Source organism: Lynx rufus, unplaced genomic scaffold (genome assembly GCF_022079265.1).
Source record: "Lynx rufus isolate CCGP_SWC_20201006 ecotype Redwood Valley unplaced genomic scaffold, mLynRuf1.p SCAF_2, whole genome shotgun sequence".
NCBI lineage: Eukaryota > Metazoa > Chordata > Mammalia > Carnivora > Felidae > Lynx > Lynx rufus.
Window position 1 is genome coordinate 120,199,382 of NW_025814834.1, and position 72,089 is coordinate 120,271,470.

General features: G+C 42.5%; 1 protein-coding gene across 2 annotated transcripts; it reads right to left on the minus strand.

The window, feature by feature from the left end:
- Positions 1-20,184: 20,184 nt before the first annotated feature.
- On the minus strand, positions 20,185-37,404 carry HAO2 (hydroxyacid oxidase 2). Of its 2 annotated transcripts, XM_047085984.1 has the most exons (7): positions 37,274-37,404; positions 35,390-35,541; positions 33,190-33,473; positions 31,101-31,310; positions 26,315-26,473; positions 25,872-25,941; positions 20,185-20,476 (listed from the first exon to the last, which is right to left on the minus strand). In XM_047085984.1, exons 1-7 carry the CDS (start codon positions 37,402-37,404, stop codon positions 20,421-20,423), a joined length of 1,062 nt encoding a protein of 353 aa, XP_046941940.1. In that variant the 3' UTR covers positions 20,185-20,420. The 2 variants fall into 2 exon arrangements, with proteins under 2 accessions (XP_046941940.1, XP_046941941.1); XM_047085985.1 differs by lacking the exon at positions 31,101-31,310.
- Between the last annotated feature and the right edge of the window lie 34,685 nt (positions 37,405-72,089).

A 72,089-nucleotide genomic window follows, 5' to 3' on the forward strand; every position in this document is an offset into this window, starting at 1 on the left:
CTTTATTCTGTTCCATGATAATCTATTTATTTATTCTTTCACCTATGTACACTGTCTTGATTACTGTAGACTTATAGTAAGTCTTGGAGTTGGATAGTGACAATACTACAACTTTTTTCTTCTCCTTTAGTGTTGTGTTGGCTATTCTGGGTCTTTTGACTATCCATATAAACTTTAGAATCAGTTTATCAATATCCACAAAATAACTTACTGGGATTTTTATTGGAATTGTATTGAATCTATAAATCAAGTTGGAAAGAATTGACGTCTTAACATATTGGGTCTTCTTATGTATAACATGAAACATCTTTCCATTTATTTAGTTTCTCTGATTTCTTTACTGAGAATTTTGTAGTTTTCCTTATATCTGGTACCCATTTTGTTAGATTTATACCTAAGTATTTACTTTTCTTGGGTGCTAATGTGAATGGTATCGTGTTTTTACTTCCAAATTCCACTTGCTCATTACTGATATAGAAGAAGGTGATTGACGTGTTGTTAACCTTATGTCCAGTAGTCCTGTTATAATTGCTTATTAGTTCTAAGGAGACTTTTTTGTGTGTGTCTTTTTTTTGGATTTTCTACTTAGACAAATGTCATTTGGAAACAAAGACAGTTTTATTTATTCCCTCCTACTCTGTACACATTTTATTTCTTTTTCATGTCTTTTTACTTAGGACTTTCAGTATCATGTTGAAAAGGGATGGTGAAAGGGGGCATTCTTGCCTTATTCCTGATCTTAGCGAGACAGCTTTGAATTGCTCACCATTAAGTATGATGGTAGCTGTAGGTTCTTTGTAGATGTTCTTTATCAAGTTGAGGAAGTTCCCCTCTATTTCTCATTTGCTGAGAGTTTTATTATTAATGGGTATTAGACTTTGTCAGATGCTTTTTCTGCATATAATTACATTATCATTGGATTTTTCTTCTTTAGCCTATAAATGTGATGGATTACATTAAATGATTTTTGAATATTGAACCAGCTTTGCACACTTGAGATAAATCCCATTTGGTTGTGGTGTATAATTATTTTTATACATTGTTGAATTTGATTTGAATTTGAATGTTGAATTTGATTTGCTAATATTTTATTGAGTATTTTTGAATTTGAATATGATTGTTGGTTTGCTAATATTTTATTGAGGATTTTTGCATCTATGTTTTGAGAGATATTGAGCTGTAGTTTCCTTTTCTTGTGATGTCTTTGTCTGGTTCTGGTATTAGAGTAATGCAGGTCTCAGAATGACTTAGGACATATTCCTTTCGTGTCTATCTTCTGGAAGAGATTATAGAGAATTCATATAATTTCTTCCTTAAATGTTTGGTAGAATGCACCAGTGAACCCATCTGGACCTGGAGCTTTCTGTTTTGGGAGGTTATTAATTATTGATTCAATTTCTTCAATAGATATAGGCCAATTCAGATTGTCTATTTTGTCTTGTGTGACTTTGACAGATTGTGTTTTTTTAATTGAAGTATAGTTGACATACAGTGTTATATTAGTTTTAAGTGTACAACATAGTGATTTGACAATTCTATACATGCAATGATCGCCACACCACAGTAAGTGTAATTACCATCTGCTACCATACACAATTGTTATAATATTATTGACTATATTCCTTATGCTGTACTTTTCATCCTGTGACTTATTTATTTTATAACTGGAAGTTTGTACCATTTAATCTCCTTCACCTATTTTGCCCCTCCCCTCACCCCTTTCCCTCTGGCAACCACCAGTTTGTTCTCTGTATTTATAAGTCATTTCTGATTTTGTTTGTCTGTTTCTTTTGTTTTTTAGATTACACATATAAGTGAAATCATACAATATTTGTCTTTCTCAGTCTGACTTATTTCACTTAGCATAATAACCTCTAGGTTTCCATGTTGTGACTGGCAAGATTCATTCCTTTTTATGGCTGAGTAACATTCTATTGTGTATATATACCACATCTTCTTTATGCATTCACCTATCAGTGGACACTTAGGTTGCTTCCATATCTAGACCATTGTAAATGCTTCAGCAAACATAAGAGTACATATATTTTTTCAATTTAGTGTTTTTATTTTCTTTGGGTACTCACTAGTGAAATTATTGTGTAACATACTTTAATTTTTAATTTTTTGAGGAAACTCCATACTGTTTTCCCTAGTGGATGCACCAAATTATATTCCCACAAATAGTGTACAACCGTCCCTTTTTCTCCACATCCTTGCCAACACTTACTATTTCTTGTATTTTTGTTACTAGCCATTCTGACTGGTGTGAGGTGATATCTCATTGTAGTTTTAATTTGCATTGCCCTGATGATTAGTGATGTTGAACATTTTTTCATTTTTCTGTTGACCATCTGTATATCTTCTTTGGAAAATTGTCTATTCAAGTCTCCTGTCCATTTTTAAAATCAGAACATTTGCTTTTTTGGCATTGGGCTATATGAGTTCTTTATACATTTTGGATATTAACCCAACATCAGATATATCATTTGCAAATATTTTCTCCCATTCTGTAGGTTGCTTTTTTGTTTTGTTGATGGTTTCCTTCACTGTGCAAAAGATTTTTTTAGCTTGATGTAGTCCCATTTATTTTGCTTTTGTTTCCCTTGCCTGGGAGACATTCAGAAAAATATTGCTAAGGCTGATGTCCATGAGTTTACTATCTATGTTTTCTCTTAGGAGTTTTATGGGTTCAGGTCTTATATTTAAGTCTTCACTTTGTTTTGAGTTTATTTTTGTGTGTGGTGTGAGAAAATGGTCCAGTTCTGTTCTTTTGCACGTAGCTGTACAGTTTTCTCAGGACCATTTATTGAATAGACTGTCTCTGTCCCATTGTATATTCTTGCCTTCTTTGTCATAGATTAATTGGCCATAGAAGCATGAGTTTATTTCTGGGTTCTCAAGAGTTCCATTGGTCTGTGTCTATTTTTATGCCAGTACCATAATATTTTGATTACTATAGCTTTGTAGTATGGTTTGAACTCTGGCCTGTGAAACACCCAGATTTGTTTTTCTTTCTCAAGATTACTTTGGTTCTTTGGGGTCTTTTGTGGTTCCATACAAATTTTAGGATTTTTTTGTCTTAGTTCTGTGAAACATATTATTGGTATTTTGATAGGGATTACATTGAATTTATAGATTGCTTTGGGTAGTATGAACATTTAGACAACATTAATTCTTCCAATCCATTAGTATGGTAAATCTTGCCATTTACTTGTGCATCGTCAGTTTCTTTCACCATTATCTTATAGTTTTCAGAGTACAAGTCTTTCATTGCTTTGGTTAAATTTATTCTTAGGTATTTTATTCTTTTTGATGATATTGTAAATAAGATTGTTTTCTTAATTTCCCTTTCTGCTATTTTGTTATTAGTGTATAGAAATGCAAAAGATTTCTGTGAATTGATTTTGTATCCTGCAACTTTACTGAATTCATTTATTAGTTATAACAGGTTTTCTCAGTAGAGTCTTTAGGGTTTTTTAAATATTTATTTTGGAGAGATTGCAAGCAGGGGAGGGGCAAGAGAGGGGGACAGAAGATCTGAAGTGGGCTCTGTGCTGACAGGCTGACAACAGTGAGCCTGATGTGGGGCTTGAACTCACAAACCCCAAGATCATGACATGAGCCAAATTTCGACACTCAACCAACTGAGCCATCCAGGTGCCCCAGGGCTTATATATATATATATATACCATATATGGTATATATATATATATATATATATATATATATTCTTCCTTACTGCTTTGGTTGACCTTTTTTCTTTTCTTGTCTGATTTCTGTGACTGGGACTTCCAGTACTACGTTGGATGAGAGTGGTTGAGAATGGGCATCCATGTCTTATTCCTTATCTTAGAGAAAAAACTGAAAGAGTGTGATGTTAGCTGTGGGTTGATCTATATGGCCTTTATTATGTTAAAGTATGTTCCTTCTATACCCACTTTGTTGTTTTTATCATAAATGGATGTTGAATAATTTCAAATGCTTTTTCTGCATCTATTGAGATATTCATATAATTTTATCTTTTATTTTATTAATGTGATGTATCACATTGATTGATTTGTGTATATTGAGCCACACTTCCACCCCTATAATAAATCCCCTCTGATCATGGTGGATGATTCTTTTAATGTATTTTTTAAATTTTTTTTAATGTTTATTTATTTTTGAGGGAGAGACAGAGCATGAGTGGGGGAGGAGCAGAGAGAGAGGGAGACACAGAATCCGAAGCAGGGTCCAGGCTCTGAGCTATCAGCACAGAGCCCGACACGGGGCACGAACCCATGAACCATGAGATCATGACCAGAGCTGAAGTCGGGTGGCTTAACCAACTGAGCCACCCAGGTGCCCCTTAATGTATTTTCGAATTCAGTTTGCTAACATTTTGTTGAAGATTTTTTTGCTCTAGGCTCATCAGGGATATTGGTCTGTAATTTTCGTTTTTGTAGTGTTTTTGGTTTTGGCATCGGGGTAATGCTGACCTCATAGCATGAATTTGGAAGCATTTCTTCATCATCATTTTTTGGAAAAGTTTGAGAAGGTCAGGTATTAACTGGTCTTTAAATGTTTGGTAGAGTTTACGTCTGAAGCCATCTGGTTCTGGACTTTGGTTTGTTGAATTTTTTGTTTACCGATTCAATTTTGTTGTTAGTGATCAGGTTTTTTTAGATTTTCTATTATTTCATGATTCAGTTTTGAAAGATTGTATGTTTTTAGGAATTTGCATTTTTTCTAAGTAGTCCAATTTGTTAGCATATAATTTTTCGTAGTACTTTCTTATAATTCTTTGTGTTATTGTGGTGTTGGTTGTGAATTCTCTTTCATTCCTGATTTTATTTATCTGGGTTCTCTCCTTTTTTCTCGATGAGTCAAGGTGAAGTTTTATCAGTTTTGCTTATATTTTCAAAAAACTAGCTGCTAGTTTCATTGATCTTTTCTATCTCTCTCTTTTTTTTTAGTTTCTATTTTATTTATTTCTGTTCTTATATGTATTATTTCCTTCTTTCTACTAACTTTGGACTTTGTTTGCTCTTCTTTTTCTATTTCCTGTAGGTTAGATTATTTGAGATTTTTCTTGTTTCATGAGTTAGTCCTGTGTCATTGTAAACTTCCCTCTTTAGGACCACTGTGCCCCAAAGATTTTGGAATGTTGTGTTTCTATTTTCATTTGTCTGAAGGTATTTTGAAGTTTGCTTTTTGATTTTTTTACTGACTCATTGGTTGTTTAGTAACATGTTTGGCCTCGTTGAATTTCTGTCAGTTTTTTCTTATAGTTGATATCTAGTTTTATACCATTGTGATTGGAAAAGATGCTTGACATGATTTCAGTCTTTTAAAATTTATTGAGATTTGTTTTGTGGCCTGTCATGTGATCTATTTATCCTGGACAATGTTCTATGTGCAGTTGAAAAGAATGAATATTCTGCTATTTTTGGATGGAGTTTTCTATATATATCTGTTAAGTCCATCTGGTCTAATGCATTGTTCAAAGCCACTATTTCCTTATTGACTTTCTTTTTTTTTAATTTTAAAAAAATATATATATATTTTTTAATTTTTTTTTAACGTTTATTTATTTTTGAGACAGAGAGAGACAGAGCATGAACGGGGCAGGGTCAGAGAGAGGGAGACACAGAATCTGAAACAGGCTCCAGGCTCTGAGCTGTTAGCACAGAGCCTGACGCGGGGCTCGAATTCACAGACCGCGAGATCATGACCTGAGCCGAGGTTGACTGCTTAACCGACTGAGCCACCCAGGTGCCCCCAAAATATTTATTTTTATTTTTGAGAGAGAGAGAAAAAGAGAAAGAGAGAGAGAGACAGAGTGTGAGTAGGGGAGGGTCAGAGAGAGAGGGAGACAGAATCCAAAGTATGCTCCAGGCTCTGAGCTGTCAGCACAGAGCCCAATGCGGGCTGTGAACTCATAAACCAGGAGATCATGACCTAGGCCGAGGTGGGGCAGTTAACGATTGAGCCACCCAGGCGCCCCTCCTTATTGACTTTCTGATTGGAAACTGTTTCCTTATTGATTTTTTGTCTGAATCATCTATCCATTGATGTAAATGGGGTGTTAGAGTCCCCTGTTATTATTATATTACTGTCAATTTCTCATTCTGTAGAATATCTGTTAATATACTTTATATATTTAGACGCTCCTATGTTGGATGCATAAATATTTCTGATTGTTATATCCTCTTGGTAGATTGATCACTTTATTGTTATGTGCTGCCCTCTTTCCTCTTGTTAGCATCTGTTTTAAACTCAATTTTGTTTGGGTCGCCTGGGTGGCTCTATCGGTTAAGCATCTGACTCTTGATTTCAGCCCAGGTCATGATCTCATGGTCATGATCTCATGGTCGTGAGATCAGGGCCCACTCTGGGCCCCATGCTGGGCCCCACATTGGACCCTACCTTGGGCCCTGCAATGCACTCTGTGCTGGATGTGGAGCCTGCTTAAAATTCTCTCTCCCTCTTCCTCTGCCCCTCTTCTGCACGTGCTGTCACATGAACTCTCACTATCTGTCTCAAAAACAAGCAAACAAAAACAACACACACACACACACCATTATTTTGTCTAAGTATTGCTACCCTAGGGTTTTGTTTTGTTTTGCTTCCATTTGCGTGGAATATCTTTTTCCATCTCTTCACTTTTAGTCTGTATGTGTCTTTATATCTGAAGTGAATCTCCTGTAGGCAGCATATAGATGGGTCTTGGTTTTTTATTCATTTGGTCACCCTATGTCTTTGGATTGGGGCATTTACATTTAAAGTAATCATTGATAGGTATGTACTGCCTTTTTGTTCATTGTTTTGTGATTGTTTTTGTGGTTCTGTTTATTTTTCTCTAGCTCTCTTCCTTTGTGGTTTGATAGCTTTCTTTAGTGTTATGCTGGCATTCCTTTCTCTTTATTTTTTGTATATCTATTATAGGTTTTTGGTTTGTGGTTACCATGAGGTTAACATATGACATCTATGAATATAGCAATTTATTTTACATTGATGTTTGTAAGTTCTCAAACGCATTCTAAAAGCACTACATTTTTACCCCCCACTCTCTGTTTTATATATATGATGCCATATTTTTCATATTATTATTTTGTGTGTTTCTTACTTAATTTTTATAGATATAATTGATTTTACTACATGTTTTAACCTCCATACTAGCTTTATCAGTGATTGATCTATTACCTTTTCTATATGTTTCCTTTTATTAGTTAAATTGTTTCCTTCATAATTTTCTTACTTCTAGTTATGGCCTTTTCTTTTCTGATGAAGGAGCTGGAGGCAGGCTGAGGGGCAAAGCACAAGCTAGTATTCACACCATGCCCTGCCCCCAGCTGGGACATACATGATATTCCTTGGACACTCCTGACAGCCCCAAAACAAGAAAGGACAAAAAAAAAAAAAAAAAAAAAAAAAATCTCTACCAGTTTACAAGAAAAAGGCAATCCCTTCAATAGCCTAAAGTCCAGGAACTCCCTACTGTTTTAATGTTAATGCTTTGCTAGAGGGAAAGACAACATTAGCTTGACAATAGCTAGGCCTCCAGTAAGTCTTTGGCACATGAAAGTCTCTTTGGAAACTCCCTCTTGGCTTTATCTCCCCAGACTCCCCAGCTCTTCCTGCCCACGGATCCTGTCCCTGTGCTTTAATAAAATCACCTTTTTTTGCACCAAGGATGTCTTTAAGAATTCTTTCTTGGTGGTCAGCTCCAGACCCCATGAACTGCCCCCCCCCAATCACCCTAAAACTTCATCATTTTCCACTTAAAGAAGTCCCTTTATTTATTTTTTTAAGTTTATGTGTTTATTTTGAGTGGAGGGGTAGTGGGAAAGGGGCAGAGAAAGAGGGAGAGGGAGAGTATCCCAGGCAGGCTCCACCCTGTCAGTGCAGAGCCTGATATGGGGCTCGAACTCACAAACTGTGAGATCATGACCTGAGCTGAAGAAATCAAGAGTCAGATGCTTAACCGACTGAGCCACCCAGGCACCCCAAGAAGTCCCTTTCATACTTCTTGTAAGGCTGCTTTAGTGGTGATAAGCTTCTTTAACTTTTGTCTTCGAAACTCTTTATCTCTCTTAATTCTGAATGATAACCTTGCCAGGTAGGGTATTCTTGGTTGTAGGCTTTTTTTCCTTGCAGCATTTCAAATATATAATGCCCCTGTCTTCTGGCTTGCAAAGCTGCTGCTAACAAATCAGCTGATAGTCACATGAGGTTTCTCTTGTACATAACTGTTTCCTTTTTCTTGCTGCTTTTAAGATTCTCTCTTTATTTCTAGGTTTGACATTTTAGTTTTTATGTGTCTTGGTGTGGACCTCTTTGGGCTCATCTTGCTTCTGTGCTTCTTTGTCCTTCCTAGTTAGTTTCTTTCTCCAGGTTAGGGAAGTTTTCCGCTATTATTTCTTCAAATAAATTTTCTGCCTGTTTATCTCTGTCTTCTTCTCTGGAAACTTTATAAGGCTTGATGCTGTCACAGAAATCCTTTAGCCTGTCCTCTTTTTTTTTAATTTTTTGTATTTTGCTGTTCAGCTTGGTTGCTTTCTATTACCCTGTCTTCCAGATCACTGATCTATTCTTCTGCATCCTCTAATTTGTTGTCGATTCCCTCTAGTGTATTTTTAATTTCAATTATTGTATTCTTCAGCTCTGACTGCTGCTTTTTCATATTCTCTATCTTTTTGTTGATGTTCTCACAGACTTTATCCATTCTTCTCTCAAGTTCAGTGAACATCTTTATGACCATTACTTGGGACTCCTTCTCAGGCAGATTGCTTACCTGTGTTTCATTTATCTTTTTCTGTGGTTTTGTTCTGTTCTTTTGGAATGTATTACTTGGAACATATCTGTCTTCTCATTTTTGTCTGATTCTCTGTGTTTATGTGTATGTCTTTGGTAGATCAGCTATGTCTTCTGATCTTGAAAGTCACAGTCGTATGTAGAAGGTGTCCTGTAGTGCCCTGTAGTGCCATAGTGCCATACTCCTCATCACCAGAACCAGCTGTCCTCTGTGTGGGCTGCATGTGCCCACCTGTTATGGCTGAGCTGTGACCCTTGTAGGTACACTGGTGGGTGGGCTGGCCCTCAGCCTAGCTGTCTGTAATGACTGCCCCTGGTATGCAGGTGTGGAGTTAGCCAATCCCCCTTTGGGGCAGGAGTTGCTTTGGAGGGGTGCCTGTCCTGGCCAGAGCTGACTACTGGGTGTGGTGGGGCAGTAGTCACTTCAGGGCTGGGGATGCTGGTCCCGGCTAAACCTGGCCTGGTGTGACAGAATGGGAGCTGCTCTGGATGGGCACCTGCAAGGGTTGATGGTTTGGGTGAAGTGAGTCCACAAAAGAGCACTGGGGTGGGGCAAGCAGTACTGGCAAGTAGATGGGAGTGTCAAAACTGCCTCCCACACGTATCTAGGTATCTAGGTATCTGGGCGAGGGAGGGCAAGGAAAATGGCACCTCCCAGCACTTTGGTTCCTAGAGAGATCTCCTGTGGGTCCTTGACCCTCTGGCACATACCCTAAAATGGGTCAGTATGTATAGCCCTTCGTGTACAAGCTAGCACCTTTCAAACTGCAGCTTCTGTGCTGGGTCTTGGGCTGAATGATAAAGCATACTGGTTTTTTAAGGGTGAAGACTCAGTTTCCTAAAGCCCAACTGCTCTCCAGGAGTTCAAGCCTTACTGATTTTCAAAGCCAGGCTCTATGGGGACTCATCTTCCCAGTGCAGGCCCCCAGAGCTGGGGTGCCCACTGTGGGACTTGATACCCTTGTTCCTGCTGCTTGTGATGCCCCTCCCACCGTGGGTCACCGCACCAGGGCTTCGGTTTCTGACTGTGCCTCTTTCACCCTTCTCAATGTGGCCTTCTCTTTATGACTTCAGTTATGGGAGATCTGTTCTGCCAGTCTTCAGATCGTTTTCAGAGTGAGTTGCAACACGCGTAGTTGTTGCTTTGGTGTGTCCGTGGGAGGAAGTGAGTTCAGGATCCTCTTTTTAATATTGTAGATTTCTAGCAGATAACATTTCGTTGGGTCTCCTTTTTTGATTCACTCAGAATCTCTCTTTTTTAATTGGTTTGTTTAGACCACTTTTGCTTAAGGGGAGTGTTGATAATAGTTGGATTAATGTCTACCATATTATACGAAATAACATGTGTTGGCAAGAATGTGGAGAAAACGGTGCAGCTGGTGAGACCGTAATGTTGGTGCAACCATTATGGAAAACAGTATGAGACCCCTCAAAAAATTAAAAGTAGAACTACCACATGATCCAGCAATTCCACTTCTGAGTATTTATCCAAAGAAAATGAAAACACTAACTTTAAAAAGATATGTGTGTCCCATGTTCACAGAGCCAATATATGGAAACAGTCTTAAGAATCCACTGGTGGATGAATGGATGAAGACATCGTGATACACACACATACACACACACACACACACACACACATTGTTCAGCCACAAAAAAGAAGGGAATCTGGGGTGCCTGGGTGGCTCAGTCAGTTAAGCATCTGACTTCAGCTCAGGTCATGATCTCACAGCTTGTGGGTTCAAGCCCCACATCAGGCTTTGTGCTGACAGCTCAGAGCCTGGAGCCTGCTTCCGATTCTGTGTCTCCCTCTCTCTCTGCCCCTCCCCTACTCACACTCTGTCTCTCTCAAAAAATAAATAAACATTAAAAAAAAAAAGAAGGGAATCTTGCCATTTGTAATACTATGGATGGACCTCAAAGGCATTATCTAAATGAAATAAGTCAGACTGAGGGAGACAACTACTTCAAATCCTCTAATACGTGGAATCTGAATAACAAAAACAAAACAGCCAAGCTCATAGATACAGAGAACAGATTAGTGAGTACCAGAGGTGGGGGGAGGGGTGGGAGAAATGGGTGAAGGGGGTCCACAGGTTAAAAAAAAAAGAATTAAGGAAGCAAAACTATAGACAGAAGATCAATAGTACAATAGCAGGTGAAAGAAATGACGGGGTCCTAGGTGGGAGCCAGTATGGAGAATTCGTCTAAGGAGCTAAACCATGCAAGTGTGGCTGAAATGTCAGAGCATGGAGACAGTGGAGTTAGATGAGATCACAGAAGTGAGCTGGGGCCAGAGCATGCACAAACTTGAGAGAATTTCGTCATAATGATTTTGGCTTTTCCCTAAGAGCAGAGTGAAGCCCCGAAGGGAATTTAAGTCATGCAGTGGCACGAGGAGAATTGCATTTTTAAAAGGTCACTCTGGATGCTATACAGAGAACAGATCAGATTAGATGCGATTTGATTGGAAAATCCAGAGAAAGAATTTTGAAAGTCTAAAAGATAGGATGGTAACCTGCGTTAAAGTCACGGTATGGAGGTGGAGAGAAGATCATGGGCTCAGGAGAGATAAAAGGAAAGATCACATCGCCCTCTTTCCAGACCACATCCCAGGCACACAGATCATGGTCCTACCGCCACTGTCTGGGTCATGATACCCCTGAAAGCCCATTGAACCTTCTGGTTCAAACTCACACCCATATTCCATGCTGTGCTCAACTGATTTCATAAGAGGCAGGAGAAAAACAGCTTGTGACATGTCATAATACGGATACTTTGCCCCCTGGAGCTGGCACACGGTGGGTGGTGTGAGGGTCCCTGATGGCCAGCAGGCCACATGTTTGAGGGAAAGGGCAGACACCTGCCCGATCTGCAGCACTCTCTCCCACTTGTCAGGACTATTACAGACGACCAGTCGGTCAGAACTTCCCGGGAACAGTTCCATGAAATGCCCTGTGTCCTTGAAAGAACGCATTAACCTTTTAAAATGCAGCACCCACAGCCCAACACAAAGTCCAGGGTGATAGTCCTCCAAATAATGATAATAAAGACAGAGTGGCAGGGATTATCTCGTATTAGCGGGACACCAGACAGGAAAGAGGAGAAAGAGCATGAAAGCAGACGTTTTGTGGATTATGCTTAATATTTTAATTAATTGATTAATTAATTAATTGTTTTTCAATTTACACCCAAATTAGTTAGCATATAGTGCTACTATAATGAAGTCAGGAGTAGATTCCAGCGATTCATCCCCTGTGTATAACACCCAGTGCTCATCCCCACAAGTGTTCTCCCTAATGCCCCTTACCCATTTACCCCATCCCCCCTCCCACAACCCCTCTAGCAACCCTCTGTTCTCTGTATTTAAGAGTCTCTTCTGTTTTGTCCCCCTCCCTGTTTTTATATTATTTTTGCTTCCCTTCCTTTGTGTTCATCTGTTTTGTATCTTAATTTCCTCATGTGAGTGAAGTCACATGATATTTGTCTTTCTCTGGCTAATTTCACTTAGCCTAATACCCTCTCGTTCCATCTGCATAGTTGCAAATGGCAAGATTTCATTCTTTTTGATTGCCGAGTATTCTTAATATTTTATATCATTCGTTACTGGTCTAAATTGGGTTGCAGAGTGTAACCTACAAGCTAAGTCCAGCCCACCATCTGTCTTTTGAGTAACGTTTTATTGGAACACAGCCATGCCCATTTGTTCACGAGCTATGTCTATGGTTGCTTCCAGGCTATAGCAGCAGGGTTAAGTAGATACAAGACTGTATGGCCCACAAAGCCTAAAATACTTACCATCTGGTCCTCTGGAGAGAAGTTTGCTGACCTTGGTCTATCTCTAAACAGAACTTGTTGAAGAGAGTAGTAGTCTTTCGTGAGGCAACTTTTTTGCCCAGTTCGTGATGTCCATGCATATGGTTACTACTCATATGGCAACCTTTGAATACAAAGTCCATTTAGTACTAATAACAGGTGGAGATGGGATTGTGGCTTCTTCTTGAAGTCCAAAAAGTAGGCCAAGTGTTGCTCTCGGAGCACTTATTTTTGTGTGTTTGAATAGCCAAGGCTTTTACTTTAAAAAACAGATTATTAAATTAAGCGCTCTTTGAAATAATAATGAGCCAGGGAGAAAATTGTTTTTTGAAACTCAGAAAAGGCTTCTTTACCCCGACACTTGATAAACAAAGCTCTCAAAATTTCAAGCTCTGTCCAATTGCCTTTAGTTCCCTGCAAATGTACAGTCCTCTAACAGAAAATCTGTTAAATAGTAAGGAGCCCATGGTGGTCTGTGTCATTTCAAGTGACTATGTAATATCTGTTTAACACAAAAAACTTAGTTGTAATCATCCTGTTGCCCTAGGCAAATTGTCATTCCATTCCTACTCAACAGTCCAGTATAAAAATAGCTATGTGTGCATGTGTGTGGGTGCGTGTCTACATGTACACACATACCGTATTTATTGCCTCTGTTCTTTGTTCTTATTTTTGTCTTCCACTCTTTTCCTGCCTTTTGTGGTTTTAATTGAGCATCCATATTATTCCATTTCCTCAGCATATCAATTATATTTCTTGTTTTAGTGGTTGCCCTAATGTTTGTAATATACATTAACTTACGACTAATCCAACTCTACTTTCAAATAACCCCATACCATTTCATGGGTAGTGTGAGTACTTCACGATAACAAAATATTTCCAATTCCTCCCTCCTGTCTTTTTTGTCATTTCTGTCATTCATTTCACTTGTACACAAGCATATATATTAAAACAATGGGACACACTGTTACTATTGTTATTTTGAGCAAGCTCTTATCTATTAGATTTATTAAGAATAAGAAAAATGAAAGTTTTTATTTTACATTCACTTATTCCTTCTCTAATGCTCTTTCTTCCTTTGTGTAGGTCTGAGTTTCTGACCTATATTATTTTCCTTCTCTCTGAAGAACTTTTTAAAAAAGTAATCTCTATACCCAACATGGGGCTCGAACTCATGGCCTTGAGATGAAGTCTACCAACTGAGCCAGGCAGGCACCCCTGAGGAACTTTTTTAAAAACGCTTTTTAAAGTTCATTTATTTATTTTGAGAGAGAGAGAGAGCACAAGCGGGGAAGGGGCAGAGAAAGAAGGAGAGAGAGAATCTCAAGCAGGCTCAGTGCTATCAGCGCAGAGCCTGACGTGGAGCTCGAACTCACGAACTGTGAGATTGTGACCTGAGCGGAAACCAAGATCCAAATGCTTAACTGACTGAGCTACCCAAGCGCTCCTTTTAAAACATTTTTTTCCAGGGTGAGGCTCCTGGTAACAAATTCCTCAATTTTTGTTTGTCTGAGAAAGCCTTTATTTCTTTTTTACTTAGAAAAGATAATTTCACAGGGCATAGAATTCTATGTCAGTGCTTTATTTTTTCTCTCAACATTTTAAATATTTTACTCCACCCTCTTTTTGTTTGTATGTTTTTTTGTTTGTTTGTTTGTTTGTGTGGTTTTTGAGGACAAGTTGGATGGAATTCTTATCTTTGTTCCTCTAGAGCTACTATTATGTGCCCCCACCCTGGCTTCTTTCAAGATTTTTCCTTTTAATCTTTGATTTTCAGAAACCGGAAGATAGTGTGCCTGCTTGTTGTCCTCTGAGCTTCTTGGATCTGTGGTTTGGTGTCTGACATTAATTGGGAAGAAATCCTTAGCATGGCTTCAAATATTTCTTTCTTCCTTTTTCTCTTTCTTCTTTTTTCTGGTAGTCCCATTACTCATACAGTACACCCTTTACAGCTGTCTCACAGTTTTTGGATATTCTGCTCTGGGTTCTTTTTTCAACATTTATTTCTCTTTGTTTTCTTGGTTTTGGAAGTTACTGTTGACATATCTTCAAGCACAGAGATTCTGTCCTCAGCCATGTCTAGTCTATTAATGAGCCCATCAAAGATACTCTCCACATTGGTTAGTGTCTCTGAGCTCTAGCATTTCTTTTTGGTTCTTTCTTAGAATTTTCATTTCTCTGCTTATATAACCCATCTGTTCTTGCATGTTGTCCACTTTGCCATTAGAGTCCCTAGCATATTAACCATAGTTATTTTAAATTCCTGGTCTGATAGTTCCAACATCCCTGCTATATCTGAGTCTGGTTCTGCCTCTTCAGATAGTATCTTGTGCCTTCAGTATGCCTTGAAATTTTTTTGTTCAAAATTTTTTTAATTTTTGAGAGACAGAGAGATACAGAGCATGAGCGGGGGGAGGCGTAGAGAGAGAGGGAGATACATAATCCAAAGCAGGCTATAGGCTCTGAGCTATCAGCACAGAGCCCGATGCAGGGCTCAAACTCACAAACTGTGAGATCATGACCTGAGCTGAAGTTGGACACTTAACCAACTGAGCCACCCTGGGGCCCCAGAAATTTTTTTTGATTAAAGCCAGATATGATGTAATGATGGATGTGATAGGTAAAAGGAGCTTTGGTAAATAGGCCTATAGTGATGTGGTGGTAAGGTATGTGTACGTGTGGGGGAGTGTTCTATAGTTCTGTGACTGGTCTCAATCTTTTGGTGGGCTTGTGCCCCTGAACTGTGACTTTTACTAGTGTTGTTCAGTCTCCTACCTTCCCCTTAATGTGGGGCAGGGTGGCTGGAGGAAGATAGAGTTGGGTATTTCGCACCTTCCAGGTTAGTTAAGTTCTCATAAACCCTGGTAGGTTAGGATGTGGGAAAATGGTTTCTCGTGAGGGTAGGCTTGTTGAGAACATAATGTTCTGGCATATTGCAAAATGGTTGCTTTTTCCCTCCACCTGCTAGAAGCCCTAGGGGATTTTTCTTGGATGTTACTGTGAGAATCTGGTAGCGTTCCTACAGGTAGAACAAAAGTATGAGGGAAGGGACCTTTTTTAACTCTTGGAATTGCCCACAGAGCCTCCAGCATTTCATCAATTACAGTTCAGGTTTTCCGCCCCCAGTACTGATTTTCATGGAGGTTTCTGCTGAAATAAGTTGTGCTTCTCTGTATTTGCCTGTGTCTCCACTTTGGGGACAGTGGTTTTCCCTATGACCTCACTCTTCTAAGTTATCTAGGGGAATTGTTGATTTTTCAGTTTGTTCAGCTTTTTACTTGGCTAAAATGGAGTGGTGACTTCCAAGCTCCTTACACCCTGGACTGAGAATCAGAAGTCCCCCATATCATTTATTTTCACAGTGAGAATCCAAGAAGATTAGTATTATTTAATAGATAAAGACAAAGACATTTTGAGTCTTACCAAACATCTTGAGGACAGTGGAGCCAGAGTCTGAGTCCAAGCAGCCTGGCCCTGGGATGACCCTGAAGCTGATTCTCTTTATCAGGACACAGTGCTTATCTCTTAGATACCCAGTATTCTGTTCAACTGTTCAAAGCTTTCCATTGGAGAAGGTTTATTTGCCTTCCTTACCATCCGTTTTGATGTAGGACATTTTTGGGAGTCAAGGAGTCCCTTGTGAGACTGAATATGCATCTCTTCAGATGACTATAGACATTCCTCTGTCCACGCTTCTGAGGCAATAAGAACAGCCTTTTGGTACTGTCTTTCTACTATCTTGCTCATTGCCCATGGAATCTTGGATCTAGCTCTCTGAATCCAGAAGGAAAAACAACCTAAAAAATAGCACACACGTGTCTGTGCAGTTATCACCAAGATGGATATACAGGGAGAACTTGTACTAGATTCTCTTGAAAAGGAAGCTACCTCCATTTTCTGCAGACCAAATTGCCTGAGTGCCATATGCCATTGTGATTTGTTTCGCTCTTCTCCCAAACCAATCTGGGATGACACAGCCAAGCCCCCAGCAGGTGATTTCAGGGTTAAAGAGATGATCTGGTCATCAGCACCAAGTGCCACTGTATCTGATGCTGAGTCCTAATGGGTGACAGGGGTGTGAGGGCTGAGGAATAGGCCAGAGAGGAGCAAAATCTATCTGGGTGAGATCACATGCTACATGAAGTGGGTTATAACCATGTATAACATGGGTTATACACTTCTCTCATGAGTCTGCCTACAGCCTGCCCACCATAGGCTGGGAGAACATAGCCTCCCAGTCCATGTTCTTGGGAACCCTTGAGTAATAGAATCTTTCTCAGACTTTAATCTCTTCAGGTGGTTTAGCTCTTTGGTACTTTATTGAAAAAGCCTACATCTGTCCAGTAGGATTATATAATATGACTGAAGTAAAGATCTCTCTCATTTACTGGCAAAGGACTTCTATGGTCTTTTAAAATTTGTTTCCAGAGTCCTCAAATCTCTTGTGTCAAAACTCTCTTTATGCTGCTTCTCCTGGAGGTCAGTGCACTGCCCAGAAAGACATTATTTTATGGGTTGGAAGATCCTGTAGTATCGTAGGTCATGAATACAAATATTTTAGGCTTTTTTTGCTCCTCTGTTCTCTCATGTCTCTGGCCTTGGCTCTGTGAACTAAAAAAGTAGAAGAGTTTCCCGAGACCACTGGTAGCAGTAAATGAGTTGGGCTACACCAGGCTCACCCCTGACCTATATCCCTGTTTGATATTGTGAAACTTACATCTTTTTCAAGGCACACGGTGCTACTCTGATCCGTGCATTGAGGGTAATCTTGGCTTCCTGTCCCATAGTGAAACTGTGACTGCCAGGCAGTTGCCCCCCGACGTGCCACTTCCTTAGCGTGTCCCTAAACTTTCAGCACAAGCACCCCATCCTTGCTGTCAAATTAGGACTGCTCTTTGGCCTCAAACTGACCATCAGCACACCAGTGCAGGCGCCCGTTCAAAATTTTAACTGAATAAAAAGTTAGGGTCTAACACAAGGATCATGGTCAATTACCCTTTTTCTTTCCATTAATGACATTTAAATCAGCCGCTCAAGCCTCTTTTCAAAGACCACAATTCTGTAACGTACCTAGTACTCTTCTAAGTATTCTAACTCCATTTGCTTTAGTTTTTTTTTTTTAACTTTTTATTTATTTTTGAGAGAGAGAGATAGTGCATGTGGGAGAGGGACAGAGAGAGAGGGAGACAGAGGATCCAAAGCGGTTTCTGCGCTGGCAGCAGTGGTCCTGATGTGGGGCTCGAACCCACGAACCACAAGATCATGACCTGAGCCGAAGTCAGAAGCTTAATTGAGCCACTCAGGCACCCCACACTTGCTTTACTTTCCTTCTTTCATCTGGTTGGCCTGTCTTGCCCTGTTTGACAGACAGTATGATTTTTGTTGAGGAAGTCTTTTCTAGGGATAGCTCTTCTGTCGAGAGTGCAAAATTTCATAGTTATCTCATAGAGATATAGACAGTGTGCAAAACATCTGCTAGTAATTTCAATAACTGAAATAACTAGCAGATTATTTTGAATACCTAGCATATTATATTGATCTGCCTTTAAGATCTTTTATTCTGAGAAGAATCAAAGGGGTTGGTGATATGGGAGTCTGGGTGTTCATGTCCCTTGACTCTGGGTTCTGAATACAGCCCAGTGCAGGACTGTCTATTAACACATAGTTTATTTCCTTTCTACATATGTAGGTGGCACATGTCTCATATATCTGGGTTAAGCAACAGCTATAGCATTAGGAGTTATGATCAGGGAGGTTGCTATGGGACCACTCTCTCTTTCAGTGTGTTCCCTGCCATCTAATGCTCCCTTGACTGGGCCCTTGGGTACGTGGGAGAAGTTGGGCAAAAGTGGGACTGTACTATGGCATGAGTTCTTGCAGAAATGTGTCCAGCCCAGAAATGAAGGGAAACTTTCCATGTCTTCCGGATTAGGTAGTGACCCATTCAGCTTGGTTCTGTCCTAACACACTGTCTTCCTTGGGGAGTGCCATCGTTCTCCAGATGTGACAATGCAGTTTGATCCAGCTTCTCCTTTCTGAATGAATTATTTAAAAAAAATATGTCCTCAAAGCCTGCTATGGCCTTGGGCATGGTTGGGGCTCTGGGAATGTCGTGGTGAGCAAGATGGATCCAAGTCCCTGTGCTGCTACAGATGAACAGTAAACACACAAAGAATAAGTTAATGGCAGATTGCAGTGAGTGCTGAGAAGGGGAAGCCAGGGTGGCATGGGTCAAATGGAGCTTGCTCTAGATAGGATAGTCATGGAAGTCTCACCTCATGGGGGAGGGGTGATATTTAAGCTGAGATCTAAATGTCAAGAAAGATACAGCCATGGGAAGAGGATGGGGAAGGATATTTTATGCAGAGGGAAGAGTAAGTGTGAAAGTCCAGAGGCAGGGAAGAGTTTTGCTTGTTTAAGGAATAAGAGGGAGACAGTACGGCTGGGGCATGGTGAGCAAAGGGTAGAGTGCTGGAAGGGTCTGCAAGAACCAGACATGCAGTGCCCAGGGAAGAGCTGGGGATCAGTTCGCATTTCCACCAAATGAAATGGGAAGGCACAGAAAGGCTTTGAACAAGTGAGACAGAGGATTTGCTTGTACTTGAAAAACAATCTCTTTGGTTGTTGGATAGAGAACAGAATGTAAAAAAGGAGCAAGTGAGACCACAGAGAAATGAGTCTGGGGGCTATTTATTTACAACATTGATTTCCATCCCTAACTTTCTTGAAGTCTAGATTGTCAGATCTTAGTGAGGTACCCCTGCTTTAGGAGGCTATTTTAGCTGACTACTGGTGTGGGGAGTTACCCTGCGAGGGTATCTATTCATTTTTTTCATCTCTCCTTTCATCCATTTATCTTTAGTCTGTCCACCCATCCATCTGTCTACCCACATATCCATCCATCCATCCATCCATCTATCTTACAGGTATTCATCAAGATTCTGCCAAATGCCAAACCCAGTATCAAGTGTACAGCTTCTTGCCTGGAGCCATGTACAATCTACTTGTGGAAAAAGACATGCAACTAACTAACTAACTACACAAACATATCGTATTATAATAGGTGTTGTAATAGCGGAATGTGCGAAGTACAATAGGAAGAAATACCTAGAAAGTAGCCCATAGTGAGGATAGGTGACATTTGTGCAAGGTCTTGAAAGATGAATAGAAATTTGCCAAACAATAAAAGCTACCATTTCCTAAACTTCTACTGGGTGCTAAGCATTGCGCTGTAAGGTTGACACACATTATCTCATTTCTTTCTCTCGACCTCGCCGGCTAGGTAGAGAGATTGAAAAAACTTTCCCATTGCAGAGCTGGTCAGTACCAGTCCTGACTGTTAAATCCAGGCCTGTGTGGCTCCAAAGCCTAGGTTTTTACCTGTATGGTTTCCCTATTATCTACACACAGGAGGAGGATTTTTGTGGGAGAACAGTTTATACATATAGCTCTTCTGTACAGAGTGTCAATTTACATAGTTGGTTCACAGAGTTATGTAGGATACTCAAAAAAAAGAAATCTGCTAGCCATTTCAGTCATTATTGGCCCATGTTTTTAAGGTTTTTTTCCTTTCAGAGGAGGAGTTCAGGCAAGAGCATATAACAAACAGTGAGGTAAAGGAGAGCATGTCACCTTTGAGGAAGAGGAGGGGTCTGGGGCCTAAAGTACAAGCGACAGAGTGGTTGAAGGTGCAGGGGATGAGCCTCTGGGTAGGATAGGGGCAAGGCAGGAAGGCATTGCACACCATGCTGTGAGTTTGTCTTCTCTGTGTGGGCAACCTCAGCAGTCTGCTCATTGGCCTTCTTCCTTTACAGCCTGGAGAACTGGATCATGTCCTGATTGATCTCTGCAACTGACTGGCAACCTAAAAGAACAAAGCAGTTAAAAAGCTTATTTCTCTGTGGGGCACCTGGGTGGCTCAGTCGGGTGAGCATCCGACTCTTGGTTTCGACTCAGATCGTGATCCCAGGGTTGTGGGATTGAGCCCCGTGTGGGGCTCCACGCTGAGCATGGAATCTGCTTAAGATTCTTGCTCTCTCCCCTGCTCACGCTCTCTCTCCCTCTGTAAAATAAAAATAAATAAATAAAAAAAAAAGGTAGATGAAGATACTGGATGAGTAATGTTATTCTGATTGCCTTGAGAATTATTTTGTGAGCCTGTGCCCGTGTCCTCTTTCAACACAGCCATGTCAAAATGGCACAGTAAAAATATGTAAACACCATTTTAGTATTTAAAAAATCAATTCATATGGGCCATAAATACACTTGACCTTTATCTGAGTGCTGATAAGGCTCATGGATATAGGAAGTATCTTTCAGGGAAAAGTATGAGTCAGAAATAAGAGATGGGATGAATATTTCATACAGCAGTTGACTTCCAAGGGAAAGCTCTGCAAGACGAAACGTACTTCTTTAGTGGAAGAGCTTCATTAAAATGCAAAATTAGAACTGTAGATGAGATTAGACACAGGGAGTGAGTGAAGACAGTGACATCAGACAAGAAACACGAGGAGCGGGGAGGAAGAGAGGGTAGCGTGTTGGTACAGACCGGGGAGTTGTGGCCTTGAGTAGAAGGGAAATCTCTGGTGATGATGAAGCAGAAGGACTTGAAGGCCGGGTTGTGTAATGATTAATTTAAGCTGTTTCCACATGGGCGATGTGTGTACCCTCACCTCTCAAAACACAGCTTTAGCATAATGTATCACTCACCAAAATATCACCCATGAAAGGCTTTTTTCCCCCTAAAAAAGGAAACATAGGAAAAAGTTGGGTTTCACGCCTGGGTTGATTGTAGTGGACAGAAGTGTCAGGCATGGGATACATAAATAACCCACAAACTGAACTCATACAGCAGAAGCAAGACCTCGGTGCCAGAGGCGGCTCTCCTGAGGATGGACAGTGGTCTTAAGAGCTTTGGGTTTCCCCAGAGCAGAGGATAGTGGGTCTCCACAGCAGGCAGACCTACTCAAGGAGCACAGAGATGCCAAAACAGAATCGCCGGTACGTATTGTAATAAAAATCATATGCAAACGATGTAAAAATGTCTCCATAGTTGCCTCAGAGTTATGCTGCGATTGCATTTTGGGACAGTTGGACACACAAGCTTTGGTAATGCTTCTGTACTTATTCGACTCTCCTCAGATTGAGTTCTGGGTCTCATGCAGTACCAAGGGCACCGCCCTGCACTTGGCAGAGACTCCATGAAAGGTGGGGAGAGAATGCATATTTATAACTTTTTCCTGCTTTTTCATTACTGCAAATTAGGAGGCTATTTACACTAAAATGTTTCTGGCTACTTTAACCCGGAGTGGGTAATGACAAACAATAAACCTCAAGAAGGTTCATAGACTTTTTAATTCAGCCTCGTCCCCTTATGAAGGACAAGGCCTTAGTGAGGTCTGTGCAGCCTCGTGTTGGTGTGATTTATATGTGGACATTTTCCAAGACCGGTCCTGGTTCTAACCTTTCTGTAAGATAATTTCAGCAATTGGTCTCACGGTGAGAAAAACATGACCTAAAAAAATTTTTTATAGTTATTTATTTTTGAGAGAGAGAGAGAGAGAGAGAGCAAGGGGGAGAGTGGCAGAGAGAGAGAGGGAGACACAGAATCTGAAAAAGGCTCCAGGCTCTGAGCTGTCAGCACAGAGCCCCAGGCGGGACTCAAACTCACGAAATGCGAGATCGTGACCTGAGCCGAAGTTGGACGCCTAGCTGACTGAGCCACCCAGGCACCCCAAAAAAGCGTGACTCTTAAACTTATTTTGCTATCAGTACAGGGTTCTCCTTCCGAGACTGTATGTTACAGGGTCATAAGGGAAAATATTGCACATCTCCAGGGGAATTGGGAGAGAGAAATCATATTAACTGATCCCTCCTGAGTGCCGGTTTTGTGTCAGGTGTCTCAACGCACATTGTGTGCGGAAGGGCTAGGGGGTGACAGAATCTAAGGGGGTTCACGCCGTGATTTTGCATTTTAGTGAGTTCTACCAAAATCCCTGTCCAAGATCCCTTCACCCCGGGGACTAGTCTGGAGGTCTTCTCTGGGGGAGGGACTCTTATGCAGAGGATGCCAATGGAAGCCCTTCTGCCTCAGTTTCTTATTCTTTCTCTTCTTCCTTCTTCCTTGTGCCACATTTGGTTGCGATTACTAATTTTTCTGTATCTACACTTAAAACCATACATTCTCATTGCGGAACAGTTAGAAGGAGGGGAATATAAACTGTCTGCCATAAACGTGCTCACAGTTTGGTGTCTTTCTTTGCCCCCTTTAAAAAAGGGTGCTCTCCACTCCATTTCAGAAGATTTTCCAGCCACCATTTCTAGCCCAGTGATTGTGAAGTGTAAACTTTGGGCAGAATAGAAGAGGTTTGTTATTGTGAATCCCCCCCCAACAGGCTTCTTTCTGTTAAAAGATCAGGCATCATTGGCAAGGATGGAAAAAAAATTTGGGGGAGCAGCGGAAGTCATTTCAACCTCCCGGAATCTGTAGAAGCTCATGGGTCTTCCCATCTTTCACCCCCTTCCGTCCCAGGGGCAAAACACACCAATATGATATCTATTCACACTCGTGCCTCATGGGCTCATGCCCATGAGGAGGGATCTTGGTGACCCCATGTCATTTACTGACTTATCTTCATAGGCTTTGAATAGTATGATTCCAGTTCAAAGCTGAATTTTTTTTCTTGAATTAATCTGCTCAGCGGAAAGGAGGCTGGTGCTGGCGTTAATGCTGATCTAAGTTTTCTAATTTGTATCATTCAAGCCCAAAAGGTTGAGTCCGCAGCCCAAATGGGCACTACTAACACAACTTGTCTTGCTCGAGGGCAAGACACTTGTCTAAATATCAGACCAAAGCCAGACTTGAGAAGAACCTGGATGCCTTGCCTTTTGCCTGGCACACAACAGACGCTCCGTAACATTTATGGTAACAAGTTAATGAAAGAAAACGGTCTTGATTTCACATCAGAGCTCTTGATTGATTGTTTCCTTAGCAGACAAAGACAATCAAAGACACAGCCATTGGCCGTTGGCACTGGGTAGGTGGTTCTCTTCTGTGAGACTGTTCCAGGCATTTTAGGACATTTAGCACCTCTAGTCCCCCAGCACTAACTACCTGCAATACCCACCTTGCCATCTTGTGCCGACTAGAAAGAAAGAAACTAAAAACTCCAAACCAAATCTTTCTGAAGACAGCAGTCATCATCTTAGTTTAAAAACTACTATTTTATAGGTCACTGGGATCCCAGGCTCTGCTAAAAACTTGTACATTTCTATGAGCGCTGCTTTACAATAACTTCGTTTTTGAGTGAAATCCACCCGCATGTAGCTTCGAGACATTCACGTTTGTCCAGCTGTGGTCACACAGGATGACACTTCTCCCTCTCCCCCCTTCTCTCCTCCTGTTGTATCTATCTCCCCAGTTCCTTCATGCCTCCTCCTGGACATAATTTCTCAACTCCTCACAGTCCATGAATATTACTTAAAAGATGATTCACAGAAACACACCCAACAAGCCTGATGTGACCTGAACAGGCCAGAGTATAATGGGACCCTCTTTCCCATAACCTGAAATTGCATCTGCTTTTGTAGCAAAGGTATCACGTTCTGCGTTTGTGCTCCATCTTTGGAACATCTCTTCCCTTCTCTCTCTTTTCGGTGGCCACCGGGCCGGGGAAAGCTAAGCCAGAAGGAGGGGCCGCCACTCCTGTTCCGCAGCCCTCATGCCTTCCCCTCCAAATCAGGAAAAGAATTGTAAAAGTTTTGGCACAAAAACAGACACTTAGATCATGGAACAGACTAGAGAACTCAGAAATAGACCCACAAACCTATGGCCAACTGATCTTTGACAAAGTAGGAAAGAATATCTGATGGAATAAAGACAGTCTCTTCAGCAAGTGGTCCTGGGAAAACCGGACAGCGACATGCGGAAAAATGAACTTGGACCACTTTCTTACACCATACACAAAAATAAACTCACAATGAATGAAAGACCAAAATGTAAGACAGGAAGCCATCAAAATCCTAGAGGAGAAAGAAAGCAAAAACCTCTTTGACCTTGGCCGCAGCAACTTCTTACTCAACATGTCTCCAGAGGCAAGAAAAACAAAAGCAAAAATGAACTATTAGGACCTCATGAAAATAAAAAGCTTCTGCACAGCGAAGGAAACCATCAGCAAAACTAAAAGGTAACCAACAGAATGGGAGAAGATATTTGCAAATGGCATATCAGATAAAGGGTTGGTATCCAAAATCTATAAAGAACTTATCAACTCAACACCCAAAAAACAAATAATCCGGTGAAGAAATGGGCAAAAGACACAAATAGATGCTTCTTCAAAGAAGACATCCAGATGGCTAACAGACACATAAAAACAGAGTCAACATCACTCACCATCAGAGAAATACAAATCAAAACCATAATGAGATACCACCTCACACCTATCAGCATGGCTAACATTAACAACTCAGGCAACAACAGATGTTGGCGAGGATGCGGAGAAAGAGGATCTCTTTTGCACTGCTGGTAGGAATGCAAACTGGTGTAGCCACTCTGGAAAACAGTATGGAGGTTTCTCAAAAAGCTAAAAATAGAACTACCCTACGACACAGAAATTGCACTACAAGGTATTTATCCAAAGGATATGGGTATGCTGTTTCAAAGGGACACATGCACCCCCATGTTTATAGCAGCACTATCAACAATAGCCAAAGTATGGAAAGAGCCCAAATGTCCATTGACGGATGAACGGATAAAGAAGATGTGGTATATATATATATATATATACATACATACAATGGAGCATTACTCGGCAATCAAAAAGAATGAGATCTTGCTGTTTGCAACAACGTGGATGAAACTACAGGGTATTATGCTAAGTGAAATAAGTCAGTCAGAGAAAGACAAATATCATATGACTTCACTCATATGTGAAATTTAAGATACAAAACAGATGAACATAAGGAAGAGAAGCAAAAATAATGTAAAAACAGGGAGGGGGACAAAGCAGAAGAGACTCTTAAATACAGAGAACAAACTGAGGGTTGTTGGAGGGGATGTGGGTGGGAGGATGGGGTAAATGGGCAAGGGGCATTAGGGAGGACACTTGTGGGGGTGAGCACTGGGTGTTTTACACAGGGGATGAATCACTGGAATCTACTCCTGACATCATTATAGTAGCCCTATATGCTAACTAATTTGGGTGTAAATTGAAAATAAATAAACAACAATAACAACAACAAAAATAATTGTAAAAACTTACCTGTGAGGGCCATGGAAGTGTAGAACTCGTTTTTTATAATGTTCAAAAGTTCCTTAACACCATCTTCACCCTGCTCCCAAGAATGAGGGCGGGGGAGTGGGGGGGGGACACAAAAAGAAGCGTGAAGGAATATTCTGACCATGGGCTGAGTATCAGGTCTGGGTGTGCTCACAGCTGGGGGGGGTTGCAGAACAGGGATGTCTGCGGAATTGGAACTGTGCTGGGAATACGGGGAAGCAAAGAGGAAAAGATGGGGTGAGAGCGCCTGAGAATGTGTACCCTGTGGCAGAGGAGGCGTGGGGATCCAAGCAAGGGGGGACTGGCCCTCAGAAATCTGTGGCACCTTGAGAAACGGCTAAGCTTGGAGGGCAGACCACAGGAAAGTGTGGAAACAAACAAGAAGCCCAGTATCTCCTGGCTGGGTCTCACTTTGCCACTCTCACCTTGTAGGCAAGACCCCACAGGATTGGTCTCCCCAGAAACACACACTTAGCCCCAAGGGCCAGAGCCTTGAGCACATCGTTGCCAGTTCGGATCCCACCATCCAGGTACACTTCCATTTTCCCTTTCACAGCAGCCACCACTTCTGCCAAGGCGTCAATCTGAAAAAGAGACACGCAGGGCTGGAGGGAGTTCCGTTTTCACTCTTGGGGGTCATGGGACAGAGATGGCCCCTCACCGTGGCTTAGGAACAGGAAGTCCAAGTGTGGGTGAGGTCTACCAGTGTCTTCCCTTCCCATGCCCCAGCTGTACTTCCCCTCCCCTCCCAGAGCAGTGCAGCTGTGTCCCCAAGCCCCGGGGACTTCCTACAGGCTCTCCTTCTTGCCATTTTCTGCCCTGACAGAGCACAGCTCCTCTCTGACTCGTTCAGCTGTCTGTAGCTTGGAAGAAACTCTTGGTTCCTCTTCACATCCTAAAGGAGACATTTCCATTTATGGTGTTCAGTTTAATATTCTTTTTTTTTTAATGTTTATTTATTTTGAGAGAGAGAGTATGTGTGAGGCAGAGGAGGGGCAGAGAGAGAGAGGGACAGAGGATCCAAAGCAGGCTCTGTACCAACAGCAGTGAGCCCGTCGCAGAGCTCAAACCCATGAACCGTGAGATCATGACCTGAGTCGAAGTCAGACGTTTAAACGACTGAGCCACCCAGGCGTCCCTTTCCTGTTCTTGTTTCTAAAGGACGTTTTGACTTTTGATTTTCTTCTACCTTCTCTGTTTCTAGGGCGGCACAGGCAGGAGTGTTCTCCATCACTGAGGCAGTGGGTGTCGTTGGCACAGAGAATGTGACCAGCCTTGGCCCAAGTGTCCGGACCCCAGGCTGTCTTGTGTAACTGGGCTACACCTTGTTCCCTACATACCACACATGAACAACTTGTTCCTGGCTCCCGTGTGGGTTATCGGAGACATGGGGGGGTGGGGATGGAAAAGCAGCAGTACTGTAGAAGTAAGGAAAGGCAAAACTAAAGCAGCTTATCGGGGCACCTGGGTGGCTCAGTTGGTTGAGCGGCCGACTTCGGCTCAGGTCACGATCTCGCAGTCCGTGAGTTCGAGCCCCGCATCAGGCTCTGTGCTGACAGCTCGGAGCCTGGAGCCTGTTTCGGATTCTGTGTCTCCCTCTCTCTGACCCTCCTGCATTCATGCTCTGTCTCTCTCTGTCTCAAAAATAAATAAACGTTAAAAAAAAAAAATAAAGCAGCTTATCACTTGGCCTGGCTTCTCCCCAGACTTTGTCTCTCACCTTGTCTCCTCAGTCCCCGGCCTCACCGACCCATGGTGCCCCAGACCGGGCTGCACCCCTCAACGCCTCTACGTCTAAGAGGAGGGCTGATGGGAGAGTCTGGGAGGAGGGTCCTTGAGGACAGCATTCTGGAACTACCTATGGGCTCCTGTTCTGTGCCTCTTGAAGGGACAACTAGAGAGGAGGAGAAACTGGACGCTCGGGGGACTTCTGCTGCCAAAGGAATCCGTGGGAATTCTACCTCTATGAGATCCCTTGGCCTAGACTGAACAGAATATGAAATCAGGGAGGAAAGGACTTTGTACTCTAGTTTACAAGTGGAGAAGAACTGAATACATTTTATTTTTTAAAAAAATTATTTAATGTTTTTATTTATTTTTGAGACAGAGAGAGACAGAGCATGAGCAGGGGAGGGACAGAGAGAGAGGGAGACACAGAATGTGAAGCAGGCTCCAGGCTCTGAGCTGTCAGCACAGAGCCCGACACGGGGCTCGAACTCACGGACTGTGAGATCATGACCTGAGCCAAAGTTGGACGCTTAACCGACTGAGCCACCCAGGTGCCCTAACTGAATACATTTTAGACTTACATGTGCTAACTGGCAAGAATGCATGTCCAAATAAGGGGTATTTTTATAGCCCCAGTGTGGTATTATTTGGAATATTCCTATGATGTTGTGAAAAAGAGATAAATGTATCTGTGCAAACTCTTCCAATGAGCCGTATTGGACAATGGAGGTGAAGGAATTTGAGAACAAAGGAGTGAATTTGAGCCTCGGATACAGTATTGCTTTAGAGTTACTTTCAATAGGTCATGATAGGACATTCATTAGAGCCTTCTGGCTACAGCTAGCTTACCCTTTTCCCAGGTCTCAGGAAGAAATACAAGGAGTGTTAGATATGGAACCTTCTAAAAATGGGAACTTCAAAGAGTCATACTCCTCACAGTGAGGCATTGGCCTCAGGCACAAAACTTAGATAAATGCCCAAACACTCAGTGCCCAAACACTCAGATAAATAACATTTGAATGCAATATTTAAAAAATCAAATGGCAAACTTTGACCTGTGAGCTGAAGGGCAGCGGGTGTGTGTGTGTGTGTGTGCGCGCGTGTGTGCTTGTTTTTGTAAATAAAATTTACTGGATCTGGGGCCAGGCCAGTGGTGAGATGAGTGGAGGTAGTTTATGCAAATACAAGGACAGATCCTATCTTTATTTAAAATGTTGATATTTTAGGGACGCCTGGGTGGCTCAGTCGGTTGAGTGTCCGACCTCGGCTCAGGTCATGGTCTCATGGTGCATGGATTCGAGCCCCATGTTGGGCTCTGTGCTGACAGCTCGGAGCCTGGAGCCTGCTTCAGATTCTGTGTCTCCCTCTCTCTCTTGCCCCTCCCCTGCTCACTCTCTGTCTCTGTCTCTATCTCTCCCTCTCAAAAATAAACATTAAAAAAATGTTGATATTTTATTCACCGTGGATTATTGGGCATTAATTTAAATGTTTTAAATAGTGCATTAAACTATTATTTATCTTACTAAGCGTTTCTGGCACCCTCTCAAATTTTGAGCCAGAAGTGGGTACTTCACTAGCTTCACACTAATCTCGGCACTGGCCCCCGATGACCTTGGTTTTGGTTGTTCAGTCAGACGTCTTGGGAGAAGGACATGTGGATCAGCATGATGGGGAAGGAGAAATTCTCTCTCTGGCTCCTGCCTTTAGCAAGAGGCATTCTCTCTTGAGGAAGTGCAGTGAGAAGTGTAGCCTCTTTCACCACGTATTACTCAGTCCTCCCCAAGGAAGCAAGAGTGGCTAAATGACTCATGAGAGAGAGCCTACTGCATCGTGTTTTATTAGAGTTATTTCAAGGGTGAACGTTCGACTCTATTTGCTGCTTGCTGGTGATGGGCTCTTTCTTGCTTTCTGTTCCTATCTATAGACACGATTGCGACTGCCCAGGACCTGCTATAATCTTTTGCAGCCTGTTCTGCCAGTTCCTGGGTGTGTGGGAGGAAACCTGTGGGCATTCTCACGGGAATTGGGTGAGAGAGCTAGCATGTGCTCTGCAGATCTACTTTCTCCAAGGGTCATAGGTCAAGATTTGGGATGAGAAGTAGGAGGCCCGACTATTCCCTTCAATCAGCCCTTACAGAGAGGCACGGCACACGGGGCCCCTTGCTCTCCATGTGGGCTTGCCATTCTGTGTCTGTTCTCTCTCAGTGAGAACCTGGAGGGTTCTCCCTTGGAAAGGAAGAAGGGGCAAGTGATTGGCACCTGAAACCTCCAAGCTTCACAAGCCTTGAAACGTACGGATTGGCTAATGAACCTCCTACATCTCCCGGAATTCATCTTCAAGACTGAGAGAGTGCTAAAGATTTAAGGACAGTGTTTGATGCTATTGTTTAAAATAGTGAAAGCTTGGAAGTCGTCGGATGTTCGACGATAGGCTGTTGGTTGTATAAATTGCCCATTCCTACTCTATACCGTTAAAAATGAGAGAAACATATATATTGAACTGAAGTGATGCTCTTAACACATCGGTAAGTGAAAAGAGAAAAATTACAAAACCGTGTGTAGCTTTTTAAACCCAAGATGTCATCTTTGCCTTAAGAAGTAGATGAAAACCATTACCAAAATATTGTCGCTAATGAGAGTGATGAAGTTAGGGGTGATTTTTATCTTCTTCTTTTTGCATATGTATATTTTATAATTTAGCTGCAGTGAACATGTTTTATTTACATAATAAAAAGGCCTGAAAGAGAGAAAAAAACCCCACTTCCCTTTCTTAAAATAAATCAAGTAGGAATAGAAGAATCTCTTGAAAAATATAAGTGATATATGTCCATGAAAGTAAATCAACAATTCATTCCCATTTAAAGATTCTTTTCTCTGCCTGCCTCCTTTTCCTCCGTAATGGGCATACATTCAAAAGATGGGGGAGAATTACAGACTGTCACAGATTTTTAGAAGAGGGTTCGTATGGCATTTTTTAGTTTTACTGTGAAAGATGGTTATTTATTAGTTTAAGTGAGGCAGTGTTCCTTCCCAGGATGTGTGACATGAGAAAATATGTCCTTATACTCCATGCACACAGGCGGTCTCTGACTGAACACTTCTTCCAGAAGGTAGGAAACCTCAGCGCCTTTGGAACGTCTCCCCTATTGACATTTAACCACTAATTAACTGTGTGATCTTGGATAAGTTACTCAACATCCTTAAGCTGCAGGATCCCCATCTGTAAAAGAGTGATAATGATCCTATTCTTGTAGGACCATTGTGAGATTTAGAGATGTCGTATGTGAAGTTTGGAAAAAGAACCTGGTACACAGTAGGCTGTTAATGATGAAAAGTCCTTGCAATTCACAGGTATATGCGGATACCTAGTAAGGGAGACGAGAGCGTAGGCCAAACTCCACAGGGTACCTTCCTGTGGGTACGCATGCACACACACACACACACACACACACACACACACGCCTCTGAAGTTACCCTACTTACAGAAGCAAGAACGTCATCTAGCTGCCTCCCACCATGGTTGGAAACAATGATGCCATGGACGTTGTGCTTCACGGCTAACTCTGCGTCCTCTTTTGTCAAGATCCCTTTAAGGATAATGGGCAATCGAGTTATGCTCTGAAGCCAGGAGAGGTCATTCCAGCAGATGGATGAGTCAATGGGGGACATCTGGAAATAAGGTATTGAAGTTCTCTGTGGGGAAGAAATGAGAGCTTTGGTTTTTTTAATTTTTTTTTTTTGAGAGAGAGAGAAAGGGAGAGAGAGTGAGCAAGCATGGGGGAGGGGCAGAAAGAGGGAGACACAGAATCCTAAGCAGGATCCAGGCTCTGAGCTGTCAGCACAGAGCCTGACGCGGGGCTCAAACTCACGAACCATGAGATCATGACCTGAGCCGAAGTTGGACGCTCAACCGACTGAGCCACCCAAGCGCCCCAAGAAAAGAGAACTTAGACCTGAGCTCCTTTAAGATTATTTGATCCATTCCAAAATGAGACAGTCAGATAGCCACCTTTCATTAGCCTTAAAAGAGGAGCCACAGAATCAACAACACTGCCGGCTCCTTTTCCTAACAAACTTTGTGCAAAAGAACTGCTATTTCAACTGCTTATTCATTAACCCTTAATTGTGTCCCTGATCAATAACTATGCCGGAATCTGCAGATACAAAGGCAAATAAGACATAATCCCTACTTTAAAAGAACTTAGAATATAGTAATGAGGTGGATAAGCAAAGGCACGTCTAGGCCTGTGTAACATGTTATGTTTGAGATAGGCACAAGGTTATAAGCGCTAAGAAATACTTCAATAATCCTAAGTCAGATACTACCTCATATTTAACCTTGGCTTACCATGTGAATAAAATATCCATCAATCCCAATGTGTCTCTGGGATCTGATATAAGGATTCCAGAAAATCCAAGGCTAATTTGTGGTGAATGAGTAGAACTGTTAACTCACTTGGCTCTGTATCACAGCCATTCACTAGCTGAAAAGCCCGGTATCATTATTGCTGATGCAGCCAAGGCATTCCAATGTTCCCATGATTTTCTGTCTCTGGGGCACTCCGTTGCATCTGACTAGGATTTTTTAAAAAAATGTTTATTTATTCTTGAGAAAGAGAGAGAGAGAGAATCCCAAGCAGGCTCCACACTGTCAGTACACAGCCAAATGTGGGGCTTGAACCCACGAACCATGAGGTCACGATCTGAGTTGAAACCAAAAATCAGATGCTTAATTGACTGAGCCACCCAGGTCCCCCTGACTGTAGGGTTTTAATGGGGAAGTGGCCTTTGCAGTCACCTATTTCAGAGATTCCAAACAAGTGTGCTTTTGCAGCTCCAGGAATGAGTTCCAGGTGTAGAGAGATTCTGACCCTCAGTTCTTAAGGCAGCAGGGTGGGGCCTGGGCTGACTACACTCCATGGGCCAGTCACCCTGTCTACGAGCAGCCTCTTCAGGGGGTTAGTTAACTTAAATGTGTCATCCAAAATTATCATTTTCTTTTTTTTAATTGTTAATGTTTATTTATTTTTGAGAGAGAGAGAGAGAGACGGAGTGTGAGAGAGAGAGAGGGACAGAGAGCGAGAGAGAGACACACAGAATCCGAAGCAGGCCCCAGGCTCCAAGCTCTGAGCTGTCGGCACAGAGTCCTATTCGGGGCTCCAACTCATGGACCCCGAGATCATGACCTGAGCCAAAATCAGACACTCAACTAACTGAGCCACCCAGGCGTCCCCCAAATTATCATTTTCTAAGTGTCCCATAAAGTAGAAAATGTAGGAAGAACTTATTTAATTTACTCTCCTATGCCATGAAGAAATCCTTTCCTATTTCTTAGCGCCCAGCCCTGGCCTGAACACTTCTTTCTGGTGACAAGTGGATAGCGCCAGCAGTGAGGACATTGTGTGTTACGTTCTGTTCTCCTGGAAGCCCTGGACAGCAGGAAACGTGGCATCTGCAGCATCTGGCAAGAGCAGGCATTCCATGCACTTTCATGGAAAGAGAGAAGGGAGGAAGGAGAAGAGGAAATCTGCCTCCTGTAATGCCTGCCCGTCGGATCTGGTATCTTTCCTACCTCCTTAAGCGAGTGAAGGTCTTTGAGCAGTAAGTTCAGCTTTAAGTCCAGTTGGTTTCGGATGTCATGTCGCCTGTTGCCCAGTTTGGGCACATCCACAGTGATGACCAGAGCTTTGAAACCCAGGGATTCCACCCTCTGGACCAGCTGTTTGCTGAGCTGCCGGTCTGGATGCACGTAGAGTTGGAACCACCGGAGGCCCTTGGGGGCAGTAGCAGCAATGTCCTCCAGGGCACAGGTGGCAAATGTGCTGGTGATGTAGCAGACCCCGGCTGCTTGGGCCGCTGCAAAGCAAACAGTACAGCTCAGGTGGGAGGGCAGGATTCTGGAAGGGGCTGAGAAGCCCTCCGAGTCTGTGCCGCTCTGACCAGCTTGCCCTGACAGTGAAGGTAAAGCTTGACTTCATTCTGCTTCCCACTAGGGTAGGAGGGAGAGGGGGCCTTAGATCAGGCTGGGAGGCCCAATCCTGTCTGGGTCCCCTGCTGTATAACCTGTCTTCCAAACCCTGTTGTCCATGGTCGGTATTTCCAGTTGGAGGTGTCACTTAGTCCCCAGAACCATGTTGGACCTGCTACAGCTTTCAGATGGGAGAATGGGCTGCTCGTGAACTTGTTAAGGAAACAGAAGGGAACCAAGGGTGAGGAAATGTAATTCCAGTGGAGAAGGCTGAGCTTTGTCCTGGGAAAAGCATGCTATCTGAGTTAGAAAAATGTCGACTCCTCCCCTTCTTAGTTGTGTGGCCTTGGGTCTCATTTTCTTCGTCTGTAAAATGGGGGTGGGGGGGCTACTACTACCTCTCCTACAGAGTTGTTGGGATATTAAACAAGATACTAGACATGGAAGCATTTTTAAAATTACTAAGTGACATGCTGTACATATGTTAGTGATAACGAGGTTGGCGAGGGTGGTGGTGACAGTGATGTTGACACTGCGGCATATTTCTCATTTCCTACTTTAATCATTGTTTTCAGTAGGATTCTCCAGCAGGTTAATGTCACTACCATTCAGCAGCCCAAGGGCAGAGAATCTGGCCTAATCAAGATTTAATATTTTGGGGCACCTGGGTGGCTCAAGTCGGTTCAGCGGCCAACTCTTGATTTCAGCTCAGGTCACGATCTCATGGTTGGTGAGTTCGAGCCCCACGTTGGACTTTGTGCTAACGACTCGAAGCCTGCTTGGGATTCTCTTTCCTTCTCTCTGTCCCTCTCTTCCCCTCAAAATAGATGAGTGAGTAAATAAATAAATAAATAACTTTATAAAAAAGGTTTAATATTTTCAATCCCTAATGTCAACAGGAGATACCCCATTCTTTTGCCCCACTCCAACAACAACACCACACGTTCAAGCATGAACTTTTGGGAAAGTAGTCATTGTCCTGTGGGACATTCGTATTTCAGCCTGGCCAGACTGGGTTCCTAACCAGACAGATGTCATTTGCGACTCTAGAATCCTTGGATTCATTACTTCCTCTATCACAGAGTCAAAGGAAAAGATCCCAGAGAGGCCCTGGGCAACCTGCAAATAAATTATTTCCTAGATTTGGCCTATAGTAAAGATTATAAAGGGAGTCATAAGACTATTTTTAGCCTCTCACCTCCCTTCTTCCTTCTCTTCTCTCTCTTTCTCTCTCTCTTTGGCAGAGAGGGATGAGAGAAGAGAATAAGGGGCTCCCAAGAAGAAGACACACCCAATAAAAGCCTTTTTGTCATATAAGATGATGAAATCAGTCAATGAGAAGGGAAGCACAACATTGGGGCAGGAACACCTGTCAGGGCCTTTGTTAGGACATCATGCCATGAATCCCTCCTCATCCAAAATCCAGAGACCATTCAGCTCCAGCCCTGACCCACGAGAGGTCAAAGAGAGCCCTGTCTTTGAAGTCACACTGAGAACCCCTTTCCCCACAGACTACGGTGGCCTGCACCCCTCCTTTAAAGGGTGGCTTGCTCGATTTCCACATCCATTTATCCTTAGCCCCCTCTCTAACCACCCAATGTTATGGAAATGGATGTTTTCTCACTCTTAGGTGAAATGTTATACAAACATAGCGTTAAGCATCCTTTTTCCCACACACTCCTAAATTGTGGCCAGATTGCTGTCCCTGAACTCCTCCTAAGAGAAATCCTGCTACTGCTCTGAAGGACACTTGCATGCTTTGGGGCCCCCAGGGAAGGGAGCCTCAGGTGTGGTTGGTTCATACCTCTGGCTGTGCTCATTTCTCCATCCGGCCAGACGAGGCAGTGGAAACCCGTGGGTGAGATGCAAATGGGGGCAGTGATTTCCTCCCCTTGGATTGTGGTCCGGGTGTCCACGTTTACCACATTTTTCAGGTACCGGGGACGGAGGCGGATTCTGTGCTCAGCAACAAAGAGTTTTCTGTTGGTGGGGTTATATGCAGGTGCTGCCTGGTGCTGGGCCTCCAGATTCCCATGCAGGAATACACCAGACTGGGACCCAAGAAACCTCTGGGGGTGGGGGGTCAGTGGGCTCATTAGGCCACATAGACCAACTTTCCTTCAGAAAGCCTTTCCCAACACCCTGGCCCACCTTAACCCCACTTTCTCTAAACCCCCAGTGCACCTATGGTTCATATTGCCTCTGACCTTGCTCTGGCACAGGTCTGTATCTTTGAGTTTTGTCTGTCTGAGCAGACTCTCAGCACTTGGATGCTTTGGTTGATTTACCATACATAGCAAGAATTAGAAAGGAAAAGAATAAGCAGGAAGGAGTTCGAGGATCTTCCCTCATGGGTTACAAACAAGCCTCTATAAAGTAAGAAAAGGTCACCGAAGGAGGACAAATCCCAGAGCACGATCATGGCGGAGGTTTTGTTTTGTTTTGTTTGTTTTTGTTTTTTGCTAGAGGCTAATTCATTTGAAGATTTGACTTGACTACTTCTTTAGAAGAAGGCGGGGAAATTCATAAATCATAAATATATAAAACACACTTTTAAGTCCAATAGATACTTAGCCTCAGGGTCCAAAAATGCTTGTTTTTCACAAAATATCATACACAAACATAGAAAGGTTTGCTAGAAATACTGGTTGTACAAACTTGTGTTACTTCGTGAAATGGAAGTAGTAATCCAAATTTCATCATTGTCTCACAGAAGCAAAATGAGATAAAGCAAGGAAGGGGCCTAAAGGTAGTGCTAAACAAGTATGAAAATACAGAACATCGTGTTCACCTTGTATCCCATTTTTCAGTTTTCTCCTTACCTCTCTACTACAGGGGTCAGCAAACTTTTTCTGTAAAGGGCCAGATAGTAAGTATTTTGGGTTTTGTGGACCATGCATCTGTCACAGTTATTCAGCTCTGCTGTTGTGATGCAAAAGCAGCTGTAGCCAATACGTCGATGACAAATCTAATTTAAATGGTTGGTTCTAATAAAACTTTATAAACACCGAAATTTGAATTTCATATAATTTTTACATGTCACAAATTATCATTCTTCTTTCGATTTTTTTCAACCATTTAAAGATGGGAAACAAAAATTCTCAGCTTGTGGACCATCCAAAATTAGGTGGTGGGCCCAATGTGGCCTGTGGGCTCGTTGCTGCCCCGTGTTCTACCTGCTGCTGTTCCAGCCCAGTTCTTTTCCCTTGAAATCAACCTCCTTCCACCCCTAAGACTCTTTGGGTCTCCATATGTCCCATGGACATATTTCTCGATGTACAGTCTCTCCTTCCAGCCAGAAGTTTAGGAACTCAGGAGATTTAGGCTTACCCAGCCAGCTTCTCCTCCAGGCCCAGGTAACTGGGGACCCTGGACTCTTGTCCTATCTTGTCAGGTGGCAGAGTTGCTGGGATATAGAGGGAGGGTGACTCACGCTAGTTCTGCAGAGCCACTAAGATAAGTTTTCTCTCCATCCATCCTCTTCCCAACCACCTGCCCACTCCCCACCAAAAAAAAAAAAAAAAAAAAAAAAAAAAAAAAAAAAAAATTAGCCTCTGGCAAAGCCCAAAATGAATATATCTTGACTACTTTGTGTCCTCTGCAAGCAAAAAGCAGGGCTGCTATGCTCCAAGGACTTCTCAACTGGTGCACATGAACTTAAGAATAGAAAGGATACAGAAGACCAGACCTTTTAAAGGCTGCCATGTTGTCATCCCGCGTGAAGCTGTCATCTGCTCCGCCTTCAATAAAATCCCAAGTTGACTTGGGCAGACGCTCCCGGGCAAAAGCCTGAAAGTCTGTCAAACATGCCAAAGGCATTTCTGGACCTTCAGAAGAAAATCCAAAACCAAAGACCCAGTCAGAATATGTCAGAAATAGAGGACAGGGTGAATGTGGGGGGCTCTGTATGGCCTGGTGCTATTTGGATTCAACATTAACTCCCTTGGATTCCTTCTTTCAATGAGGGTAACTGCCAAAGATGCCCACCCCCCTGCTCCCATTCTACCACCCCCATTCCCAGCTGCTGATTGCCTGGCTTTCTAAATATCCCTCACGTCTGTCCCCTCGTCTCTACATCCGCCACCTCAGGTCCAGTTGAGGCCTTGCCATTTCTTGTAAGATTATTACAAAAGCTTCTTATCTTTGTCTCCTAGCCTCCAGATTCACTGTCTATCTTGTCTCCCTCCAGCTTCTGGGATCTTTCTGAAACACGAGTCTGATCAAGTGCCCCTATGATGGCGTTCACAGCTTTCTTGGACCAGCTCCTAACTGTCTCACCAACTTCATCTCTATGTGGCTTTTCCTTGTCATTTGAGTCACTATGAGCATTTCCTGAACTTGCCCAAGGGCTCTTTCCTACCTCTGTGCCTTTGGGGGAGGAGATCCATCAGGCTGGGGAAATTGGGGCTAAACTGATAACTATCACCTGGGAGTTCCCAGGCATCTCTGGGTGAACTAATTGCTTGGGGCTCTGCTTGACATCAGGGAGAAAGCTGACTGTTTTTGACTCCTTGGCTGGGTCACTGAACATGTTCGCTTTGAGACCAAGAAAACAACTATGTGACCTGCATTCAACCTATGTGACCCCCAATCTGCAGCAGACCTGGAACCCGGTGCTTCTGATAAACCCCTCACTCCCCTAAAAGAGGAAAGAAGGTAGGGTTTGAGGGTAAATCCCTCTAGTAGGGGCAAGGACAGGGGTAACTCTAGCTGCAGAGATGCTAAAGGCCCTGGTTGCGGTCAGAGACAGCATGTAGAGCTCCTTCATAAGAGGATTCCAGTAGGAAAGGCTGAGAAATCTATACGTCATAGTCCTGGGCATCTCCTTGGCAGCTGGCAGTGGGGTAAAAATTAACCAAAAAAGTCTGTGAGTAGAAATGGAATGACTTTTAAATCATTGACTGAGGGATAGGGATTGCCCCCAGGACCTAGGGCTTCAAACATGAATGGAGTGGTTCCTCTAGTGGACAAGGGGCCAAGGAGGCCAGATGAAATATGGAGTGTTGGAGATCTTGGTGGGGGCAGGGATGGGGCAGAACTGGCTGGAAGGCATCCAGGGCCACACCAGAATCTAGTCAAGTCAAACAGAGAAGTAGCCCCAAACATCTACCCAAGGGGCTAAGCAGAAAGAAGTTATGGCAGGCAGAAAACAAAGCCCCTGGGATGTGCAGTGGGTTCTGGATGGGGAGGATAGCAGCAGGAATTTGGAGCACAGCCATAGAGCTTTTTATAAGCAACACACTTTGTCAGTGGGTGGGCAGGGAGTTGTTGAGGTGCTGAGTTGAGTTTGACAAAGCACAGGAACCATATCTAATTTATCTCATCCCTGTCCGGCCCTTTAAAGTCTCAGTGACTTTGGCCAAATGAATTAATCATTGTATTTATCCATCTGTATTGTGATCACTGATTTAAACCTCTCTGTGCACAAAAGAGTTAACATAACAGGCTCCAGAATGCTATCCCTCGAAAAGCCTGCTTGCAAAGTTAGACCTTGGTTGGAGTCTGGGAACTTGGATTTCAAGAAGGTTCCCAGTACTCCCTGATAAGAATGGCATGGCTCACTGTGTCTAAACTGTACAAACAACATGGTTTATGCTGAACATCTGCTTTCTCTCTGAGAGTCTAGAGTTTTGGCATGAGTTTGGCAGAGAATGTCAATATGACCAGCCCCCAACAAAAAGCCTCGGGCAATGAGTCTCTAAAATGAGCCTCCCTGGTGGTCAATGCTTCACGCATGTTGTCACAACTCACGGCTGGAGGAATTAAGTGCATCCTGTGTAATGCCACTGAGAGCAGACTCTTGCAAGCTTACACCTGTTTCCCTCTAGATTTTGCCCCACGAGACTTTTCCCTTTGCTAATTTTGCTTCTCATTCCTTCTCTGTAATTAATCATAGCTTCAACTACATGTTATGTCCTCTGAGTCTTCCTAGAGAATCACTGGATTGGGACCCCCTCCCCGCTGCCAACATGCTTTGAATCCCCAGGCATTAGGATAGTATGTGACAGTGAGTTGCTGTTCATGAATGTTCATTACTTTAATTTAACATTCCCCTGTCTGTCCTTTCTCTGCCTTGTTGGATGAGAATTCTCCACCAGGTTTCTACTCCTGATGTCTCAACAAATCCCCCATATTCTATATATTACACACTCACAGAAATGCTCTTCTGCAACTTTCTAGCATCAAACCCCAACAACACTTGAGTCTAATCCAAGAGAAATGGCTTAGACTCACTCAGAATTACTTGCCTGGAATAGTGGGAATTAAAGCATCTGGAAGCTGCTTGGAAAGAAAGAAATAAGGCAGCATCTTTATAGATACCAAACACTTTGTTATCACATTTCTGTTTGCTGTTTCTTTTTCTACTATTTTCTTTCTACTTCCCTGTGAAGTAGACAGAAAAGGTATTAGTGTCTTCATTTTGCATTTGAAGAGAATGAGGCCTAGGATATGGAATAAATTCTGAAAGATCAGGCAGTAAATTATGACAAGGGAAGGGTCAGAGTGATGCCTTCCGGTAGCCCCTAAGGATAGACATTCTCCTTTTTTGCTTTCATGGTGCCGGGCAAAATAGTTGGTTCACATAAATTACTTGTTTTATTGAATTTACAGTAATTTTGTAGGGTGAAATTTTTTACAGCTTAGTAAAGTACTGAGCCCATTATTTTTATTAGAGGTCCAATATAAGGCCTGTAGTTGAACAGAAGGACAACTTCATTGTTCAAAGCTTTCCCCAAAGTTGGAAGAAAGACTTAGCACTCCATGTTTTTGTGTATCTCCGTTTGATCAATACCAGACGTAAAGCCACCAGGAATTCAAGCGAGGATCCAGGTTATCTAATGGTTTTCTTGTATTCCCATTTTATTTGATCTCTGCTGCATTATCTTTTCTTCTTTTCTCCTCTATCCCAACTGCCCAAGAGGAAGAGAAAGCAGAGGAAGCATAAAGAGGGTAAAAGTCTTTGGTGCACTGACCAAGAGCCTTAGCTCCTTGTAGTTCATGTAATTTCTTCAGGCTTTTTGTCTCTTGGTAGAAAATCATGAAGTACAACTAGCATATGAGTGATAAGAAAGCACAAATATAAAAGCAAGGACATTCAGTGGTACCCGTTGCTAATGACTTGAAGTTCAAACAGCTTTCCTTGACGGGGGAAGGAAGAATGACATAGACTATAACCAGTAGGCGTTTCAAGGCAGATAATTGCCATTTGATCTAACGCAGTTAGGTTAAACAAGTTGTCTTTCTTTGAAGATTTTAAATGATTCATAATACATGTTGATGTCACTTGAGGATTCTGGGATATCAGAGCTTCTATTTGTGTGAGAAACCCCTAGGTGTTCTTTAAGAGACCTCGGGGCGGAACTCACAGGGCAGGTCATTGAGATATAAGGGAAGCCAAGTCTGCCTCTGAGGGCCCAGCTCCAGGTGCAAGTGCTTGATGCTGAAAGGTGGTGTCCTTCAAGACCCTCTGGCTTGGTCCTCAAGCCAGAACTTAAGCCAAGTTTTTCATTGGAATGGTAGAGATAGCATCAAGGCTACACTTTGGGGACCTTGCCTGAGAGATTACACCAGTCAAGGTTGGCTGAAAGTGCTTTAATCACTGTATATGAAGTGACAGCCTCAAGGAGAGTGGCTGCAAAGCCTACAGCCATCACCATAGCAACGGCAGCCCTGGGAGGGGAGTGCAGGGCTGGGGCCACAGTGACGACAATGCCGGTAACTGAGGCACATGAGTCCCCAGGGAGTCCTCCAAATGGGGCAGAAAGGTCAGGGTATAGGAGTTGGAATTCTAGAAATATCTGGTCAGATATCAGAGTGTCCCTAACCCTGGAGTGGCCTAAGGAACCAAGACTTACATCTGCGTAGGAGTGAGGGGACACGGGGCCAGCCTAGTTGTTTCTGTCAGCCTGGGATCAGTTCTGGCCTTTCCCCTGAGCCCTCACACAGTATGAGTGAGGACACAGGACCCCTTCCAGGCCACGGTGGCCCAAACATCCTACTCCCCATGGTGGAACATGACTACAGGCCAGGAGAAGTTTAATCACTGAAAAGGAAAACCAGCTAATAGGAGTGGTTGCGGGGTGGTGGGCTGAAGAAGAGAGATGATTATTGCAAAAAACGGAACAGAGCAAAACAAAAAATGGCCACCATGACCTGGAAGGGGTCTGAGCTATTGTGACCTAATTAGGTCATTAGTGACTCACTGGCCCACCTCTCCAGGCCACAAGGACCACAGATCCTGCCTGGTGAGGATTAGTAGACAGAGTGGAGAGGGACTTCAGAGGGAGGAAGAAATGTGAGCAAGCTCATACCAGAGCAGAATTGAAAAACAACCTAAGTCTCCTATCTCCGCGCTCAGTGCCCTCGCAGTCCCTTCCGGATAGTCTGGCAGTGGTACCTGGAATTCACTTCTTATTTGAGAACTAGCTTCTCAGCCTAGACCTAAGCCTTCCAGAGACCCTGGATCGTTCCAGTTCCTCCTGTTCTCCTTCTGCCCCGGCTTGGTTAGCCCACAGCGGCCCGAAAGAGCTGAAGTTCGAGGTGTAGCACAAATCAGACTAGTGGTCAGGTCAGGGAACTAGTGTAGTGGCTGCAGCAGACTGAGATGCGGCCTGCTTTGGGGAGGTTACTGACACTTACTAGTGATATGATCGCCGGCAAGTTACTTCCTCTCCCTGGGCCTCAGTTCCTCATTTGAAAGCTGTAGGTTTTCATATGTTCCCATTTAATCTCTACCAGCTTTGAAGGCACCAGAAATTAAAGGTTGGGCTGAGGTCCTTGGGGTTTTCACATCCTGTGCTTCCCTGGCCCTTACATGCAAAGACCTGGTTTAGATGTAGCTGTTAACATTCTAGTTCACCATGTACTTCATAGCAGTGAAGCACAGGATGGAATGAGCCCATCATTAGGCTTGTTTCCTAACACCAAGTAGCTGGGTACTCACAGCCTTCCTTCCCTCTTGCCTCTCAGCCTTGATGCCTCTCTTTTTAGAAGCTGTTCTTCTAAATAGCTATCATAGCTATTTAGTAATATCTATCTTACTCCATATGTATACCTCTTCCTCCTTCCTCAGTGTATCCAAACCATTGGCTGATTTTTTTTCCCCAGGGAATCATTCTCACGTCTTCCCTTTCCCTGATCTTTCTCATTTCCTTGAACTTTTCTGTTTGCAAACCAAAAATAACTCCATCATGGTCAATAAGATTAGTGCTACATAGTCCCTTGGATCACGAACAAAACAGTTTGGGGCACCTGGATGGCTTAGTCAGTTAAGCATCGAAATTTGGCTCAGGTCATGATCTCGCGGTTCGTGAGTTCAAGCCCCACGTCAGGCTCTGTGCTGACAGCCCAGAGCCTACTTTGGATTCTGTGTCTCCCTCTCTCTCTCTGCCCCTCCCTCACTCAATCTCTGTCTCTTTCTCTTTCAAAAAATAAACATTTAAAAAATTTTTTAAAAAGTTTAAAATTTTTGAAGTCACATTAGACCAAATAAAGAGCCTTCAAAGCCTTTGAAAACACCCTCTTCTTTCTCTAAGTAAGCTTGCTTTCCTTATTGCCATCATTTATGAAAAATAAAAGAAACTATCTATTACATAATATTCTTAGTTTTCGGTTTTGGCCAATGACTAGCAATGCAACAGCATTGCTTTATACTCATTTGCATTGCAAATATGCCCATTTTCTGCTACTTTGCAAATCAAGTGGGTATTTCCAATGACCTGGGAATCCAACCACTATTTTAATAGCATTCTTTCTGTGGGAAAATATGTGTTGAGTCCCAAACAAATGACTTCCAAGTAGAGTTTTGGAGCACAGCCATGTTGTAAGTTGTGTGCTTTCTATGGGGTGTTGGAGACTGTTGAGAGCACACGGGGAGACATTGATCCAAGTGCTCATACAGTGTTTTGAAAGGTTGGGGATTTTCTAATTCTGTTAAGCAGTGGGATCATTTGATTACCCAAAGACCCTTGGAGACAGCATGATGGCTCCTTGATAATAAAATGTCGATCAAATTGCAACTGTTTATCACGTGCTTCATGATGTCATGCACTATATAGATTGTTTTATGTGCGTTAGTATTTCACCCCTTACGATAATTCCCTAACACAAATGTTGTTATTCCCATTTCATTGATGAGAGACCAGAAGCTCAGAGAGATTACTTAGTTAATACTGTGCCCAACATCACTCATGTGGTAATGTTCTGACTTCCATAGCTTGGAGCTTAAACACAATGAAGAGAACCAAATGTGTACAGCCAAGTGTGGTTTATAGAGTGAAAGAGTTGGCATTTAAATGCCATGGGTATATGTAGCTTTGCTCCCTTCCCTCAACAAGATGCAATTCAAGTAAGAAAATTCCAAAAAAAAAAAAAAGAAAAGAAAAGAAAATTTCATTATTTAGCTGGTCATAAACAATAACGAGTTAAGCAGTTAAGCAGTCTTACCAATCTAAATGCACTCTTACATATACTATTCCATTGGATGCTCACCATAACCCAGTGAGATCATGATCAGAGAGTAGATGTACAACAATCCCATTTTATAGATGAAAAAGTTAAAACCCAGAGGATCCAGGTGAATTACCTATGCTCACACAATGAGAAGAACAAAGTCTGACCAGGAATCCTTTTGACTTGCCGTGGCTATAGTGGTGCTGCTGTGGAGTGTTAGTGGTGCCTTAGGAGACATTCAGGTCTCTGTCTTGCAGGGTTGGGAGAGCTGCATAAAGTGGGCTTGGCCACAGTTCCCACACAATCTAGGCTATTGGGAAACGTGTCCCGGATGGAGATCACTGCTCTCACCTTTCCATTTGTTCAAACAGGATGGAGGGTGCAAGACAGACAGATCTCAGAAACTACACAAATGATTACAATGAGCTCTGACCTCTACTCTTTTCACCATGGACTTGAAGTGTCAGAGGCACATTTCTGTCTGATGGTGGTAGTCCCTGGGAGGAGGCAGCAGGAGAGAGATGAGAAAGGACAAGGCCATTGGAAATGGGGAAAACCCGCTATGGAATGGCCCTGTCTCTCTTTGCCTTCCTCCTAGCACTCTCACTGGGGCAATGACTCTGGACTGGAATTCTGAAGGCCATTGCTTTCAGTTGCTCATGATGTTCCGAAAGGCATTCATAGTGGAAGGAGTCCATGGAGTTGAGAAGATAGACTCTCATAAGCTTTGAAACTTGGCCCACGGGGGCTCAAGCCTCAGCTCTGCTACTTGCTCACCGTGGTTCCATGACAAAGTTATTTGTGAAAGAAGAATATTAAGGCCTATCCCATAGTGCCCATATGAGGACTAAACACCACAGTCTGTGTCAAGTTCTTGTGCCATCACAAGTGCCTTGTGTAGCGTAGTCATTAATAAATGGTAGATCCAAGTACATTACTCTCCATGTTGACGGCATGTGCATTCTCATCTGAGGCTCTGGAGGTGAAAGTTGCTTCAGTTCTGTGACAGCATCATTTAAACCCTGTGTCATGTTTACTTATCAGTTCATCCAACAAGATTCACTGAGTACACACTGTCAGCCATGAAGGCAGAGATGTTTACTACTCATCATATATTCTCTGACATTTCCTTCCCAGTTGCTAAAAGAGAGACAGGGCTATATGACTAATTCTGGCCAGTGGGTTGGGGCGGAAGTGACATGTGTCAAATCTTGGGCCAGGAATTTAAGAACCAATGTGTGCCCCTTCATCTTTCTCTTCTTCTGCTACAACAATGTGGAGGCCCTGTTCCCCAGAAGACATAGCTATAAAATAAAGGCAGCTTGGGTCTCTGAAGCACCATTTGGACAGGAGTATCCCTGTAGATCAGTTGATTTTATATGAGCAAGACATAAATATTTATGTGCTAACCCACTAAGATTTCAGGGTTTATTCTCTATGACAGCACAACAAGCCTACCTAATATATCCAGGTGTTGTGCTGAACAATAGAGATTGAAAAACTTACATGATGTCAATCTCTGCTCTCAAGAAGCTTACAGTTGAAGGAGACAGATTTCAATAGCTCATTCTCGGTTAGTTGCTATGGCATAGAGGCTAACAGGAGTCCTTTTCTGGGGGAAGGGTAACTATCTGGGGATTTAGGAATATTCCCATTTTTTTCTCAATAATATTTCTCAACGTCTCACAGCTGATGTTCTACTACCATTTAGTTTAGACAAGCTCCAATTCTTGGCTATCCATAAAATGAGGATATGACTATCTTAATAGAGATCTTGTATGACTAAAAGGATCTTATAAAATGCAGAATAGCCTAGTGATTAAGAGTCAAGTTTTGGGAGTTTTGCTTCCTGTTTGGATGTAGAAGATCACAAAAAACTATTTCTCCTCTGATGCTATTTCTAGACTCTCTAATTTGTTCCACTGATCCATTGGTCCATCTTTCTACCAATACCATGCTGACTAAGGTCACATCTCCTTAGTACCGTAACAACAATGAACATTTAAGTGCTTATTACAATTAATCACTGTTCTTGGGCAGTTCCCTCCAGATTGATCTATAGATTCCGTCTGACCCAATCACACTCCCAGAAGGCTCTGCATTGGAGGGAATTGGTATCTAGTTCCATGCAAGCTTATTTTTCAAAGAAACTACCCTGGTCCAGTTGTTTGAGAAGTTAACTTCTTTGCCTTTTAGAAGTGATAGCCATGTCACTGGTTTCCTCTGCTGGTGGTCAGGAAGCAATGGTCAAGTTACAAAGTACCTGCCCGAGGACTGAGACTTTTCCCACTTAAGGACACCCATAAATATTCCATTGAGTTAAGACTTAACTTTGCTAAACATATCCTTCTCTGTAGTGTCTTTGAAGCAAAGCCTTCCTTTGATAGTTCCCTGGAGTCCCTCTACCTACCTGTCTCTACACAGCCCCTTTTTGCTGGATCATTCACCTTGGAAACTCACAGTCAGCACCTATGATGCTCACATAGTCTCTGACCTCTCTCCTAGATCTCCTGCGACTTCGTCTCCTTCTCCTGTTGCAAGCACACAGAAGACACCCAGTAACAAACCTGAGATTAGCGTCTTCCAGTCCTTGGGAAGAGTGGTGTCCAGAGGAAGCTGGTGGGAGCCTGGCTTGCTGCTGGATGTGGTAGGGAGCAGTAGGTCACTACCTATAACTCTATGAGTTCAGAAGAGGTTCAAGGCTACAAGTTAATCTTCCAGCTTGGAAGTAAATGAGCAACTAGGCCAGACCAAGGTTAATTTTGAAATGAACTTTGGGGGCGTTGCAAGGTCACTTCCAATTTAAGTGAGTTCATTACAAAATTAGACTGCAAAATAAAATAGTTGCCTATTTGCTCCCAAGCCATGTATGTTCCCAATTCATCAAAGATGGTTCAGAAAAGGGAGCAGGTGATTTCAGGTGGAGAATTACAAAAGCATCTGTGTTGTAAAGGAAAGGCTTGGTTGGGAAAGTTTACTGAAGGTCAGTAATTAAGTCCAATTAATAATTGTCCAGGTCCTTCCCTTTGGGCCAGTCCCCATCTCCTTGTCACATCTCCTTAGTACCGTAACAACAATGAACATTTAAGTGCTTATTACAATGTTGCTTGACATGTTGCCTGCATTATTTCACTTGATCCTCACCAAGTCATACGGGCAGATGGTTTTTTCCCCATTTTTTCAGAAGAGAAAATGAGGCTATTTAACTTGCCCTGTTATCCATAGTGAGCAGAGTTGGGATTTGACTCTAGCCTGCAGCCACCGTTCAGTGACACGTGGAAATTGCAGGCAATTCTGTGGACCAGGGCAGTGGGATTTGTCTGTCTTCTAGGGTCTTTTAGACCTCTTTTAGAGCAAAAAAATAACTTCCCTGCTGATTTGCTATACCTTGCCCACCCGCTCTTCCACACTAGATTTGCTTGGAGAGGAATTGCTATCAGTTGTCTTACCACCAGATGGCAGTGTTACCTCAGAAATGCTTTTCAAAGAGCCCATACCCTGGGATCTGGAAATTCCATAGCAATTTTTACTCCCCCACAGTCAGCCTCTAGGCCATGCCCACAGTCAGCTCTTCCAACACCTGGCCTGCTCATTGTCCCCTGAGCCGGACTTTCCATTGCGGTTTTCCAATCTTGAATCACGTCCCTAACTTCCAGGAGACACTAGCGTAGTGGTCAGAACACAGACACCGGAGAATAATACCCAAGCTCAAATCGGTGATCCCTTCCTTCATTTCTCTGTGTTTCAGTTTCCTCGTAACATCTCCCACACTTTACTAAGAAGTAAGTGGGTTACTGCTTTTCAGGGTCTGTTAATAGATACAACATATAGGTCTCATAACTAGATTTGTAGTTTGAGTCTAGTTGAAAGTAGATTTTTCAAGTTTGAACCTAAAACAGGGTTTGGGGGACATTTTGAATTTGATCACTGAGCTAAGGAGCCTCCTCTTTTCCAAAGTGACACATGGTCATGTCAGCTTTCACTGCTTTAGCCTAAGAGCATCAATCTCAGTGGAGGGCTCAAGGGCCTCATGTGAGATGATGCAGGATTCTACCAGCAGAGCACTGAGGGGAGAACCATTGGCATCTTGAAGAGGGTTTGCATCCTTGGGAAGGTTTATGTTGATCAAGGACCAACCATAACTTACATATGAGTTAGGTGGCAGGGGAGGGATGGTTGGAGCTGGGAAGTTTCTTCTATTGAGAAAGCAACAATATCCTCCCTACGGTCACCTCGTACTGTGACATCCTCCTGCTGAGACCACCAGAGGGCCTCATAGCTGACCTGTGATACGGTGTGCAAAGGGCCTGGCAATGTGCTTAGTACTGGTAAGTGCCCAATAAATGGTAGTTAGTATTATTGTCAATAATAGTAATAAAACATTTACAGAGTATTGGCTATATGCCTGACAGTGTTCTAAGGTATTAACTCACGAGGTAGGGATCATCTTTATCCCCATTTTACGAATGAGAAAACTGAGGCACATAGAGGTAAAATAAGTTGTCCAAGATCACATAGCTAACAAGCAGCAGCACCAGGATCCAAAGCTAGGCAATCTGGGCTCAGAGTTCACGCTGGTAACTATTTGGCTATAATTAATCCAAAGACAGTAGCTGAGAAGAGACCAGAAGAGAAAGAGAGAGGTTCTGGCTGGGGTGACCAAGGAAGTGAGTGATCTGAATAAACAGGAGTTTCAGCTGGCCCTTTATTTTTTATTTTATTTTATTTTTTACATTTTTTACTTATTTTGAGAGAGAGAAAGAGAGTGGGGGGAGGGGAGCAGAGAGAGAGAGAATCCCAAGCAGGCTTCGTGCTGTCCCCACTAGTGAGGGACTCTTAGAGACCGGCCGCGGTACCAGGAAAACGTTCATGCCTCACTGGCTAACGTTTGCCTCTCCTTGCACGAAAACACATTGTTTACACGCCTCTGCTATTCCTTCTTCCTGGAATATTCCCATTACTCCCATTTGTCCTTAAGACTGAATCGGTGGGGGCGCCTGGGTGGCTCAGTCAGTTAAGCCTCCGACTTCAGCTCAGGTCATGATCTCATGGCTCGTGAGTTCCAGCCCCACATCGGGCTCGCTGCTGTCAGCGCAGAGCCTGGAGCCTGCTTTGGATCCTCTGTGTCTCTCTCTCCCTGCCCCTCTCCCGCTCTCATTCTCTCTCTCAAAAGTAAATGAACATTAAAAAACAAAGACTGAATTGATGTGCCTACCTATCCATGAAGCCTTCCCCAGTGCTTCCAGGCAGAGCTGGCTGCGTGCATGTGCGCACGCGTGTGTGCGTGTGTGTGTGTGTGTGTGAAACTCATCACACTGCACTCCAGTTGGCCCACTATAGTGGTGGCATTTACAGGATTTTGAGTCCCTTGAGGCCAGAAACCATGTTGTATTCATTCTTGAATCCCAATGCCCAGCACAGAGCCTGGCACACGGTAGGCACATGACGATTGTGTGTTGTAGGATTGGGGAACAGATATTACAACCTGAATTCTCAAAGACACAGGCAAAGAATGCAGTCAGCATCATTCGTGCCCATTCCTACCCGCTTCGCCCTCCTCTTCCTCCTTTCTACCACGGGTCCCACGGGAGGAGTGTGGCCAGTTTAATGCAAAGGTCAGGATATCTTTGGCTCCTGGACTGCTGACTGATATTCACATTCCTGAACTTGCAATAACCTCGGTAGATCCAGGGGCCAAGTTCCAAGTGAGTGCACCAGGTTTTGATGATGCAATCAGTTTCCTGGGAGGTCGCTTTATTAAGTCCTAAGGTTCTGATCGGCCCCCTGGCCCCTCGCTCACGTACCACCACACCACTGACTCCCACTGGAGCCAACCACGGTGACGCTGAATGAGCCGCATTAGGCCTGCCACGCCACTATGGGTAAGAGGAGTCTTTGGTGCCTCTGGAAAGCGGCTGCCTGAGACTGCCCTTCTCCTTCCGCCCTGCCACACTGAATTTGCAAGTGCTCTTTCCCTGAAAGTGTTCTGTGCCTGCTCACGGCTCCCTCTGTGAAGTAGGGGAATTCAGGCTCCATGAATGTGCCACCTGGCTGTTCTGCTGGGGGGGTGACAGCAAACATTTGTTGGGCTTTGAACCTCTTTGGTCCACAAGCTGGATCTGCTTCGTAGAAGCATGGGTTGGTTATCGTTTTAAACATTAAGCTGCAGTTGTACCCCAATGCCCCAGGCCCCCACCCCAACGATTTCCACTAAGGATTGACTGTGATTCTTGGTCCCTTAAAGCCTGAGGCATGAGAAAAGTGCCAGAGAAAGCAGGAGCAGAGGTAGACACAGCTATGGTCTCCCAGTTGCTGAAACAGTCTTAGGTTTCATTTTTAAACATTCTAATATAATTTGCACGTAATAAGACAAACTCATTTGAAGCGTGCATTTGGATGCGTTTTGACAAAACTGGTGTAACCACTGACACAATCAAGATGTTGGATATTTTTGTCACCACAGAAGATGTCCTATTTCTTCCCAGTCAGTGCCCTCCCAGCCACAGCAGTGAGCTGTGCTCTGATTTCTATCACTTTGGTTGAGAGTTTTGCCTGTTCTAGAACTTTAATTTATTGGAATCACTGAAACGATTATTTATGTATGTTTAGCTTCTTTCACTCAACAAAATGCTTTGGAGATTCGCCTCTGTTGTTGCTTGTATGAGTAGTTTATTTTTGTGTTGTTGCTTAGTGTTGTTCTGTTGTATTAGCATACCGCACATATGCTGTCCATGACCCTGTAGGTGGGCATTTGGTTTGTGACCAGTTTGGGGGTTTATTATGAATGGAAGTGCTATGAACATACCTATACAATTCTTTTTTAATTTTTTTAATGTTTATTTTTGAGACAGAGAGAGAGAGAGAGAGAGAGGGAGGGGCAGAGAGAGAGGGAGACAAGAATACAAAGCAGGCTCCAGGCTCTGAGCTGTCAGCACACAGCCTGACACGGGGCTCGAACTGAAGAGCTGTGAGATCATGACCTGAGCCAAAGTCAGACGCTCAACCGACTGAGCCACCCAGGCGCCCCCTCACCGCCCCCATACAATTCTTTTTGTGAACATGTTTTTACTTGTCTTACATAGATGCCCAAAAGTAAAGTTGCTGAGTCACAGAGTAGGCGTATTTTTAACCTTGTTACAGAAACTTCTTCCAAGTGGTTATACCATTTCACATTCCCAACCCCACAGTATGAAATTTTTAGTTCTTCGGCTTCATATCGGCTTTGTTCTGCTAGTGCACAGTTACCACTTGGAACTGTTCAAAGAACCGTAACATTGGTTCTTATAAACAGATTTCAGAGTGTTCTGTCCCCAAGAGATGCTTCATACTTGTTAGGAAAAGGATTTGCCACTCTCTTGGACCTTAGAAGCAGCATGCAAAATTAGGAAGGGTATCCAAGGGGCAATAAAGGAGGAAGGCAATACAGCTTAGCCCACCATGCAGGATCAAACCCAACAAGCAATTTGATGACAGGTGTTCAAGCCAGATCACCCTCAGATTCAAGAGTGGCTTTGCAACAAGTCACTATCCCATTCCTGGGTAATCAGAGAAATTTATTTGCAGTCCGTTAGCTAATTGTTCCCATACTGAGCACGGATCTTAACGAAATGCCCTAAATGACATTTACATTTCTAGTCTGTTATGAAACAGTGGATAATTTACCGTGCTCATATCCTGCCAGGAGGGTCGCTTTAATTTGCGGCTGATTTCTGACATCCCTAAAACAAGATGTTGGGTAAAGATCACAAGGTGATAGGTAAATGGAAGGTACAGACTTTGCAGTCAGGATAGAGACGCATCGCACGCCAGCTGCATGGCATTTAGCACGTCATGTCTCTTCTGGCATCAGGTCCCCCCAAACCAAAGTGGGAACGGTGATTCCTATTTCTACCCACCTTCCTGCTAGGACAGGTGTGAGGTTCAAATAAGATACAGCTGCATTCAAACCCTGACTTGGCCACATCCTACCAAACCTTGACTGTGTTCCTTATTTAACTTCCCAAATTTGGGTTTTAATCTCTGTAAAGTGAAGATAACAAGTGACTACCTGGCAAGGTAGTTACAAGAATCAGGTGATGTATGGAAAGCACCTATTTAGCTGCCTATGGGCGCCCTCAACCAAAAGGCAGCTTTCTCAACCGGCACAGCCACTCAGCCGACAACTCACGGTCCAACTAGGCACGATGTCCTGCTGAGAAGGCTCGCAAGGTGACAGCCACAGTGCCTGGGGTGTGATGTAACCCGAGTCACATGCCGCCACCCTCTTTCCAACTCAAATTGCAGATAAACTTGCTCTTAGCTCCCATCTCCGTGAGTGGGGAGTTCTCATCCCTCCCCTCTCAGCTTCCGTGGGTTCTCAGCACCTTTCCGTTTCCTTCTGGTTCTTCCCGAGTTCTTCGGTTCTTAGGTTCTTCGGTGGCTTCTGCTGAATTCTCAGTCTTCACTTGTGTCTCCCCTCCTGACACTGTCCCACTTTCATTCTTCACTGATCCCAGCAGGGATTTTACCGTCTCCTTTTGTCTTCTGTGAAAGTTATTTCCTCCTATCTTATTACATGCAAATAACCAGGTTGGTCTGCTGTTATTTATCTGAATACAAGGTTTTATTCCAGTGTGCACCTGTATTTTTGCTCTTGTATTTTCCTGCCCTTCTCGTGGAGAGTGGCTTCTGATATTCTTACTTCTCTTAAATTCACAATCATTTTACGTAGGTGCACGCATGTGACCCAATGATGTGTTCTAGTTTGTTTGCCTGTGGATACACACATATCGAAACACAGTTTTACAGGTCACATGCTACCATGTTTTCATCGTTACGTTAAAGTCAGGACATCATATTGATTTTTATAATAATGTGCCCAGGTAGGTATATTACCTGTGGAGTTAATTATGGGATGGGAAAAGGGGGCAAAAACCAAATCTATATTACAAAAAGGGGGCATTGGTTCTGACAGTGTTGAGAACCAATGCTGTGGGTGTTGTCTGGGTGAAATGGAGCGATATCGTTCCATGCCTATGGCTTCTGGTAACTGCTCTGGTTAGAGTAGGGGTGTCGGATGTGAGCCCCACAGCACAGGGTGAGGTCTGGTTGGGACCCTGCGTGAGCCCCAAGTATTTCTGCATGCCAGCCACTTCCTGGTCTTCCACTAGATGCCAGCAGCACCCCAGGAGACTGGATGGCTGTGCCGTAAGGCTCTGGGAGTTTCCAAAACAGCACAAGGAAAGTTGCTCTGGCTGGCTGGCTGCTCACAGCATCTCAGTTGCCCCGTTCCCTGCCTGCTCCGGTTCTGGAACAACAGGGTCAAGCTTAGGCACACAGCAACACATCAAGTGGGACCCAGAGGGTAACCACCGACGGGATCCCAGCGTCTATGCCGATGGCCTTGCTGACCCACCCGCTCCCTCACCCACCCACAGAGTACATCTGCTGGAGACTGACCATAAATATTTACCTTTCATTAAACATGTCGTCACTGCCATTCACTCAGAGTATCAAGAGCACCACGCACAAGCCAGGGCTGGAGCTCGGCGAGGGGAAACGGTGATCCTGCAGTTCCTTCTAACGGCTAGAAAGCAGTCCTCTGCATCCTGACCCCAACCAGAAGTTGGGATGAGGCTCTCTGTCTGTTCCGAGACCCATCTCGGCCTTGGGTTTTGCTGAATGGAATCAAAAAAGGATGAATACTTTCTAGAAGTAAGAATACCTCCCTCTGGGTTCCTAAGGATGTGATGATGATAATATGACCCAGAGACCCAGAAGGACACGGACAAATGATATGGAGGAGTGCTGTCTGAGAGAACTTTAGTGATGCTCCTATAGGAGCCACCGGCCACAGGTGGTGAGTGGGCACCTGAAGGGTAGCTCGTGTGACTGAGAACTGAATTTTACGTTTTACTCAATATTAACTAATTAAAATTTAAATAGCCATCTGTGACTGGTGGCTACTGTATTGAGCATGTAGATATGAGATAAAGGCAAAAATCACAGGACTCCACAGTGTCAAATGCTATACTGGATGTGTAGATGCCTATGTGTATGCATTTTATATAATACATACGTAACTCACATATGTGTGATTTGCATGTAATTTAAATATATGTAAGTGAGAACCCGACCCTCAGAGAGGTGGTTGAAGTTGGACCTGGAACTAGAAGCCACAATGTCATTGGGAGTGGATAGGCTGACAACGAGGGGAGGAGAATCTGCCGTAAAGAATATGATGAGCCAACTGGTTGGGGCCAGGAGTTTCCTAAGACACAGAGATTGAAAGGAGTCCCTCCCCACCAGAAAGAGAGAAGTCAGGATGTAAGTGCCAGAGGAGGAACAAAAGGAGGTGACCAAAGAAAGACAACTGAGGTTATCAAGGCCCCTCCTCTCCGTAAGGATGGTGGATTTCAGGGATAAGTGGAGGGGCAAACATACCGCAAAAAGAGCTGGGGGCAGGCAGTCCAGGAAAGGAAAAAGAAGGAAGCCCTCCTTCTGGTGGGAAGGTGGGTGCCGTGGGGGCAGCTGGGACAGACATCAGTGGAAGCTGCTGCATGCGTGTTCACTCCTTCAGCACCTGAGTGAGACTCAAGGCATGCAGAACTGGGCAGCAAGAGGAATTTTCAAAGACCATTGAAATCTACTGGTTTAATACATCTCCCATGTAAGTTCCTTTTAATTACAGTTATTTTAATAATTCTTATTAGGAGAGTAAGCAAGGCAGTTGGACCATACCGATTCCAAGTAATATACAGGGCACTCTGGGAGGGAATCCATCGGTGAGGTCAGAGAAGAAGCACCTCATTCAAAAGTCACATAGATTGTGCCATTGGATCTCCAGAACAACATTCTGTAGTGGGTGTTATGGGTTTCACAGCTGAGGAAACTGAGGCTCGGAAAAAAGAAGCTTACTCAAGAGCATGCAACTAGGAAGAAGCAGACCTCAGTTTTATACCAAGATCTTAGTATTTTGTGTCTAGTGTTCACATTCAGTGGAATTAAACACATTCTAAACATTTGCACATTCTTGCTTATAATAAACAAATAGTCACATGATTGGAGAAGAATATGAAATTAAGATCTTATAGACATTGGGTTTTTTTTCTTTTGTTTGTTTATCGAGGTGTAATTGACATACAATGTTTATAGACGTTGTTTTTTATAACCCCCTTGAGTAGCTTTTAGATATCAAATAGTTTTTCCCCCTATGTTTTGTTTTATATTTAAATTACTTTTATTGAAATAAAGTTGGTATATAACATAAGTTTCAGGTGTTCAAAAATATGATTTGATATATGTATACACTACCAAGTGATCACCGTAAATGTAGTTACCATCCGTCACTATATAATTGAGCCCTTTCACCAATTTCACTCCCCCTCAATCCCCTTCCCCTCTGGTAACCACCAATCTATTCCCTGTGAGTTTATCTTTGTTTTGTTTTGTTTGTTCATTTGTTTTGTTTTTTAGATTTCACATATAAGTGAAATCATACAGTATTTGTCTTTCTGATTTATTTTGCTTAGCATAAAACTCTCAAGGTCTATCTATAGTGTTGCAAATGGCAAGATTTCTTTCTTTTTTATGGCTGGGTAGTATTCCATTGTATATATATCATAACTTCTTTATCCATTCATCCATTGAGGGATACTTAGGTTGTTTCCATATCTTGGCTATTGTAAATAATGCAGCAATGAACATGGGGGTGCGTATATTTTTTTGAATTGTTTTCATATTCTTCAGATAAATACCCATAGGTGAGACAATTAGATCATATGGTATTCCTATTCCTAATTTTTTGAGGAATCTCTGTACATGGTGGCTGTACCAATTTACATTCCCACCAAAGGTATCTAAGGGTTCCCTTTTGTCCACATCCCCTCCAACACTTATTTCTTGTCTTTTTGATGATAGTCCTTTTAACAAATTGAGGCAATATCTCATTGTAGTTTCAATTCACATTTCCCTGATAATTAGTGATGTTGAACATCTTTTCATGTGCCTGTGGGCCATCTGTATGTCTTCTTTGGAAACATGTCTCTTCAGATCCTCTGCCCATTTTATTTATTTTTTTAATTTTTTTTTAATTTTTTTTTTCAACGTTTATTTATTTTTGAGACAGAGAGAGACAGAGCATGAACAGGGGAGGGGCAGAGACAGAGGGAGACACAGAATCTGAAACAGGCTGCAGGCTCTGAGCAGTCAGCACAGAGCCCAACGCGGGGCTCGAACTCACGGGCCGTGAGATCATGACCTGAGCCGAAGTCGGACGCTTAACCGACCAAGCCACCCAGGCGCCCCTCCTCTGCCCATTTTAAAATCGGGTTGTTTGTTTTTGTTATTGAGCTATATGAGTTATTTATATATTTTGGATATTATCCCCTATTTGGATATATAATTTGCAAATATCTTCTTTCAGTAGGCTGCCTTTTGTTTTGTTGATATTTTCCTTCACTGTGCAGAAGCTTTTAAATTTTATATAGTCTAGGGGCGCCTGGGTGGCGCAGTCGGTTAAGCGTCCGACTTCAGCCAGGTCACGATCTCGCGGTCCGTGAGTTTGAGCCCCGCGTCAGGCTCTGGGCTGATGGCTCGGAGCCTGGAGCCTGTTTCGGATTCTGTGTCTCCCTCTCTCTCTGCCCCTCCCCCGTTCATGCTCTGTCTCTCTCTGTCCCAAAAATAAATAAAAACGTTGAAAAAAAAATTTAAAATAAAAAAAATTTTATATAGTCTAATTTAAAAATTTTTTGCTTTTGTTTCCTTTGTCTTTGGGGTCAGATCCAAAAAAAAAAAAAAAAATTGCTCAGACCAATGACAAGGAGCTTACTACTTATGTTTTCTTCTACAATTTTTAGAGTTTGAGGTCTTACCTTCAACTCTTTAATCCATTTTGAGTTAATTTTTGTGTATGGTGTATAGGTAGTGGTTTGATTTAATTCTTTTGCATGTAGCTGTCCAGTTTTCTCAACATCATTTACTGAAGAGATTGTTCTTTCCCCATTGCAAGTACTTTGGCTCGGTAAATTAATTTACAGTATTTGTGTGAGTTTGTTTCTGGGATCACTATTCTGTTCCCATGATCTATGTGTCTGTTTCTATGCCAGTGCCAGTGCTTTGATTACTATAGCTTCATAGTATGTTGGAAATTTGGGAGCATAATACTTCTAGCTTTGTTCTTTCTTAAGATTGATTTGGCTATTTGGGGTCTTCTGTTGTTCTATAGAAATTTTAGAGTTATTTCTTCTAATTTTTTGAAAAATGCCATTGGGATATTGATTGGAGTTGCATTGAATCTGTAGATTGCTTTGGGTAGGACAGACATTTTAACAATGTTAATTCTTTTAATCCATGAACATGGGAGCTCTTTCCACTTATTTATGTCTTCTTCAATTTCATCAATGCTTTATAGTTTTCAACGGACAGGTCTTTTACCTCTTTGGTTAAATTTGTTCCAAGGTATTTTATTCTTTTTGATGGAATCGTAAATGGGATTATTTTCTTAATTTCTCTTTCTGATAGTTCATTATTAGTGTATAGAAATGCAACAAATTTCTGTATATTGATTTTGTATCCTGCAACTTTACTGAATTCATTGATTAGTTCTAATCATTTTTTGGTGGAGTCTTTAAGATTTTCTATGTATAGTATCATGTCATCTGCAAATAGTGACAATTTTACTTCTTCTTTTCTGATTTAGATGACTTTTATTATTTTTCTTGCCTAATTGCTATGGATAGGACTTCAATACTAAATAAATATTTGTTTAAATATTTAAATATGTTTAAATATAAATGTTAAATAAAAAATGGTGAGAGTGGGCATTCTTGTCCTGTTCCTGATCTTAGAGGAAAAGCTTTCAGCTTTTCACCATTGAGTACGATGTTAGTTGTGGGTTTGTCATATATGGCCTTTATTATATTAAGGAACATTTCCCTTTATATGCACTTTGTTGAGAGTTTTTATCATGAATGGATGTTGAGTTTTGTCAAATGCATTTTCTGCATCTATTGAGATGACCATTTGATTTTTATCCTTCATTTTGTTAATGTGGTGTATCGTGTTGATCAGTTTGTGGGCGTTGAACCATCCTTACCTTTCTGGAATAAATGTCACTTGATAATGGCATATCTTTTTAATGTCGTGGGGGGTATTTTGTTGTTGTTGAGGATTTTTCAGTCTATATTCATCAGGGATATTGGCCTGTAATTTTTTTTTTTTTTTTTTTTGTGCTCTCCTTGTCTGGTTTTGATATCAGGGTAATGCTGGCCTTGTAAACTGAGTTTTGGAAGCATTCCCTCCTCTTTAAATTTTTGGAAGAGCTTGAGAAAGATAGATATTAAATCTTCTTTGAATGTTTGTTAGAATTCACTGGTGAAGCCATCTGGTCCTTGACTTTGGTTTTTTGGGATGTTTTTGATTACTGATTCAATCTCCTTACTAGTAATGAGTCTATTCAGATTTTCTATTTCTTTCTGATTCAGTCTTGGCGATTGTATGTTTTTAGGAATGTATCCATTTCTTCTAGTTGTCCAATTTGTTGGTATATAATTGTTTGTAGTAGCCTTTGTATTTCTTTGGTATTGTAACTTCTCCTCTTTCATTTCTGATTTTCTGTATTTGAATCCTCTCTCTTTTATGCTTAGTGAGTGTAGCTAAAAGTTGGTCAATTTTGCTTTCCAGAGAAAAGCTTTATCTTTTCAGAGAACTAGCTCTTAGTTTCGCTGACTTTCTTTTAGTCTCTATTTCATTTATCTCTACTCTGATCTTTATTATTTTCTTTCGCCTATTAATTTTGGGCTTCGTTTTTTCTCCTCTTTTTAGTTCCTTTAGGTGTAGAGTTAGATTGTTTATTTGAGATTTTTCCTGTTTCTTGAGGTAGACTCATATTGCTATAAACTTCCCTCTTAAAACTGCTTTTGCTGTATCTGATAAACTTTGTACTGCTAAATTTCCATTTTCATTTGTCTCTGAGTGTTTTAAAAATATCTCCTTTGAGGGGTGCCTGGGTGGCTTAGTCAGTTGAGAGTGATCAGATGATCATGATCATGATCAGATCATGATCTTGTGGTTCATGGGTTTGAGCCCCGCATGAGTCTCTGTGCTAATAGCTCAAAGCTTGGAGCCTGCTTCAGATTCTGTGTCTCCCTCTCTCTGCCCCTCCCTGCTCGCACTCTGTCTCTTGTCTCTCACTCAAAAATAAAATAAATATTTTAAAAAATTCTCCTTTGATTTTTTTTTTGTTGACCTAATGGTTGTTCAATAGCATATTGTTTAATCTTCACATATTTGTCATTTTTTCCAGTTTTTCTTTCTGTAATTGATGCTTGATATGATTTTAATCTTCTTGAATTTATTGAGTTGTGTTTTATGACCTAACGTGATCTATCCTGGAGAATGTTCTATGTGAGCTTGAAAAGAATGTGTAGTCTGCTGCTTTGGGATTAGATTTTCTGTATATATCTATCAGATCCATCTGGTATAATGTGTCAGATGGCTGATGTTTCATTATTGATTTTCTCCATCTATTGATGAAAGGAGGGTATTAAGGTCCCCTACTATTACTGTATTGCTCTCAGTTTCTTCCTTTAGGTCTGTTAATATTCACTTTATATATTTAGGTGCTTTTACGTTGGGTACATAAATATTTACAAGTGTTATATACACTTTTTGGATTGACAGTTTTATCATTATATAATGTCCTTAATTTATTCTTACAGTCTTTATTTTGAAGTTTATTTTGTTTGATATAATTGTAGCTTTCTTTTCACTTCCATTTGCATGGAGTAACTTTTTTTTTTTTTTCAACGTTTATTTATTTTTGGGAGACAGAGCATGAACGGGGGAGGGGCAGAGAGAGAGGGAGACACAGAACCGGAAACAGGCTCCAGGCTCTGAGCCATCAGCCCAGAGCCCGACGCAGGGCTCGAACTCACGGACCGTGAGATCGTGACCTGGCTGAAGTCGGACGCTTAACCGACTGCGCCACCCAGGCGCCCCTGCATGGAGTATCTTTTTTCATCCCTTTACTTTCAGTCTGTGTGTGTCCTTGGGTCTGAAGTGAGTCTCTTGCAGGCAACATATAGATCAGTCTTGTTTTTTTGTTTTGTTTGTTTTTTAAAAAGTTTTTTTAATGTTTATTTATTTTGAGAGAGAGAGAGACAGACCGTGAGGAGGGGAGGGGCAGAGAGAGAGGGAGACATAGAATCTGAAGCAGGCTCCAGTCTCCGAGCCATCAGCATAGAACCTGACACAGGGCTCGAACCCACCAGCAAGATCATGACCTGAGCTGAAGTTGGATGCCCAACCGACCAACCGAGCCACGCAGGTGCCCCTGTTTGTTTGTTTTTATCCATTTAGCCACTTTTATGTCTTTTGGTTGGAGAATTTAGTTCATTTACATTTTAAAGTAATTTTTGATAGGTATATTACTTATTGTCATTTGTTTGTTTTCTGGTTGTTATTGTAGTTCCTCTCTGTTCCCTTCTTTTGCTCTCTTCCCTTGTGGTTTGGTGATTTCCTTTAGTGTTATGTTTATATTTCATTCTCATTGTCTTTTGCGTATCTACTATGGGTTTTTGTTTTGTGGTTACCATGAGGTTCACATATAACATTATATAATATTATATATGTATCCATTTTAAGTTGATAGCACCTTAAGTTTGAATGCATTCCAAATTTTTTTTTACTGTCCTCAGCACTTGTTTTATTTTTGATGTCATATTTTACATTGTTTTGTTTTATCTTTTAAATATAGTTAATTTTATCACTTTTGTTTTTAATCTTCTTAGTCACTTTGTAGTGGTTAATCCACTATCTTTATTATATATTCACCTTTACCAGTGAGATTTTTACTTTCATATGTTTTCTTGTTATTAGTTAGTACCTTTTATTTTAAGCTTAAACAAGTCCTTTTAACATTTCTAAAGCTGGTTTAGTAGTAGTGATGAATAACTTTAGTTTTTCTTGTTTGGAAAACTCTTATACAATAGTTTTTTTAAAAAGCTTATTTATTTATTTTGAGAGAGAGTGGGGGGAGGGGCAGAGAGAGAAGGAAAGAATCCTAAGCAGGCTCTGTGTTGTCAGCCCAGAGCCCAACATGGGGCTCGATCCCACAAACTGTGAGATCATTCTGAATGACCTTACCAGGTAGAATATTCTTAGTTGGAAGTTTTTTCCTTTCAGTCCTTTGAATATATCAGGCCAATACCTTCTGGCCTGCAACGTTTCTGCTGAAAAATGAACTGGTAGTCTTGTGTGTGTGTGGGGGGGGGGTGGCGGGGCTTTTAATATCCTCTCTTTAACTTTTGACATTTTAATTATAATGCATCTTGGTGTAGATCTTTTGGATTCATCTTATTTGGAACTTTCTGTGCTTCCTAGAGTAAAATGTCTGTTTTCTTGCCCAAGTTAGGGAAGTTCTTAGCCATTATTTCTTCAAATAACTTTCTTACCCCTTTTCTTTCTTCTCCTTTGGGACCCTTATAATGCAGATGTTATACTACTTGACATTGTCCCACAGGTCCCTTAAGTATCTTCACTTTTTAAAATTCTTTTTTATTTTTGCTGTCCTGTTTTGGCTGATTTCCATTGCCCTGTTTTCCAGGTCACTTATCCATTCTTCTACTTCATCCAACAACAATCTGCTGTAGCACAGTTTTCAGTTCTATGATTTCTGTTTGGTACTTGTTTAATGTTTTCTATTTCTTTGTTGATGTTCTATGTTCATTCTTTCTTTCCCTGAGTTCAGTGAGCATCGTTATGACCATTACTTTGATCTCTATCAGGTAGATTACTTATTTCTGTTTCTTATTTTCTGTCTTTTTTCTGAGGTTTTGTCTTGTTTTAATTTGGAACATATTTTTCTGTTTACTCATTTTGCTTGACTCTATGTTTCCACATATCAGGCAAAACAACTATCTCTTCTAGTCTTGAAGGAGTGGCCTTGTGTAGGAGATGAAACTTACCATTCAACCATTTCCTACCTTTTGTTTGTTTCTTGAACTTTTGTGATTATCTAAGTCACCTTATTTGTCCTTGAGAGGTTGCAGTTGTTGAAGATGTGCCAAGATCCGTCAGTGTTCCAAAAGGAAGGATCACAGACAGTGCCTAGTTTCAGGTTAATCATAAACCAGATCCTCAGGCAGAAGCTTTTAAAGTATGCCCTGTGGGCTGGCAATTAAACACTGTGCTGACCTCCAGACCAGGATATCTGAAGGTGTCCCCTGGGTGACAGCTGCAAAAATCATGGCTTTACACATATGTCTAAGCTCCTTTTGGGAAGTATCGGCGAGCTGTTGTGAGGCCAGGGGAGGGTGCTAATATGGTGTCTTTCTAGTTACATTCCCTGGGAGCACCTCTGTAGTCTGAAGGCAAACCTGAAACTGCCCCTCAGGCTGAGCACTAAGACAAGGAATAGGCCTTTTTCACATGAAGAATGAGGGTGTATTTCAGTCTGCTGTTTGTGCAGTGCTTAGGGCACGGTAGCCTGCCAAAAATTGTCTCTCTGATTGTTTCAGACCCCTGGGGCCCAGAAATGCAATCCCCCTGGCCACCAGACGTATGGTGGGCTGCGTGTGCTTGCTGGCTGTGGCAGCATGGGGGAGGGGATCTCAACTGGTCCCTGCGGTGGGACCAGCAGTGGCTGTGATGCATGGGGGGCTGGGCACTACCACTGGAGCTGGCAGGCTGGGTGGATGTGAGGAGTATGAAAATGGTACCTACCAGCGCCAGCATCAAAAAGGCAGAGGTGAATGCAAAATTGGCACCCATCAGTGCCTAAGTCCTTGGAGAAAGTCCCAGTAGGTTACTGTCTGTCTTGCAGATGCTTTCAGTTAAGCAAATGAGTGTCCTTTGCATATGGTGTAGTTGCCTTTCAAACTCTTTCTTTTGCACTGGGCTTCTGGGGTGAATGAGTCTGTTCATGAGCCCTTTAAGAGCAGATTTCCTGTTTCCTATACTCCTGAAAGTAAGCTCCACTGGTTTTCAAGGCCAGACACTTTGGGGGCTTATCTCTCCCGTGTGGCTCCCAAGGGTTGGGGTGCCTCACGTGGGACACAAAACACTCACTCCTCAGAGATGAACTCTTTGTTATGAGATCCCTCCCAACTGAGGGTGGCCATTCCTGGGGTGGAGTTTCTTGCAAAACTGTGTCTCCACCTCTTCTACCTGTCTCATTGTAGCCCTTTTATCCTTTGTTGTGGAGACACTGTTCAGCTATATTTCAGGTCCTTTTCTGAGAGAACTGTCGCATATGTACCTCTAGATTTGTTGTGTTCTTGGGATGAGGTAAGTTCAGGATCCTTCTACATTGCCATCTTGAACCCTCCCCTCCCCCTAGGTTTTAAATAGTAGTAGTAGGGAATAGTTTGAGCGGTCAGCCTCTGAGTCATGGGCCCAGCACCTTCCATGCTCCATTCTACAGCGTGACTATTTATCAAATGATAATGATGATCTTAATTAAATTACAATATCACAACCATTGACAGTCCCATATTTCAATGAGAAAGATACAGCTATGCCCCTACCTAACCAAAGCAGAACTATTATCAGTGCAACTGGCTTTTTAAAAAATATTTGTTTATTTTTGAGAGAGAGAGACAGAGACAGACTGAAAGCAGGGGAGGGGCTGAGAGAGAGGGAGACACAGAATCTGAAGTAGGTTCTGGGCTCTGAGCTGTCAGCACAGAGCCCCATGTGGGGCTTGAATTCACGGGCTGTGAGATCATGACCTGAGCCAAAGTCAGAGGCTTAACTGACTTAGCCACCCAGGCGCCCCAGTGCCATTGGCTTTTGTTTTAAAGAGGGGGTTGCTTATAGCCTCGTTGCTCAAGCTGAAGCAAAGGAAAATGGAGTATCTTAAGGTGAGCTGTTCATTCAACAGGTGCATCCTGGGTGCCTTTGTGTGGCCTGTAGTGTTGTAGGTGTTATCTACATTCTTGTCATTCTAGTACTCAGACATCCTTCAGAGCCTCCTGGGAATTTCACACTCACTCACTTGACATTTAGGATTCTTCGTGTCCAGCCCAGACTTGCCGGTGAGGGCCACCACATCTGTCCCTAGAAGCATGATCCGGGCTGGTTTGGCTTTGCTACTTGGCTACATGGCCACCCCTCATTGCTTCCTAGGCATCCTTCTTGCAGCTGTGCACTCAAACACCCCAGAAAGTGGAGGACCACTCCTTCATCAAGGGTACACATGTACAAAGCTCTCTTATATGTAGAAATCTTCTATGATACCTAGTGGCCTTGGCTGTGGAAAAGTCTCTGAGAAACCAAATTTAGGAAAAGTCCACGAAGCCTGTTGAAGCAATGTGAATTACAATAAACTATCTGAGAAGCTAATGGAAAATAAAAACATTTTTTGGTAATTACTAGTTTGGTAAATTGATCTTTTAACAAATTAATGATTTTACAAAACTGATTTTCTTGGCTCATTTGTTTTCAGCCAATTGGGTTTGTGATTTTTTTTTTTCTTGCTGATTTTGCTTCCCTGTTCCTAGGAAGCAATGAGGCAGTGTAGAAGAATTCTGAACTAGAGGAGAAGCAGTTTAGAATTATGATGATGTGTGCAGAGTCAACTAAACCAAGGACAGTGAGATTCAAGTTCACAAGGGGGCGTGTTTCACCTGCCCTCCCCCTCATCCCTTTGACTTCTCCTTTCTCTGTTTCATATCTGTCCTGTTTATGGACCCCTTAGTATGCACAGTGAGTTCATCTCTGATTCCCCGTAATACTCATACCACTGTCTTGAGCAGAATAGTGTCTGTTGATTAAACAGACAGAACTTTCTTTAAGGACCCATTTTTATCTTCAGTCTGAATCCAGGCTGAAAGTTTTATTCTGGTGTAAATGACAAAGGGGCTTGGGTAAAATGACTGAACCACATCAGCCTTCTTTCCAGAAAGCATTAATGTGAAGAGAAAAGAAATTTGAGAATGTAGACATATGGCTTCTCTCCCTGACTCTGTCTGGTTCCACATTCTGGAAGATATCCCCAAAGTTCCCTGCCTTTTTGGGGGTTTGTTTATCATGTAGAATGAGACTGAGTGGAGCACCTGGGTGGCTCAGTCAGTTAAGCGTCCAACTTCAGCTCAGGTCATGATCTCATGGTTCGTGAGTTCAAGCCCCACATCAGGCTCTGTGCTGACAGCTCAGAGGCTGGAGCCTGCTTCAGATTCTGTGTCTCCCTCTCTCTCTGCCCCAATTCCACTCACACTCTCTCTCTCAAAAATAAACGTTAAATTTTTTTTTTAAATGATACCGAGCTTACAATGAACCAGGACCTCATATAACAAGTAAACAGGGAATCAGAACTAGAATGCTTGGTATTTGGACCAGCTAGGGGTAGGGAGTGAAAGCGCTAATACCGTTCTTCTTTTTCTTAATTATGGAAATCACACAGTCAGATAAAAATCCTTGTTTCTGCTTCTTCCCAATGAAGATTTATGAGGTTATCCTAGGGGTTGTTTGCTGGAGCGCTGCAGAGAGAAATACTAATTTTATAAACTGATACAATGTCTACAACTCCACATGAAAATGAATTTAGGGACCACCAAACCTGGACAGGCCCCAGAGCTGTACGGAGCCCTGATAAATGAATGGAACCACATAATAAGGTTCTCCAGAGAGTGGGGACAAAAGGAACCGATTGTTTTTCTGAAATACACTAGCAAGAATGCAAGCCTTAATTAACGAAGCTCAAGGTTAATTTTTCTTGCTGGCTTTTTCTCTAAAAGACAAATAAGAAATGAGTGAGGTTGAAAGCAAATGAGAACCATATTTGTAAAGCAAAGCATAGTCAAACTTTTGGCTGGGATGGTTGCAAAGAACTAAAGTTCTTTAATCATCTTACTCAAGATGTAGCCAAAAAATGCAATTTGAATCCCTTTCTTTCTCTCTCTCTCTCTCTCTTTCCCTCTTTCTCTCTCTCTCCCCCCACCTCACACACACACACACACACACACACACACACACACACACATTTCCACACCATACCCTCCTCCTTTTTCACTGCAGATGAATCAAGATGGTGGAGACAGGATATGATGAGAACCATCCCTGCTCTTCACCTACTTTATAAAAGTCTTTGGCAATTGGTAATCTTTGCTGCCATGGTTTGGGGAATCCATCTTTCAATTCTTATTCTTTCAACATTCATTGTGCATTATGAATTGGATGCAAGGAGCTAATAAGCAGCTAGAATAGGTAATGTACTGTGAATATGCAGAGATGGCAAGTTATTTAAGATCCAAATTCTTCTCACGGATGGTTTTTCTAGAAGAAGATGAACCAGTTTGGGCCTAAAAGAACGCTAATACTCATCACCCATCTTCTACTCCTGAAACCAATATTGTGCTGTATGTTGGCTAACTAAAAACAAAAAGAACATTACTACATTTGAAGGTGGGGTTGGGACGGAAAGTGACAACTTTACTAGAGTTAAAATAGTGTCTTGTTAGCTAACAAATTGATGAAACACAGAAGGTTTCCCTGTGTCAGACAGAGTTAGCCAGGTCTACTTTACACAGAAGCAGAACTGATGGTTGAATATAGTGGTGGGATTTCAGGATGGTTCAGTAGATACTCCATCTTACCCCACTCTACGGTACCTCAGGGTTTGTTCTAGGTTTGACATATTACTACTGTCTTTGTTAACATAGAGACAGAGGACGTATCATTCTGGCTTTATGGATGTGGGGTAAGATATGGGCCCTGCTAATGAAACCTAACTTAGACTGATATCAGATAAATCTGATGTACAGGAACATTTTTGCTCAGCTCATGGTGTTTCCGTTTGTTAAAGGGAGCTCATTTAGTGTAACTCCTGGGTTCTTTCAGTTCATTACTCATACTTCCCCCAGGGGGGATGGAGTCTCTTAACTGCCTGATATATCTGGGCATGCTCAGCTCAGTGCCACCCATGTTCCTCTTGGACTGAGTTGTTCACACAGAGGAAGCATTTTATTCTGCTCTTCTAGGGGAGGGATTATTTTCCTCACTGGGTCCGGTGTTGGCAGATCCATTTGATCTGCCACATCCTGCAGACCTGGACCCTATTAGAAACAAAGGGTATTTTTATCTCCATTTGCCAGTTAATCTGTACAGAGCATGGACAGAAAAGAGGATGCTCTATATTGGGCTCCCTCAGATACCCCAGCATGGCTTAAATGTCCAGAAACATGAATGAGAACTTGAACATTTAGTTCTGATCTTGGTTCTGTCTTTCCTTACATGTTTGAAATTGGGCAGATCTATAACCTTACAATGCTTCAGTCTTATTGAATGTGAAACCAGCTCATAAAATCATGACCTCGTAATTATATGTGTAATTGGATGCCACTCCAAGGCTTATGTTTATATAATAAGAGACTTTTTTCCAGCCAGAGAAGCTTCCAGGGCTCTGTACAGGCAGATCCTGAGGAATGTCTCTGTTAGTTACATAACAGATGGCTGATCAGGTTATCATTTTCTGAGAGGATATAATTGGACCTCTTTAGAGCCTTCATAAAACTGCCTATCTCCTTGGAAATGGAAACTCTGGCAAAGGTCTAGAATTATTTGCAAAAGGATCTCAGGGACCTTCTGAGAAAACAAGGCCTGAGATCTCAACCCTGTGTCCCAAGGATCAAAGTTGTAGTGATCTACCAGAGGTGGACCAATTAGCCATAACCAGAGCCAGGGATGGGGAAGGTCTGTGAAGTCCCTCAAAATGAAACTATATTGGGGAAAGGAGGAATGAGGTTGCTCGCCTGAACTCAACATAAAGCCAGTGATCCGTGGGTCAGTAAACAAGGACAACACTAATTCTATCTAACAACCACAAAATATTGGTGGAAAAACCAATAGGCACCATTTAGGTCAGGAGTCTGCTGGTTGATTAGGGGCTAATGATCTATACTGGGCTCAGCTGTGTGGTTCTGCTGGTCCCCAGTAGGCTTGTTCAAGTATATACTGGTTTGTTGGAGCTCAGCTAACCTAGACTGGTCTTGGTTGACGTGGCTCAACTCAGTTCCACAAACATAAACGCATGAGGTTTCTTATGGCTTAGTCTCAGAATTGGTACATGATCACTTGCTATTTATTTATTGGCCAAGGCAAGTCACATGGACAAATCCAAATTTAAGAGGCAAATTTAATAGACTCTGCCTTTTAGTGAGGAAAACTCCCAAGATACATGGCAAAGGAGATGAATATGAATGTAGGGAGAGGTGGAGACTTGGGACCAATGATGCTGTCTATCCGTGTTGGGGGGTGATTTGGGCACATCCTGGTAAGGTTCATACTGGGAGCACCTCCAGACACAGTGCTCCGGCACCAATGTTTGTGATCTGGAGACTGATGGATGAACAAGGCAATGTGAGCTCAAAAGAGTTGTAATCTTTACATAGAGGACAAGTAGCTGTCAAGTCATGAAGAGCCACCAGTGATTGTGGTGGATGCCAGGTTCTCATCCCAGAAAATAATTACAAACCTTTTTGCAACTGTGTGAGCACCTGGAACTCTTGTGGGTGAGCTATTGGGGGAAGGATTGAAAAATAATATTCTGGGCTCCCCAGTAACACAATATGCAACAGCTTCTGGAAAATTAATAGAGATATGGCCGTGAATGTACACTGAGTTGATGATGCAGATAATTTCATGTACAAAAGAAAACCACTCACACATGGATCTGCCTCATCCATCCGCCATTCTCCTCTTCCTCCCTGCATTTTCTTATTTTCTTCCTAATTTTCCAAAGTTTATAGATAGTTACAGATATTGAGGAAGGGGTCATGATTCCTATTTGGAAAATGATCAGTGTTGTGGATGAGAGAAATTAGAAGTATCATTGTGTTCCCTCCCCTTCCTAAAATCAGTTTTAGGGTAATCTCCTGGATAGCCCACAGTCAAATATGTGATGAAAAATCTAGCCCTGAAGTCTTCGTTCAAATAGGGCAATGGTTTTGTTTCCTGCTCCTTGTTCAAATGAAGACTCTGTTCTTTCTACAAGGCCATGAGCAAGCTGACAGGAACCCGGTGGTGCTGGCTGGCTATGTGTCTAGAGAAGAAAAGGATAGGAAAGGATATTCTTCTGCCTGCACCACTCTCCCTTCCCCAGTACATGGGGTCTTCCGGGGTACCTCTTCCATGCCCCACCCTGTCCAAAGTCTGGGGTCACATAGGTTAATGAGCAACATTTTTAACCAGCAAGGAAAAATTTCAAGCCCATCAGACCTTTGATGGGGTCCGTGTCTCCAAAGTTTAATGGTCTTGTTTGCTCACCAGGGCATGAGGCCATCCCAGCCCACACTGCTGGCCCACCCCTGTTTGAAAAGGGAAAGAACAGCTCTGCCCAACTGGAGTCTGGTTCTCAAGGGTCAGTGCCTTATGAACAATTATAACAAAGAGCTGGGAAAGGAATTCAATGGTTGGTGAACATCAGTGTACTTTTGTGCAGGAAAGACATAGAGACTGGAAAGTTGAGTCAGAAAAAAACACGTGAACTTCAGTTTTATTATTTTAATTATATTTATTGTTACATAGGTATCAATACAGTCACAGGGCTTAAAATTCAAAGGTACAAATGTTATCCTGGATAAATTCTTCCCTCCAATTCCAAACATCACAGAGCTGTTACGATTAAATGAGATGATATGTGTAAAGTAGTTGGCATAATATTAATACTCAATAATCACAAATAAAAGCTAATGTAACTAATGCCTGTTCATTTCATAAAACACAGACTCGGGTGGACAAAAAAGTACCTTTCTTTACTTTTCCTGTTTCTAGCCTGACTTCCTATCTTGAGTCCTCATTCAAACAGATACAGAAAAGTTAATGTAATTATTTTGGGGGTAAACACAGTTAAATTCAGTGATCTCCCAGCTATCATCCGCTATAAGCGAGTCACAATCAAGAGTTCCTTCTCCCTCTTTCTTCTTGTCCCTGGTTGGTCTTTGTTCCAGTAGGGAGAGGGCTGTCACACTGACTGGCCACTGTTACACTTGCCAACTTGGTGTTGTGGGCTGGGTAACCTATGTATTCTCAGTGGTTTGCTCTGGCGCCCTTATGACCTGCTGCTTCAGATGAGCTCTGTCCTGTATCCACCCAAGATACTGTCCCCCACACCAGCCATCCTCTGAGATACAGCTGCATCCTTCCAGAACTCCAGCGGTCCTGTACATGGGCTGCTCACTTCTCATGTGTTCCCTTGCTCTGGTCCCAAGTCTCCACAGGCTTGCTGTCTCCCATCTTTCGTGTCTCACACAGGAGACTTGGGTATTTTCAGATGGCCATCCACAGCCCTTTGGGGATACAAAAAAACTCAGGGTAGCATTTGTCTCCATTGTACTTGGCCACCACTTCTACCCCACCGTTGCTACGTAACAATGGATCGTGCTTGTAGTCTCCCTAGAGTTCATGCAGCTAGCAAGACACGGGTCTTCTCCATTCCCAGATCCCTGATTTAGAAAGGGTTTTTTTGTGTGTCCCTACCAGGGACATGGGAGATACCACGGCTATGGGAGCGGATAGATTAGAAGGATGCACAACTTCTATGCTGCACCTGCCCTCCTATTTTGTCATCAGCTCTCCTCTTTCTACTCAGCTTAGAGGCGCCTCTGTTGGCTCAGAAGTGGAAGAAATGGGTGCTGCCTGCTCACAGCTTCTTTCGTATATTTTCTGTCTTATGCCTGGATAATTCTTTCTGAAGCCAAGGGGTCTGGTGTCCTTGCTCCCTGTTCCCGCAGTGTTTGGATTATGGAAGCTATTGAGGGTACAAATCAACAATGTATAGGAGGATATGCATGGGAGAACATGTCCATTAGTACTAGATGTGCCGTCCCACACTCAGTTTCCTGTCACTGCCCGTGCGTCTGGTTGATGTTTGTTCTAATGGGGAGCATGCTGTTCAGTAGTCCTGAAGAGTTTTGTTGGCTCTAAAAGGCAACTGTGGATTAAGGAGAAGAGCATTGGTTTTGACCTGAGATGACCTGGGTGGAGTCCAGACACTGCCTCTTCATTGTTATGTGATCTTGAGCACTTAATCCCTTTGTGCCAAGGTTTCCCATTTCAAAAGAGAACAGGACCCTAATACTTCCCTCTCAAGGTTGTGACAAAAATTGTTAGGTAATGTTTCTGAAAGTGGTTTAGTATCTGGAAAGCCCATTAAAATCTCAACTATCGTTTCCCCCCAGTCCTCCACACAGTTAAATTATCTTACTATTGAAGGTCACGCAAATGAAGTGGGAAGAGAAAAGTTAACTGTCCTTCCAGACATCCTGATGAGATTTCTCAAGTGATTATAGACACTGAAACAATGGCTGGTAATGAAGCCAACACAAATAGGCAATTCACAAGGAGAATAGTCCTGTGCGTTTCTGGGGTGTAAAGCTATATCAAATGAGATTTCAATAACAAATAGCAGACCCTTAGGCAAAGTTGGAGAAACTTAGCTGTGATCTGATATTTGACAAAATAATTTTATATACTTGCTATGGACCTAATTGCATCCTGCCGAAATTCATATGTTGAAGCCCTAACCCTCAGTGTTATAGTATTTGGAGATGGGGGCCTTTGGGAGACAATTAGGTGTAGATGAGGTCATCTACAATCAATCAATCTCTCTCTCTCTTTCTCTCTCCCTCTTGTGAGGATACAGTGAGAAGGCAGCCATCTACAAGCCAGGAAGAGAGATCTCACCAGAAACTGACCAGGCTGGCACTTCGATCTCAGACTTCCAGACTCTAGAACTGTGAGAAAATAAATTTCTGTGGTTTAAGCCACCCCGTCTGTGGTATTTTGTTATAGCAACCTGAACTGACTAATACAAATATCCTTATAAATCCTCTGTTTCTCCACGGTTGGTTCCCTCCCATCTGCCCTAGGCGAAGCCTGTTTATAGAGCTTTCTGTCTGCTACATTAGAAAGGCAAGCAAACATTTATTCTCATCTATATACATTTTCATTTCCTCCACCATGGAACTAAAATCCATCAAAACTTACCACAACTTTACATCCACCTTCAACCAATACAGTCTTTTATAGAAAGAACGTGTGCAAGCTTCTGCATTTTCTAGTATGCATATGATAAA

Bases quoted from the DNA above. Each gene is read 5' to 3' on its own strand.
- HAO2 (XM_047085984.1), bottom strand. From the start codon at position 37,404: ATGCCTTTGGCATGTTTGACAGACTTTCAGGCTTTTGCCCGGGAGCGT. The intron at 33,474-35,389 runs GTATGAACCAAC...TTTGCTTTGCAG, and splicing joins AGAAATGAGCACAGCCAGAG to CGGCCCAAGCAGCCGGGGTC. The intron at 25,942-26,314 runs GTGAGAGTGGCA...TCTTGGGAGCAG, and splicing joins TGTGGGGTCTTGCCTACAAG to GGTGAAGATGGTGTTAAGGA.